This window comes from Pollicipes pollicipes, unplaced genomic scaffold (assembly GCF_011947565.3).
Source record: "Pollicipes pollicipes isolate AB1234 unplaced genomic scaffold, Ppol_2.1 Scaffold_7231;HRSCAF=8579_pilon_pilon_pilon, whole genome shotgun sequence".
Classification (NCBI taxonomy): Eukaryota; Metazoa; Arthropoda; class Thecostraca; order Pollicipedomorpha; family Pollicipedidae; genus Pollicipes; species Pollicipes pollicipes.
In genome coordinates, this window is record NW_023597034.1 from 32,539,952 (window position 1) to 32,592,272 (window position 52,321).

The following is a 52,321-nucleotide window of genomic DNA, read 5'->3' on the forward strand; positions in this document are numbered from 1 at the left end:
CCCGTGCGGCGTGCAACTTTCATTCCGGTTATTTAAGACAGTCCCTTCCAGATGGCGAAAGGTCAAAACAAGAGTTCAGTCTCATTGACCCGGTTTTGGGTCAACGGGGTGCTCGGGGCGCTCCGTCCGTCACTCCAGAGGGGTGGGGCTCCTGCTGGGTGCCCGACATCCTCCAGTCGGTCTCCCGGGGGGTGGCGCTGACGCAGGCTCGGCGTGCACTTTTGTTATACTGTTTGTTTGTTGTCACATTGTTGCGAGTTATGCCACATTGTGCATACAAGGTAGGCGTATGTGCAATGAATGTAAATCGCGTTTACACCTTTGCGTCCGTTTTTCACACATTTCCGGCATAAAGTTGGTAAAGTCCCAACATGCAACAATTTCCTTCCACAGAGTGAAGTGGGGCCACCCGAGGACATCTTACCTTACCTTACCCTACCATCGTCATCTTACCTAACTTGACGTTACGATCATGCCTGACCTTTTACCTCCAAGCTACGTGTACGACGTTATGACACTGTTACCCTGCAGAATGACTGATGTTGCTTAAAGTTTTTTTTTTCAAAACTGGGCCTGACGTGACGTGGAATGACCCTGCCTAGGTATTGAAACATCTCAGTTATTTTGCCCGTGATGCATCGGCCTTATACTGATTCGACGCCAACTCAAGGATTTAACCCCATGCGATATTTGCAGCCTGAAAACAACGAAGGAACACGCGAGGTCAATGCCGGTAATTTGATTTGACGTAGTCGACGACCCGTTGGACTATTTCAGTTGCTCAGTCGGATTTTTGACTGTCATTTGTTTGAGCACGCCAGCTACATAAAACCGTCCGTCTGTATCACAACAAGCACAAACAATACGGGGAGTTCCAGGCGCAGCTTAAAAAGTGTGAACGGCGGTGGATTGTTTATGAATGACATCAGTACTCGTGCCACACTCGCCCTAGGCGTCGTTCCGCTCACAATGCATTAAATTGACCACTTGGCAGCCATTTCGAGATTGGCTACGATCACATGTTCCACTCAATCGCCGCAGACACAATCAGAGGGTGGGGCCGACCTCCGGCCCACCCCATGCGGGCGCCACTGTATTTCGCCACACACTATCGTGCGCCACTTCTGCGATTTTGCTGACCAAAAGCAGGCAATAAGCCTCACGAGCGTGGAAGCCGAATGTCTCCCGAGGCCGCCGCCGCCTCCCGGGAGCGTTGCGCAGTAGCTTACCGCGGCTTCCGAGCGTCCAAAAATGGCAACCTGTCTCTGATTTGGAGCGCGTGGATGGGAGATCTGTACGAATAATTGCTGGAAGTATCGTATGGTTTACGGGGCGAGGGCCGGTATGAATCCAATGCTAACCGGACACCTGCCGCGCGTCAACTCCAGCTCCTGCCCTGCTGCGCGACGGCGCGCAGACACACTGGATCTATCCACCTGGATTCCCGGGTCATGTGCGAGGGCGGCGGACCGGCTGGGCTGCCCCACGCACCTCCGCCACTGCTCAGTCACGGTCCCCACGTGTTCTGTGCGCACCGCTCACCAGGAACGTCAGCTGGCGCGTTCACAGCCGCGCGAGCGCACGTCCGCGCCCCGACCGAGCGGGCCTTGAGAGCCCGAGCAGAGCAGGAGCGGGTATTCCCGGAACTCCCAGTCACCCTGCAGGAGCAGGTATTCCCGGGGCTCCCAGTCACCCTGCACCAAGTGCTGACAACCTTCAACTGCCATTCGTCATTCACAACCAAGGCACCAACCGAATGCCATTGAGAGCAGGCGACCAACGTCATGTCGGCCGTCGACGCTGCGATAGAACCGCCGGTTCACATACGACCGCTGAACGTGCCAGCCGTTTATTACACACAAACGCTACGGCTTCACTTGCGTCAATACGTAACATCATGTTTCCAGACAAGGCTGAACCACAGGCGGCGCACGACATACGCATTTGATTTACGCAACAATTCTGTCTCATCGCATTGCTTGCGAAAAAGCAATAATCTAGGCAACGATTGCAGAGAGATCCAACCGAAAAACAGCTAACCCGTATATTGTAAGCTGTCAAGCATGAAGCTGCAAACATAACTTGAACGTTTCCACGGAACAAAATATGGCAGAGCAAAGACGGCACTTACAGCATGGGCTCATATGACTCTTACACCATATGACCCTATAGTTCCAAAGGCACATGACGCCTACTGAATAATTATTTCACACAAAAGCGAGCTTGCTCTTGCCTAACTAAAACACCCATAAATGCACAGCAGCAAGGAGTAAAACACGAGCTTACATTAGGCTAAGTGCAATGCTAGCTTACACGTCCACCGATGTCGTTTAGTCCACTGACAACGTGTCGTTATTCGGACCAAGACTGCGCAAGGATTCCGGCCGCTTGGATTTTGTCAGCTTTCAAACTCTACTAAGCTAATTGATGAATACGAATGTTGATAGCAGTAGCTTGAACGGCTGCATCATCATAAAACGTAAGGTTTGGGAGAAATATAATTTCAACGCGTCATCCCTATGCACAAATGCTTTGCCTGCGCATACTGATGTAAGATCAGAACTAAGTCCCAGAGTCAGGTGAACAAAATCGGAGCAACAACCAACCATGGCGAAGAACATGAAACCTGGAAGTCAAGAAGCGGTCCCGTCATCACTGGACTGAAAAAAGGCTTTGGAATCCCCTAGGCACACAGAAATCCGCCATGTTCATGAAAAGTTCGCATCCACCACACAAACGACCCACTCAACTATACAAAACTCATTTCTTTCCGGCCATAACTCAGAGCGCCCTTGCACCGCCCCATGCTGCGTCCTCGGACGAATCCGACGGTCCCACGAGCGGGGCGATCGCGCAGCGGGGGCGGCCGCTCAGACCGCCCTGACGCCTACCCGCCAGGTCTCGCCCAGCGGTGCGTCGGAGCCAACAGCCCGCACGAGGGGGGCGGTGCGGTTCCCAAGGCGGCCGCCCCAGAGCATTGCCACCCGAGCGGTAAAGCCCGCGGAAGACACGCGATATGGTGGCGCAAGGCGGGACACGGTAACATGACGGCAAGGTTGGTCGGTAGGATTCCGGAGTCGCGTCTCGACGCGGTGCGAGACGCCTTCAGGAATGCGGTGATGTGTAAGGTATCGGAACACAACGATCCAATCGCAGGGAGACAAACACGAAATTTGGGACGCAAAACACCAGGAGGATCCCACCACCTTCGCGCCGTAAAAAGAACACGCCTCTGTTGGCTTCGCGACAGATTTGAGCCGCCAGCCGAGTGGCTAAAATACTGCTAGATTGCTCTCAGCGCCTCAGTACGACCAGACAGTCAACAGACAAGACCAGCAGCCCGCAGACATCTCATTCTAAGTCACATCGGTTTAAGGTCAACAGGAGGCATGGAGCTATTCGTTCACGTCGGAGGTCACCCACCGCAGCGCCTGTGGTACAGGCATGCGCCGGAGCACCCGCGGCCGACACTCTTCGCAACATTTCTATCGCAGCTAGTGCACAAAGATCCTAAATGCCCGGCCTGATGTGAGCGCCGAAATGCCCGACAAAGCGAAAAGCAGACCCACGCCGTTGACAATGGCGTCATAGTACCTGATCAGATCGCTGATGGGACACTGACGCGACGGCTGCTGCCCCGTCTGTTGGCCAAACTCTACCCGGGACTCCAGCGCCCCTAACCGTCACAACACGCCAAAAAATGTTCAAACTCACATCAAACATCTAGTAAGAAAATAGTGCGCGAGGACTCGCAGGCGTCTGCTACAGCCGAGCCGCTGCTCACCAGCGGAGATTCCACTAGGAAAGACAGGGCGCCGCTTTCGCCGCAGCCACGAATGCCGCGTATTGTTTTAACTTCACTACGCCCCCGCTTGACGGAGCGGCCAACCCAGCGACGCGCGTTTAAGGACCGTCGGGTCTCCATGATCCGAACGGCCACCATTAGCCACCTACGGAGATCATGTCATGAGCTCAAATGCCTGGCCGGGCTCCGACCAGGCGGCGCGAACAGGCCGCGGACCTCCGCGTTCACCAGGGTCAGAAAGACGGTTCTGGGGTCTCCCCGCGAAACGGGAACGGCCACAGCCGAACCGGTCGCGTCGCACAGGGTAAGTAAACGAGCTTCCGCACCTGAGCTCGGTTGCCAACAGTGGCACGGTGCCGCTCCCTGCGGGCGTCATCTGGGCCGCGCGTCGGCCGAGCGCTGTATGGCGCGGGGATGGCACTTCTCGGCGCATCTTGCCATCCTTCAAATACGCTGTTGCCGGCCCGTCGCGTCGATGAGTTACGCGCCCGGCTGAGTCACGTTTGTACGCGTCCATCCAAACATCTCGCCCACTGTTACGTCCGACAGTGAGAACACGATCGCGACATGTGAACATGAACGTCGCTTTGCACTGCATGACTCTCCTGAGTCGCAAATTTCCTAACAGTGGTAACAGCCGCCGCCCTTTGTCGCCCGCCGGTCAACAGTTACACCCGCCCACCGGAGGACGCGCTCGTGAGCACCGATATGCATGCGTGGCCCGCAAGACCGGGAGGGCTCTGGGGGCGCAGCGTGGCTCTGCGTCTGATCCGGCGACGGGGTCCTGACGCCGGAGCGGGCGAGGGCGCGGCACCGGAACCGACGGCCGAAAGCTCGCGGCCGAGGCCAGTGACTTTCAAATGTTGAAATCTCCTTTGGTGTCGCTCGGCTCCCTTCGATCCTTTGGTGTTGCTTGCCTCCTTTGGCGTTGTCGATCGTATCTAAAAAAAACACGCGCGCGAGATTCCACACGCAACTGAATCCGCCACGCACCTCCGCCACCGTCGCCGGCCAGAACAGGAGCGCCATCTCCCGCCACGGGGCGGCGACGACAGCCATCCTGACGGCAGCCAGCCTCCCCGACAGGCCAGACCACACCCCCGTCGCCGAGACGGCGCCCGGGCCCGTGCCGAGGCGAGGCCGCAAAGGTCGGACCTCCGCCCCCCGCCCACCGACGACCGAGGCGTGGCGCCGGCTCAGTTGAGCGCGAGGCTGTCCTGGAAGTAAGCCAGCGAGAAGAGCGAGAAGCAGCCGACCATGATGCCGATGTTCTGCATGAGCAGCACGCGCAGGCCGGGCAGCACGCCAACGCCGCTGGCCTTCTCGGCAGCTTCGTTCATCTCCGGCACCTGGGTGAGGGTCGTCCGTCAGTGGGCCGGGTCAGGTCAGGGGTGTCAGTACACCAAGCCAAACCAGATGGGTCAGCACACCGCGCCAGGGCGCGATGGAGGCCTTCATGAATTTCCCACACCGATCGAGACACGCGCGGACGGCGCACCGACGGGCTCCAGCGTCGACAGGTCCCACCGAAATCCATCCTCCCCTCACCTCGCCCGCGACCTCAGCGCGACACCGCCGGGGCTCACCATGTCAACCAGCGAGATGTAGAGGAACATGCCGGCGGCCAGGGCGAACACGAAGCTGGTCGACTCGGTGAAGTCTCCGATCAGGATGCCCACCACCAGGCCCAGGTAGCAGGTGCACGCCGACAGGAAGTTGTACACCACGGCTTGGCGGACCGTCATGCCGGCGTCCAGCAGCACAGCGAAGTCGCCTGCCGACCGGAGGGCGGGTCAGCGGCGCCAGCAGAGTCCAGAGGGCGCGGCGGGGCGCGGCTCCGGACTCTAGAGGGCTCGGAGTGACCCGACAGAGTGACGCGGGGTCATAGTGACGCAACAAAGTGCCGCGGGGGTCAGCGTGAAGCGGGGGTCAGAGTGACGCGGCAGAGTGACGCGGGGATCAAAGTGACGCGGGAGTCAGAGTGACGCTGGGGTCAGAGTGACGCGGGGGTCAGAGTCGCGTGGGGGTCAGAGAGACGCGGCGAGTCAGAGAGGCGGGACAGAACAGGGGGCTTGGGGTCAGAGGGGTCAATATCCAACTGCTGGCTTTGTCACGCATTAACCTGTGTGATCCACAATCAAAATACATTGCATGCGGTTGCCATGCATTGTGGTCAAACACAAGGATGCATTGCAATGACTGCACCTGTATTCCGGCAACTTTCACATTTGGCATAACAACTTTGTCATAATTTGTTCTGGTGCCTCAGATGACTCTCGCCAACACTTAAGCAATAACCGCACAAGTGAATGACCAGTAATTAACATGAACATACCCCGAGTTTTCGCAAAAAAAAACGCATCTGAACCGCGCTCCCGACAATGCTCATGATCATGAGCGCACACATGCATGACCAACTATTCAAATACAAATGCTGTAGAATTTCCTGACCGAGTCACTTGCCAACACGCCTTGTCTAGATGTACGTCAACGGACCTGAACTACAGAGACACGTTTTCGGATTACCTCCGTCAGTACTACCCAGATGTAGTCGCCACGTGAAAATACGGCTTTTCGCCATCAAGTATGTTTGCGATAATTTGTTTCCGTCCATAAAAGAAAAAAAACAACAATGATTTGATGCACAAACCATCGACGCGAGCCGTTATCTGCACACGTCAAGTTACGCATGAGGCGCGCACGCACATGGCTAAGGACGGCATGCGCGCGCTATCACGTTGCTTTGCGCACCACAGAAGCTTTTTCACAAGTAACGTGCTTTGAACAACGACGGTGATTGGCCCCTAGCCCTTGCATGACGTATTCATTTCTTATTTTGGGAAGCGTGATGCGCGCCGCACGTTCGACACTTCACCAAAATACCTACCGCCGCTCTCAAGTCCTGTCCTTCCCCAAACACACAAAAAGGCCAAACGAATGTCACGCTCTGTCTGCTTAAAATAAGCAAACGTGCATTCCTGCAGGCAAGCGCATTGTCGAATAGCATGTAACATATTGCTGAAGAACGCTGACCAGCACGTAAATCGTTCATGTTAATTCTTTAAATGCTTCGCATATCAGTCACGGTGCCAGTCCTAACCCGTTCGCGTGCCGGGACAAAACGCTGCCGTTGTTGTGTTGACACTTGTGTTGTGTCGCCCACATACCCGGGCTTTCCTCAAATTCTCAACTGTGGATCAGCAAGCTGACAACCCAGTGCTGCGGGAGAGCCTTCGGACTAACCGAGTTCGTGTGGTAGCTCCTCGCACAGCACCGCCAAGCTGATGCTGATGCCGGTCAGGATGTTCTCGCTGAAGGCGGCGCCAATGCTGAGCCCGTCCAGGAAGTTGTGGAAGCCGTCGCCGAAGATCACCATCCAGGCGACGATGGCGATGGAGGAGAGCGAGCCGTCTCCCCGCTTGAACTGCACCTCGTGGTCGTGGTGGTGCCGGCTGTGCGGCTTCTGCGGACGGCCGGCAGGCGGCGCGTCAGTCACGCCCGGGCCGGGCCGCGCGGCGCCGGCCAGCTCGTCCGCGCACGCAGACGGCTAGGCCGCCGCGCAGACGGCTAGGCCGCCGCGCGGACGTCGCTGGACTGACTGGACAGACGCCGGTGAGGCGACGGAAGCACGCGGCGGAAGAGGAACACGACGCCGTCCCCACACGGGCCAGCCGACGACGCCACAGGGACACATTTGGGAGGTGGAAAGGCAGGGCGGTAAGCGCGCCTGAGTGGTTCATCGCTACGGCCTGGCTTTGAGCAGACTGCGGCGATGGGGCGTTGGGACCGGGCACACACCCCTCCGGACTATATCTCGGAGGGTATACATCAACAAGGATTCGACAAACGTCCTCTTTGTAATGGTATTGGTGACACAACCGATGATCTTCCCACCACTCGAACGAGCAATGTCGCGATTACTTTTCTAAAATTGCCGCACTCACGCCGCGCGGGTAAACAAAGCCGGCGACGACCGCCCGACGAGTCGGCAGCCTGACCCCTAATAAACCACACAGCCCCCTAGCAAACCCACCAACCAGCACCCTCGCCGATCACCGAGAGCACCTCCCGTCCGAATGCACGACCCGCGAGCTCCACCGCCGCCGGCCGGCGCGGCCGCCGCCCACCCGCCGTACCTCCTCCACCTGGCCGAACATGGCGCAGCCGCCACCCACCCGCCGTACCTCCTCCACCTGGCCGAACATGGCGCGGCCGCCGCCCACCCGCCGTACCTCCTCCACCTGGCCGAACATGGCGCGGCCGCCGTCCACCCACCGTACCTCCTCCACCTGGCCAAACATGGCGCGGCCGCCACCCACCCGCCGTACCTCCCTCCACCTGGCCGAACATGGCGCGTCCGCCGCCCACCCACCGTACCTCCTCCACCTGGCCGAACATGGTGCGTCCGCCGCCCACCCACCGTACCTCCTCCACCTGGCCGAACATGGCGCGGCCGCCACCCACCCGCCTTACCTCCTCCACCTGGCCGAACATGGCGCGCACGGGCTCCTGGTGCGAGCGGCGCACGGCCTCGCGGTCGGAGGGCACCTGCAGCGAGCAGCCGGTGGAGCCGAGCGCCAGGCTGGCCGACGAGGCGCTGCTCAGATCGCCCGGCTGCGGCGTCGTCAGCGCATCGTCCGCCGGCGCCGACAGTCGGCGGTCCTCGCCGCGCGCCGCCGCCTGCCGCTGCCGGTCGCCAACACAGGTCAGAGGGCCCCGAGCGGGCGGGCGGGGGGAGGGGTAGGGGGGGGGGCTGGTCACGAGGACGTAAAGAAACGGCGCACGCCCCGGTGGGGAAAAGGCCGCCAGCTGGATTTTTTCATCCATAAAAATATGCTCTCCTCTCGACGCCCCTGCTCTAAGATGGCGCACCTCTCTTCGACTGAGCTGGTATGTCGAGGCGAGTCGAGAACCGCTGCCTCATTTCAGATGACATTTGTGACCTGTGTATGATGTGCGGGATGCAAAAAGCAGAATTGGGCCCATTTGAAGCATGCTCAGAACTTGCACTGAGTTAAAAACCTTAGGAGACCAGGCTTGTGACAACTGGTGCTCAAGAAAGGGGACTATAGTCGTGACGAAATACTAGGCAAGTTTCCATTTCGTACCAGGCAAAACATATTTCGTACCCAAGGCGCAGCAATGCAAGTACGCCGTCCAAATTTGCCAATCCCAAGGGAATTAGCCTGTGACCATATTTGTCGAGCAATACGTGACCACATGGCCGCATCAAGCAGATACACAGAACGCGATGACGACTCTAGGATATACACAAGCACAGCACGGCCTGGGCATCTGGCCACCCAACAAATCATTCGAAGCTGACAAGCCCACAGATTCCAACACACGGCCAATCGTCACATTCACTTGGCTGAATAACCTTCTCCACACATACGCACGCACGCACGTACACATGCACGCATGCGCGCACGCACGCACGCACACACGTACGTACTGCCCCACCGACCAACTTCCTCAGAAAGCTAAGCCTTAATGCAATGTCAACACAAGAAAATAATCGACTCCGAAATTAGATTTGTCCCCCTCCCACCAACACACAAACAAACCATTGAGGCTCCGAAAACCACGCACATTTTGATGAAAAAGAAACAGCAACTGATGCTTCAGACGAAGGTCAAACCACTGCTACATGAAAATAATCGCCCGACCTATCAGTGGGTTGCGTGACCTACCATTTGACAAATCAGTCAGGTCGCGTTTCGCGAAACAAGAACAAATACTTCGACTACAAATTTGCGTGGTAAGTTGTGCATTTTGAATGCCAACAACAACACAACTCCCTCCATTCTTTGAAGACAAAGGAGGCGCTCGAACCTCTGCCAAACATAAAGAGCGTGGGACATTAAAACAAATATTTGTATTCTACGCCCTAGCACGTGGTGCACCTACGGAGTTGCTGAACACATAATCATGCAGGTCTCGTTTGGCTGGGGGTTATTAATTAGGGTTGCGGTTTCCGGGAAAATGCTGTGGTTTGGTCATTAATTTTCACCTTTCCGTCGACCCGCTTGACGAATCGCTGCGAGAACATCCTAAGCTTTTCGGAGCTTCGCCAATGGTTCAGTTAAAAAACGTGGTCACCTGTCAGCGCCATTACTGACACATGGTTCGTTTCAAGCCAATAAAACATCTGAACATCAGAGCAGGCTGCATTAGCGCTAGATTTTTTTCAGAAAAAATTCACTTAACACGTGCTCGGGTGGGGGTCAAATTGGCCCCCCCCCCAGAGGGCTTTTCCAGAATGGTTTCCGAACGGCGCGGCGCAGCCGCGCCAAATTTTGCATAGCTGTAGACAATTGAATAGCGGATCGCATGGCATCAAACATTTAGATGTACCTTGTAAGGTCGCTAACCTATGGCAGGTCTCAGGCCATGGTTTCAGCGGAGGCAATTTCTAGGGAATCCTTCAGTCTAATCCAGCAACGGAGCCATACATCTCTGAGATGCTTTTTTAAGCAACACAACAGTTGTATGAGCATATGACATTGACCTAAGGTCAGGTATGAAGGTCACACCAACCAAGGTCAAAACCAACCTGTTTTGTTACTCGAGGGCTTACTGTATGGGATAGATTCTGATGCTCACTTCGAATTTTTTGATGACAGGAACCGCATCATGCATCATCCATGGACTTCTTGGAGGTCAGGATAGGTCATTGACATAAAATGACCCAGGCGAACATTTTGTTTTAGGAACCTACTGCCTAGCGCAATCCTGGTCGCTTAGCCAAATGCAAAACTCAAAACAATCTTGTATTATTTTGGTCACCTTGACCTTCAAAGGGTTAAAGAAGGTCACTGACCTTAAATGAGCATGTGACCTTTTGCTTAGAAACGGTTATCTAGGTTCTGGGGGCACTTTGGAGACCACACTGGAACTTGACCTTTTTTGACCCCAAGGTCATGACCTAGGAACCTGAAACTTTGACCTAAGTGAGTTTACGTACAGGTCAACACACTCTGTAAATTTGGTATTTCTAGCTTTCTTAGTTCCAGAGTTCTCAGAGGGGTCAAACTAACCCCCACCCGAGCCAAGGGTATCTAGCCGGACACCCGGGCGCGTGTTAAGCATCTTCAACACCGCAGGACCATTTTCATTTTAAAAGGCTGATAACATGCTTGCGAGAGCATCCCTGCAAACAAAAAACATATTGTATTTAAATATTCGGGTACATCGGAGGCTGAAGCTCGGTGGACGGGACCGTGGCTTGGAAAACGGTGAGTTTGGGACGGGATTCACGCTGCTGGCTGCAGTTTCGCGGAAACGCAAGTTTTGTGAACGTTGAATGGACACGGATTTTCATGCGTTAAATAGCCTCATACTGAACCAATGTGAGCGCTGGGAAAACAACTGACGAAATAAAATGCTAGGAAACAACTGCACGCATAGTAGTTGTAAATAGTAGTTGTAAATAGTGGTCATTGTGAAGGTTGGCGACATGCTCTTAGTCCACGTACGAAGATGGACTACATGCTGACCCCAACGGTGTAGTACCATGCCTAGCGCCCAAAACTGGTCGTCACGGCTGAAGTTCATGCTGAATCTCCCGGGACCCGTTATATACATTCCACCAGGAAGTGGCGCCAAAGGGGAAACATTAAAACATACATTATTAGGCACATAAGAAAAGAAGTTTGTGTACCTTGCGTTAAGGGCTGAAATAATGAGATGCAATGGCCCAGGCAGAGCACAGGGGATACGTGCCCCCCAACGGTTTCGAGGGCCCGAAAGACCCTTAGGGAACTACGACTGAGGGCCCATTTGAGGATCTAAAAGGCTGGCCGGAGGTAGCACGGGGCCCTTCTGACCTGAACCGATACAGGGTATATATGACGGCCAGGCACTACCAGTAACGCACAGTTGTCAGCGTTGGTATGGGCCAAAGGCCTACTTCCCAAGCCGCGGCAGATCCGGGGCCCAGCGATTTACACTGGTTTGGACCCCGGTATCCGCCAGGCGTCACAAGGCCTAACGGACAGTCCCGTGTTGGCTAGGTGCCCAAATAGACCCGGAAGTGTTCCATGATGCCCCGTGACGGACTGAAGAGCCGGAAATGTAGCTAAACAAATCCCTGTCCCGTAGGGGCGCAGCATGAAATGGCAATGAAGAGCCTCTTTCGCCGATTGAGGACCCCTGACCCTCAGACGGCCCCCTGACCCTCAGCCGACCCCCCTGACCCTTAGCTGGCCCCCTGACCCTTAGCCGGACCACAGCCTGCCAGAAACCAGCATAAACTACGGGACCGCGCAGCGGTATCCACAGCGTGGCATAGCGATGACGCAAATCGAAGTTCGCAACGATTAGGAGCCAATTTATCAGTTTGCTTTCTGTATCGTCGAGGTTGGAAGCTTTCAGTGCTCATAATCTTACCCTCGCCCTCAGACAATACAGTTGGAAAACGCTCCCGAACATCCCTACCCCGCCATTTGACAATGCAGGCCACGATGCTCGGATGGTCAGTGTTGACTTCATGTGCCATGCTGTGCCCTTCAGGCGACCAACAGCACGATCTCACACTGCATGATATAAGACGACTTTACGCACATGGGTACAGCTTTCACTGGTACCTGTGGCCTGGACGCCAGTGACAGTAGGGAAGCCGGAACATTTTTGTGGTTTGACAATACAAAACGGCCTGAAGGTAGACTGAACTTTGGTAATCTTGGTGTGTGGTCGCACCCCGGTACACCTATAGGGGCCAAGATCTTCCGGGACACTTCTCGTGAGAAGGTAAACCAGTGTACTACAGCATCAGCATGTTTCCAAAGATGCTGTCCAGGCTTCAGTGTGTGGCCAGACGGCTCTCTTCAGCGAATCCCCAATCCGGAACATCCCCTCGATCTGCTGCTCTGCTCAGACGATGTGCTGCTCTGGTCGGTGTGCTTCTCCTCTCAGACGATGTCAGATAGCTTCAGAGCAGTCCAACTGGTCACGGACTTCGCGCATTGCAAATGCCGCTTGAAAACGGAGGCGTTTTTTCTACCTGCATGATGGTCAATTCTGAAGTTCTACGCGCCAAGTGAGATCTGCGCCCAGTGTGTTTACCGAGGTCATGCTGCTTGCTTTGACACCGGCGCCGGACGGGGAAGCCCAAGCCGTCTTCTAGAGCGACGCGGCAGCTCTATACACAAACACCCTCGAGTCCCAGGGGCCACAGCCGCCGTACTCCGGTCTCAACGCCCGCTATGTCCAAATAAACACCCAGTGCAGGCGTGACCTGTCGAACTAGAGCACGACGGGATCGCAGATTCAGTGCCGGCGGTTCGCGACCGGCTGGCCACGGATGTGGAGACGGGTGCTTCACGGGCGGATGCCAGCGCAGCTTAGCGCATGCTTGCGACCACTCCCGGCTTAGAACCTGCCGAAATACAATGGTTTTTTGGTTGCGATCGTCGCGCGTTGCCGGTGGTTACCGCGTATGCCGCGTCCACAGGCAACACCGGTCGTTACATGACCGGCAGTTAGGTGGACACATCGTCCTCGCATGGCCGACGCGCAGCGGCAGTCCGCGAGCGGGCCGTGCGACCCACGCGGCCGCTGAGGCCACACTGTTCCAGCCGCCGTCAGCCGTCACATGTCGCTGGACAAGGCCGAGTCGTCGCCCGAGCCGGGTGCGTTCGAGGTCGGCAGCGCGGCGCCGCCCGCCGTCCCCTGTAGCGCGTCCAGGGGCCTCGTCGGAGGAGGCAACAGGCGCCTGGCACCGCCTCGACAGGAGGAGGTGACTGCTCTGACCGGCACCTAGAGCACTGCGGTGTACTGACCATTGCTGGCACGGGGTGCACTGATGCAAAGGCCGTTTACAGCGCGGGGCACCCCATGGAAACCCGTCCTTACCACCAAACGTCACAAGAGTCGAGACCCGTCGTGGCAAAGCTGCCAGAACGAGCACCCTTCGAGTTCATGGTTGTGTCCGCGACAGTAACAATCCGCGCGTTCGCAGCCACATCAAATGCGACTCTCACTCCGCCCAGGGTTCCCAAAGTCGGAAAAGATGCCGTGCGCCAGCCTCCGAACCTCCGGTTATGCTGCTGTCACCAGCGATGCCGTACGCCGCCAGGGCCAGGTCAGCCAGGGGGAGGTTGCCGGAGCGAGCTTGCCACTGACAGCGGCGTCGGCGCGCCGCGGTGCCCTGTCGGCGGATGTGACGGCGCCCACGAGGCCGCGTCGCACCACTGCGGACGCGCCGTGTCGGCTCGGCCCCAGCTCTCCGGCGGTGCCTCGGAGAGCTCCCGCGGAAGCTCCGACGGCGCAAGCCCCCCCCCCCTCCCCCCCGACCCGGGCCCCACCGGCCGTCCCGGCAGGTCGGTGACATATGCGTGTCGTGGCAGGGGGGCTGGACCAGTTTCCTTTCAAAAGGCCGACAACATGCTAAGGGGTCTCATAAGTGCTCAGTAGATCGAATCGAAATAAGGTCAAAAAGGAAAACGACCAATCCATGACTGACTGCGAACGTTCATTCTTTTGAAGAATCGACAAGTGAAACAAATTACATCAAAGGGTTTTGAGCCTTCCCGCTCGCAATCTCAGAACAGCCTCAGTCGGGGTTGCAGTCTCTGTAAGACGGAATGGCGTTTGGCCAGCTTACGTAACACGAGGCGACGGGAACTGTGCGCGCGAGAATGTGAAATAACGCCCCCGAAAATATTTTCCAATAAACCTGACAATGAAAAAGATTAAACTGTGGCACATCGCTTTTTTACAATTTTGAGGTTGTCCACTTTGTCCACCAGATTTTTGTCCACTTATTACCCGCTGCTTAGTGTTAGCCACAAGACCAATGTCGAGCAGCTCATGGGGACTGCAACGCCGGGCGTATAAATATTTGTTGCGAAGTTTTGGGAGCGTGTGTGAGTTCAAAACTGTGCTACATCATTACCATTCCAGGCCAGCAAGTGTTGGTCATGTTAACACAAATTTCTGGACCCCTTTCGGTCTACAATCTACGTTTACGGGGCACTCAATATTGGCACTCAATATGGATTGTTAGTTTTTGTGAATGCTGTTTGTTTTTTTTTGCGCTATCTACCACCAGTCTGCCCGGAGCCTCGCGATCTTTGTCCTTAAAGACCCCCTGGAGAATGCGTTCAGAAAAAATCCTTTATGCGGAAAACCGCAACAAAACGGCACGCGCATAGCACTACGCACGCACCCAGCTCGGTGGTGTGTCGCGGTTTGCGATTCCTATGCACTGGGCTTGAGAGCTTGTGCGGCGAATATATTTTGGGCCTGTTGTGGAAGAGCTGCGAAGCTTACAATGACGATGCTGCTAAAAAAGCCCCCAATACCGTAGCACATATATGCACAAAAAAAAACAAAAAAACGGCGTGCTGTGCAAGCTCATTGCACACACTGCCAAAACTACGCATGTCGGACTTATCAACCGTGTGCCACTATCAGAGAACCATCTAGTGCAATTGTATTAATTTCCACCAATCATTTTTGAGGCAGAGAGCACGCCCGCTTGTTCATTTATGATTACGTTTGTGGAATTACAAGAAGCGATACCAAAGGCGTACTTATTCCGTGGCTGCGTAAGGTCAGATGGACTTAAGAAGTGCAGTGGCGTAATATCTACCACGATGCTTATCTTTGGGACAATAAAGTACGTAGCTTCGCACAGACAGTCACAGTGGTTCTTCAGGCCACTCTCTTTCCAACGTTAACTCCTTATAAAGGAAGAAATCGTGCGCGATTGCTAGCTTAGCGACATTTCATCGTTTTGCGGCAACGCTCATCACACCTGTATCAGATAAGGTTATAACCTAAACACCGAAATTCGATTTCAGCTGAGCGCATGACAACCGCACTAAAGCGACGCTCGTGCCATGGAACTCTCACGGTCTGCCAACATATCGCAGAAACAAATGGCATCTTACCATCGTCTGTACGACTTCTAGAGCGCTTGGTATATATACTTCCTGTCACTGCTAACTTGCACGATCACTGTCACACTGACATCGGCAGCACTGACTTCAAACCAACTGTACTGTCCCGACAGTGCGGCTGTCGACGCGTCGGCATCTTCTCGTAGACTGATCGGCCTGATTAATTCAAAGACACCTGCGCGGTGGCCTAATGCTGCCTCCCCGCTACTTAACGCAGCCGGGAACTTTGATGAAACAAACCGTCATTGTGGGCCCCTTCATACTCCGCGCCACATCCGGGAACTTCAGCGAGCCCAGTATGGCAGGTGTGGGCAGGGACTGCCATGATCCCCGAGACGAAACACATCCGATAGGGGAAATATTTCGACGCGTAGGGGAACCAGACACGGTCAGGGGCCTCAAACTGCTACCGTCCAAACACCATCAGGGACTGGGATAGTCATGAGCCCAACATGATCAGGAGCCCACAACACTGCTATAAAAATGTATATAAAAAAGTTCAGCGACAATGCTGTAGGATGCGACTCCGACCACCGTTACCAGGAGCCTGGCACAGCCAAAAGCCCAGACATGTACAGGGGCGCGGAACAGCCAGGGGCCCGGCACATCCACGAATGCAGCGTGACCAGGCGCTCTGAAACAACCAAGCATTAACGGCCAGAAACCCCGTCAGGTTAAGAGGTCAGCACAGTCAGGAGTTCCGACGCAGTCATGCCCCATCACGGTCAGGACCCCACATGGTCACGGACCCTGTCACAGCCATAGACCCCCCACATGATCCGGGTCCCGAAACAGCGAAGGGCCCGACTTAATCAGGACATGGCCAGGGGCCTCTGGCACGGCCAGGGGCATGACAATTACGATCCAGGCGCTATCAGGGGCTATAGCACATTGAGGGCTACGGCAAAATCACGGGCCTCATATCGTCATATATCTAGGCATGGCTAAGACTTTTTACATCACCATCGACGTCTACGGGAACATCCGTACAGCTAAGAGCATTGCCGCAGGTCGGGGGCCCGACTTCATCCAGGGTCTCGACCTGCCAGGTGTCCGACACCACAACCCTGACGTCACTTTCGAATTGTAACTGTGACAGGGATGCACTAATGACACCGATGCACTAGGTGGAATATCCGCTGTTTGACGTCGGCACACTCTCAGCTGACGAGTATTTGGGTTTGTGCCACTCCTGGTATGTAAGCACGTTCAACATCCGGGAACTTTCCGAACCAGAATGGGCTCCGCCCACTACCATACTCCGAGTATGCATACTGCAAATGCAATAGTGGCGGGATGTAGGCACTTAAAAATCATGTGCCTGCATAACTAATCGGTCGGCGCTCGAGCATACGTTGCCGAAGAACCAGTTTGTGGGGATACGGCATGTCCCCACAAACCAAAATGTCCCCACATCCCAGGTGTAGTACATTTTCATGTGCCGGTAAGCCAAGTATTAGCACACGCACGTACGCACGCACGCACGCACGCACGCACACACACACACACACACACACACACACACACACACACACACACACACACACACACACACACACACACACACACGCACGCACGCACGCACGCACGCACGCACGCACGCACGCACGCACGCACGCACGCACGCACGCACGCACGCACGCACGCACGCACGCACGCACACAAACTACAGCAGCCGAACTCAGCTACCTTCTTGTAGTCCAGCGAGATCTTCATCAGACGCTCCAGCATGAAGAAGAACCAGGCGCCCGCGAGGGTGAAGAGCGACGTACTCAGGTAGCCGTGGCCGCCTCCGTCCACCACCAGACTAAACGCCTGTGTCGGCGCACGGGTCACGGGTCACGGTTACGATCACGATCACGGTCATGGTCACGGTCACGGTCACGGTCACGGCCACTGGTCACGGTCACAGTCACGGGTCACGGCGAGCGGTCACATGTCCCGCGACATGACCGTGGCTGCGAGCCGAAACCGTGTTCGAGGATCGAGCGGTCCGAGGGGGACCGACCAACGGCCTGTGACATCACGTGGAAGAGCCACTGCTCTGCGGCACCAGATGGTGGAACGATCAATGACTTGGGACACAGGGCGGACGGGTCACCGGCCTAGAACAGGAGATGTGGAAAGGCGCGAGGCGGAAGGAAGGACAACTGGTCTACAACAGGAGATAAAAGGAGCGCTGACCCGCACCACGAGGTAGAAGAGCCACCGTATTGGAAGAATAGATGGTAGGGCACGAGGTACTGAGGACACACGAGGGTACAAAAGTACAGGGTGCAGGGCACAGGAGGTACGGGGACGCAGCACTGCCCTTCAGCGCGAGGCGGCCGGGCCACTGACCTGCGGAATCAGGTGGAAGAGCGCGCTGGAGGCGAGCGAGCCAACGGCCAGTCCGATCAGGCCCGGCATCAGCCGCTCGAAGCAGGCGCGCCCCAGCAGCGGCAGTAGCAGCACGGCGAATATCGACGACAGGCTGATCAGCGTGACGAACAGCATGCCGTACCCCCAGACTGGAGAGGCGGGCACACACAGTTCAGGGTCACCGGGTGGCGGGCATCTGAGGCCGACACATAGGCGACCGAAAGCGGACAAAGAATCACGCGCGCTTGTTGTAAACGGGCAAACAAGGGACTATCCGCCAACTGTTCATGCTGCTCTGCGAAGGTCTACGCGAAATGCTCAGCCAGAGCCAAGCGCACACAGCGGGGTGAAGGGTGGGGGTGGGAGTGGGGGGGGGGGGGGGGCAAGCATCTGACGGTCCCTTTGGGTGGACCCTGGGGTGACCGCCACGACATTTCGTCCACACTTGAGTACAGTTCCCGCTCTGGATCCAATCCCCACCGCCAGCAAGCTTGGGACCGAGCCTCACAGCCTGTCATCCAACCCCCGCTCTGGTAAGCTTGGGACCGAGCCTCACAACCTGTCATCCAACCCCCGCCCCTGGCAAGCTTGGGACGGAGCCTCACAGCCTGTCATCCAACCCCCGCCCCTGGCAAGATTGGGACCGAGCCTCACAGCCTGTCATCCAACCCCCGCTCCCTGGGACTGAGCCTCACAACTTGTCACCGGAAATCACAGCTACAATCGCTGATCTGGACCTGACCCTGCTCCTGTACCCGCCCTCGGACCCGTGTGCCACCCTCGGTCGCACTGACTCACGACTCCCAGTCCGAGTCTGAGTCTAAGTCTCACCCTCCTCGGGCCGGGGTTTGCCACGGTCCGTCTTGCCGGCGCGCTGCGTCAGCCGCTGCAGACAGCCGGCCGACTGGCTCTGCTCCAGCAGGGCCGGGCACAGCTCGCGCACCGCCGACGGGCCGTCCACCGGCGCCGCCGACAGCAGGCCGGCGGCCGACACGCACTGCAGCTGGATCGGCAGGCAGGGCGTCAGGCTGGTCACGCGCCTACCATGGCAGAGACGGCGTGGGGTGCTCTGCTCGTGCGCACGAAACGGGGTCCCACCAGACGGCATGCAGCGTGGGCGGACATCGCGAACGCAGAGAAGTGGGAGTCCGACGCGGACGGTCCATGCGACGCGTCTGTGTCACGCAGCGTGGACAGGAAGACGAGCAGCACGTGCGTACAGTACCGGGAAAACTCAGCACGGTAAGACACGAGCTGGGAGGCGTCGGACGGGGCGCCGCACGGGAACTTCACGCCGGACGACACCACAATGGGATGTTAACAGACTGAGTGACAGCGCAGGCAGGCAATGTACCGCACGGGCGTCATGTAGCAGGCATCACAGGACAGACGAGTGTGGTGCCATCTGACAGGGCACATCCGCGGGGGGCGCCGAGGCACGCGGCATCACAGGACACGGCGCGGATAGACACCGTGAGACGCTGTAGGATAGCAGCGTTAAAGGACACCAGATAACCAAAATGAACCCTGGGATGAGCCAAGGGGCTCGCCGCGATCAGCATGAATGGTTATCAACCAGTGTAAACACTGACCCATGGTTAGCGGGTGCAGCGATAAGCAGCACTAACAAACCAGCGGCACCACGCCAGAGAAAACCGCTCCTCCACGGCGCCCCGGCACGTTCTGCGCCGCGCGAGCCTCCCGCTGGAGCCGCGCCTGCTCCCTGTGCCGCAGCCCCCGCCCCCTCCCCGTGGACGAGCCACACCCACCTGCTGCGCGTCGCGGCAGGCGTCGCCGTGGCAGGTGTGGACGGGGGGCGCGGCGGCCGCCTGCTGCACGGCGGAGACCAGCCGTGACAGGCCTGCTTCCGTCCAGGTGCCGTTCTCGGCGTACTGCCGCGTGAGGCGCGCCGCCGGGCCCGGGTCGGCGGCGGAGCCGGAGGACGGCCGCAGCGGCGCGCCCGCCAACACCAGCAGCAGCGGCAGCAGCGACGGCAGAGCGGCCATGGCAGAGCTGGCCGGAGATTTTACCATCGTCACACGCATCGTCAGTGGCCACTCGTCGCGTCCGTTGAACGTGAGGCAGACGTACAAGACACGCAAGATGATACCATGCTGAAGGTCATATCATGAAGGTGACACCATGGTGCCGATAGTGACTGGCGCTGAAATCAATGCACATTTGTTCACATGACGGCTGCAAGCCTATCGTCGGCGATGCATTGCACAGTAAACACACATATGTTGCAAATGTAGACAGGGAAAGTCCCAGACAAATGCAGAGGAAGGCGCAAGGGAAAGATGGCTCAGACTTCAAACTGGGCAGTTTCAGACGTATTGCATCATGACATCCTTCAACACGCCAACTGCGGGAGGGAGACATGCTCCCAACGATGCCCCCAAAGTTAAAAGTGAGGTTCGTCCATCACATGTAACGCTTGCCTCAATGTCTTTAAATGTGCAACAGTCCCATTACTTCGGTGCCATCCGGACGGTACGTTACGAGCGCGTTTTGCCTAGCGTTGTTAGAGAAGGAGGGTTGCAAATGGTAAAAAAATCCGTACCGCAATTTACGCACAGTCAGAAAGGTTGTAACTGAGGGTGTCTTCACCCAATAGCCAACAGGAAAACGTCCTCCTTATCAGACTGTTATGTGCATTGATATGTGCACAAATCAACCTTGACACTAAAAACATCAGGGTAAATACGTAAAGATAAGTAGATCGAGAACATGCGCAAGTGATTAATGTCATAGGATAAATATCGCATACCACTCACGCGCGAAATAGCATTTGTTTTCGATGAAAACTTGGAGATGTGCGCTCCCCTCTCTCCCCCCCCCCCCCCCCCCCCCCCCACTGCGAAGTATTGCACACGCCCCTGGCGCTAGCGACCGAAACAGACAACAATCTGGCTGAAGAAATACCAGCTGACACTGAAGGGCAAGGTCAAGTTCACACATAATAACGCTGCGACGCACATCACACAAAATATATCCGGACCCCAAACACTTTTGAAAATAATGATTTTATGCATGCATGCTTTTAGATCGCGTGCGACAATTAAGGCTTGGTATCCACTGACAAAGGAAAAAAAGGGGTCAACGTGCATCCCCTTCTATCCTCTTCAAATTTTATCAACATATGTTAACGGCTCAAACAGAAGATTTCTGAATAAATACATATAAAGCCCTGCTGAGTGCCTGCTAACTTACAAATGGATATTCAGCACGTTTTGGACAAGGTATAGGTGAGTGTACGCGACGATGAGGAGATGATCATCAGACGGCTCTTCAAGGCAAAGTCGTATATGACACTGCCTGTGGCAGGCATGTGAATGTGTATTCGCTGAGCGTTGTGGATTTTGTTAAAATAGACAGAGATAGACTGAAATGTGAACTCGCCCAAGGAAATCAGCATATGGAAGATAGCGGGAGGCGCTTCAACGCAATGCCGTGCATCTCTCACCATCTCCATGCAGTGCAACTTTCCAACTTCTCTCACAAATAGTGTCGAGATGAGAAATGATATCTATCAAACAAGTGACAGCACGCTAAGATGATTAAAAGAGAATAATGACGATGAGCGCTAGGCACAGCCTTTCGCATATCGCCTCCCCGAACAGACAAAGTGTGTCCCCGTTTGACCTAACATGTCAATATCGTGACATTCAGTCTCAGTATCTCATTCACGCAAAATACGACACGCTCCTTTAAAATTCACTCGTTTAGGGACACCTCATGCCCATGTGTGAAGGGAATCCCACACATCGACATTGCCGATGGTTTGCATTACTATTCGTAACAATGTCGTTAGGGTGTGTCCCTGAGTCAAAGCCAAACCAAACGCATTGCTTAAAACAAACAAATACGTGCTTTTGTAACGCATTGTATTCAATGGTAAACATCTCCACCCTGCAGATCTTCCTCTTTTTTGGCCATCGCTGATAATCCCTGCCACCACCTTTAGTCAGTGGCAAATACTTTGCAGCTGTAGCTTCACAAAAGGTACCTCAATAACCTCCATGACTTTTAGCATGGGTGGATGAGTCAAAAAGACGAACGTACCCAGCACACATGTTTGTTTTGAAAACTACGCATCCCATAGTTTTCTAAATTTCAAATTCAATCGGTTAAGCCGACGAAGTGGGTGTTAAGGTGGCAAAATGGTTACCCAACACAACATTTTTCTCAACACTGTATCAAACGCCTTAAAACGCAAAGGGCTTATCAAAAAGCAAACACAGACCACACAGATGCCAAAACCAATTATTCGACTGTCACAAAACCCTAGACGTTTAGTGTGTAATGGGTGATTTCGACCCCAAGAAAAATAAAAAGTCGTTATTTTTACCACCGCCCAAAAATTATCGTTGGCGGACCACTGATTTCTCAGAACCCATCGGGAGATCATTACACAACTTACATCATTCGACACGTCATAATGACCTCTTGCAGATACGGAAATGTGACCTTAACACGCGTCGGGTGGGGGGCAAATTGATCGCCCCTGAAGGTTTTTCCCAATGGTTTACGAACGGCGCGGCGTAGCCGCGCGAAATTTTGCATAGCTGTAGACATTTGAATAGTGGATCGTCTGACATAAGACTTTGGATGTACCTTGTAAGGTCGCTGACCTATGGCAGGTCAAAGTCAGGCCATGGTTTCAGCGAAGGCACGTTCTAAGGAATCGTTCAATCCGATCAAACAACGGAGTGTTAGACGAGGCCATACATTTATGAGATACTTTCTTAGGAAACACAACAATTGAATCAACAACTAGCAATGTCCTAGGGCCAGGAATGGAGGTCAGACCAAGGTCAAAACCAACCTGTTTTATTACCCTCGGGCTTGCTGTGTGGACAGGTTTCTGATGCTCATTTCGAATACATTGATAGCGGGAATCGCATTATACACCTTTCATGGACTTCTTATAGACCAGAAAGGGGCACTGACCCAAAATGACCCCGGTCAACATTTTGTTTTCAGCAACATACTGCCTAGCATGATCTTTGTTGCTTATTCAAAGGCAAAACTCAAGACAGTCTTATATTATTTTCATCATGACCTCTAAAAGGTCAAAAAAGGTTATTGACCTTATCTGAGCGTGTGACATTTTGGATAGAACAGTTGCCTAGGTTCAGGGGGTCCTTTGGACGCCAATCTGGAATTTGACCTTGTTTGACCTAATCTGACCCAAAGGTCATGACCTAGGATCCTCAGACTTCGACCTACGTGAGTTCACGTATAGGTCCACACACCCTGTAAATTTGGTCTCTCTAGCTCTCTTAGTTCCCGAGATCTCAGGGGGGGGGGGGGGTTCAAACTGACCCCCTCTACCCGCGCGAAGGGTATCCAACCGGCCACCCGGGCGCGTGTTAAGCCAGGTAAAACATCGTCAATTTGGGCAAATTCCAAGCTTCTTGTTTTCCGTCAACTAAGCACTCGGAGCCTTTTAATCACGAAGCCTTTGTCATTTAACGCGTCATTCCCGACTTCCTCCTGACAATTAAAAAAATGGTAAATCTTGGTAAGGTCAAAAGTTGGCAATCTCACTATATTCCAAAAATTCTGTTTGCCGGCAACCGCATCCCAGAATCTATGCGTATAATCGGCTCGAAACCCTAGGTGGGCCACTCGATGTACCAAACTTGATCCCCTCTTTCAGTTTGGAAACCCTGGTGGAAAACCTGGAAAATGGCGACCCCCGATGGCGGCAGGCGAGGCGACGAATCCGAAATTTAGTGCGCACGATTACGATTCGCCGCAGTCCGAAGCTTGAACTCGAAGAAAGCTCAGTTCTCACAATCTGTTGGTGCGATCACTACGAAATGTTGGGAAAACCGACGTTTGACTTGACGTAGCATCAGCACTTTCGGAGCTTCATGCGCCAATAACTATGGCGTGTTGAATGGCGGTTTGGCGATGTTCACATGGTAGGCCCTAAGAACTGAAGAATCTGCAAGCAACAGTTATGGAATGTGACAGACGACTTTTCACTTGACAGGGGATTACCATATGCGTCCCTAAAACGCGAATAAATGCTGGCACACCCAATGGTGAACGATTCGAGACGTCAGCATGCAAAGGATTTCAGAAATCTCTTGCCTGCGAGAACTTTGGGAATGTGGTGAAATCGGTCACTATCCGACCGCCCAAGGGCCACCACGTTTGGAGTTTCAAGAACTATGATCCATGAAATTACGAAGATGTGTAATGATTGTAAAAATAAGGTCTACGGATCCCAGTTCCCTGCAAAGATTTTTACCTTTGCAAAGTGGTCAACTCTTGACTTGACAAATGATAAATGGCATTTTGGGCCCATAATTGGGGATCAATTTTGGCACAAGGAATGGCTACGGTTTAGAGACAAACGCATGCAGGAGGTCCCAGAGCTGATTTCTCTGCGAGCGAAAGAGCTAGAATGTGATGAAATGGGGCACGTGATCTAGCTTCGTGTCACCATTCCTCGAAGCGCAAGCGCAAACCAACTATGACGCATCGCATGGTGAAGCTTTTGCGATGATCGCACACGGTTCTTATAATTGATTTGTCTGCAAGCGAACACCTGGCAAGTTTCGTCCTCACCTACGGTCCCCATTTCGTCAACTGCAGGATGAATCAAGTATGACAAATCAAATGGTAAAAGTTGTGAGGTGGTGGCATGCATTTGTTCGAAGAACTGAGCTGTCTGCAAGAAAGCAGTCGGAATTTTGCAGCATTGACTTTTGACCTGACCAACGCCATTTCTGCGGCTGCAAGCATAGGTGGATCCGGGGGGGGGGGGGGGCACGGGCCATGCCCCCCCCCCCAAAAGACCTCTGAGAGCATCTTTCGGCCCCCCAAACATTCCCGGAACTTCATAAAAGTTCCGTCCACTTACCGTCTGTTTTAACTGTTTTAGCTGTTTTGTTTTAACTTCTGTTTAACATTCAAAAGCATTTCGGTGTTTTTTTCGGTTTTGAATGGTGCCCCTACTAGGTGCTCGCGAGAGGCACCATGCACTGAACCTCGGATCCCACACCAGCCATCTGGGGACGAACGGTTGCCCCCCCCCCCAAAAAAAACCAACTCCAGGCTAGATCCGCCCCTGGCTGCAAGAGGACCTTACAGCTGCGAAACTGGTTGCAGTTAAACAACGCATCGAACGGTGAATGTTCCGCCAGGATCGGAGCAAGAAATTCCGAGACTTAAGTTGCCTGCTTTCGTGCGTGGAATTTTTACTTTTTACGATACTTGACGTGCTCGTTGGATCACCATACTCTCACTCCACATTCACTACACCATGCTCAATCGACTCATTTAAGTTTGAAGCGGCTGGGTGTGGGGCTTTCGAGGAGCACGCCGGCCAGGAATGCGGATGTTTATCCGTTCACAAGATCGGTAGTCGGCAGCCCAGTTCACACACATGTGCATAAAGCCTGATCGATGGTGCAGCCTCAACACCTGGCGGCGAACGAATCCAGACACAGGTGGCTCGGCACACCCGAGGACCGGCGGGCAGGTGCGGCACGGACCCGTGGAGCTTGCAGCAGCAGGTTTTCTCAGATCCTCGCGTAGTTCTGACCGCAAACGTCAGGTGGTGGCACCACATGAGCACGCAAACTTGAGTAGAAAGTATCAGTCTGCAGTGGATTCTCGGCCACGGCGGTGCGGGGAAACCCGTGTGAGCGGCGCTGGAGGGACAGTCAGCCAGCAAAATCTACGGATAGGTGGGTCGCGCATCTTGACATCAGTGTATATAAGATTCCGGCCATTCTCTGCATCTCAGTCGAGAGATACGTACTTATCAATGTCACCCGGTGTAGCCTGAGAATGCATCGTCTGTCAGGGCGCCAGCGGCCAGTTGCTGACTCAATGGTAAGGCGTTCGCGGCCAGCAGGCCTTCCCTGGATTGCGTAAGCCAAACTGGAGGTGACGTACAGTCCATTGTTGGGATCTGCTCACGGTTCTGCACCGTCTCAAAGTGTCAAGTCTGCGTTCATTGCAATCTGAGCAGACAGTGGCACAGTGCGGCGTTCTACGCCGGCGGCCCCGTAGTGTAGCTTGCAATGCAGCGGCAGCGTGAGCGAGCCCAGCGCTGGGCGCGCCTCTGGCACCACTGCCGGGGCGAGGTCCACACGCGACAGGCCACGCGGCGTCAGCCTGACGCATCCGGCCGTGTCAGAGCACTCTCCGGCACGTAAAACCCTCCGCTGGCCCACCCGGCAGAATAGTGGTAAAACCTTTCTGAGCGGTGGGATCAGGGAGCACGCGACAAACTCCGCTAGCAGGTGCAGTGAACAGAAAAGCATCTGTGCAAAACGTCCGATGTCGTCTGCGTATGGGAGGGGTGGATTAGCGAGGGAAATACTCAGGAGGCCAGGAAGAGGAACCGTAGGGGATCAGTTAGGCCGAATGTTACATGAGTCGCCTAAATTGTGGGACCGCATATAACATGTAGAAGAACAAGCCATTCGACAACAACCATTTTTGCCTTAAGTGAAAACTGGTGGCGCAATCTGACGGAGCCTGCTAGACTGCTAAACGGTGCTTTAAAGGCAGATGCCTGCAGTTCGCAATGAAGGTTGAAATACGTGATCACGTATTTTCTTTTGGGGGGGAGGGGCAAAGGATGAGTTCATGTTGCCGGTCGAAAGCAGGCCTTTTTGCAAAGGTTAAAGGGAGTATCCCACCTTTTAGGACTTTTCACTTGGTGCGGCATCAGACGCGTACGAGTTGATCAGTTATACCAGCTTTCTCGAAATGCTTCTGAGTACCCCAGAACTTCTATTTGAAGTAGCCAATTCTGGAGCAGACAACTCATGTGGCTCCCTGCCCACCACTTAGAAAGTAACGCATTTTATTTGCCTTCCTGTTTTCAACGTGTGTATGTACCGTAATGTTTGCAACACACTAACGTGTCAACACGTCTGTGTAATAAATGCTACGAAAACTCGACACACTCCGTTTGGACAAAAAGATATGTGAACATGAGCCTATTGCTTCGCGAATCCAACGAAACGTTATACTATGACCCTGATTTCTCCTACATGACGTTTACCACAGCGGATCTTTTCGGGGCGTGCTTTGGCTTCGGGAATGGGAGTACTACATGATCTGTATGACGCACTGGTCCAGAGCTTCAACCAATGGGCTTCCCGGAAACAGGCTCTAGCCCGCTGGGTCAATCACAAACGTTCTTTTATTTGTCGAGGTGCGCACGGTGCTTGTCATGACGACGGCGGTCGCGACTGCAGGGCAAAAGTGCAGTGCTGTTAAAAAGGTTGACAGCGTTACTTCGACTCGCAGATAACTAAAACTGATGTTTTCATCATGTCTTGATGGTGCCACAGTGACACTGCCCATTGCTTTTATTAGACCTTAATAGTCCGAGGTTTAGCTGGAGCACGTTTTCTGAAATATGCCCTGAAGGTGGGACACTCTCTTTAAGCTGAGGAAATTTTACGAAGATTATTTTACAGGGTTAAAGAAGTTCAGAAAGATTTAGTACACAATGAGCACAATATCAGCCCTAAAACTCTCCCTTACAGCACACCTGTGTGACCGGAAGTGGCGTTTCACAGCCCACGACACGCTATCAACAGTCCTCAAGCTTGCTCAGAAATCCGTGGTTGTTAACCCCAAGCACCCCAGCTTCCTGAGTGGCCAAGAAAGCCCCAAATTGCACATGTGTGACAAAATGACCATTTGCCATGGATAGAGCTTTGCAAACAGTGCCACATGGAATTGTGTTGTCTGTTTTAATAACTTGTTTGCTTTCCATTGGAAGGCAGCATACCAAGACGATGAATCATATTTTCCCCTCCCAACTGTCAGAAAGTAAATTTTGGGCATGTTTGAGTTTTGGGGATGTTTGAGTATGATAAACAGAGCCCCAGACAAAGTCCACAGATGCCCTATGTCACATACTGATAGCTGAGACAACTGTAATGACTATGATACCTCAGGAGTTGGAAAAGTGTAGGAGTGAGTGCATCCAACCTAATGGTATCGACACATACTAGATATCAAAGAGTGGTAGCACTGATCAGGGGCAGCACCACATATTTGGGCTGAGGGAGAGGGGAGACTTTTGACAGATCTTAACAAAATGGGGCCCCACCACAGTGGGCCCATTGGGCACTGACTCCTAGGATCGGGGAGGAGGCACCAAGGGCGGATGCTTCCTTACCAAATTCTCATGCATTACCATCCAAGTAAATAAATGCCAATGTGCCTTCTGGTCGATCCCAGGGTTTTGTCATTGCATCGCAGGGTGGCCATATCCCTAAACAGGGTCTCCAGATAGATGGAGCAGCCTCCTAATCCAGAATAAGATCACTAAGATTCGCAAAGGAGGCATCCAAACCCAGCAGATGGTATATTTATCCTGAATTAGGGAATCCTGAGCTGGAACTGTTGCCTTTCAATATCTGAAAAAGGATTTCATGTTCCACAAAGCAGGCATCCTGATATATAGGGGTACTTCACAATCCAGAAAAGTGCCTCCTGATCAAACAGGGGCATCCCAAGCCTTGACTGTGCACTCTCTGCATTTCAGCTCTGATAACCACCATAGCCTGAATTTAGATAATCTACATGAGCTGAATGGTCTTTTGTTTGAGCAAAATGGGCTCCTAAAACTTCAAGGGAGCAAAAAGGTACCACCTCTGCATCCTCTGCCTGTGCTTATCTTAAAGAGCATCATCAGTCTGCCAAGCATGCACTTTGAAACCACTGACTTGGTAACAATAGGAGGTTAATTTAATTGTGTATAGATAAGGTTTGATAGAGCCATAGGTAGAGCCATATATGGCTGCAAACATTGCGATGTGTGAGGAGAGAGGTAAATGTCACTATTTGCATTGCAGGTGATATTCTGTTCATCACAAAGTCACTCAACTTCAAATATCTCATAACCCCCATGACCACTTGGTTTGCAAAGATTCTGGTTGACTGCCCACCCTGGCAACATAAAAACTTCACTGATCAAAACTTTTCCCATCCAGTACATGGCCTCAGGGGCTGTATTACATCATGCACATAACTGATCCAAAATTAATGATAAAAATAGGGTAGCATCACTGATGAACATAACACCATGCAAGCAGCAGATGTCACATTAATAATAGTGCTATCTACAGTCCTCAAAACACTGGACACCAGTGCTGTTTAGGTGGAGGTTTCAAGTGACCCAGAATTTGTGATTATAGGCTGTGTTGATCCCTTGGAGAGTTGTGCAACTTATTTGCAAATGCAATACAAAATTGGCTTCACTGGTTTAGGGTACAGGTTTGACATTTGCACCAGCCGGGTTTATCTGTTCACCGAAATGGGAACCATTGGTAACCATTTGAGCCTCTACAAGATGATCAACAAGCGTGTTTGTAAGACATTTGAAGCAGTGGCAAAACCATGCGGGTTTCGATGAGGTAATTTTCATATTATAAAACATGCATGGTCATTCAGTGCAACTGATTTTGACCACCCGTCTAACCAAAGCATACATAACAAGCCTTCTGCGCGGGAGATAAGCGCATCAGATATTTACCTCACCGACGATACCGGTTTTCTCGAAGCGCGAAAAGTGCCGGCGCGCGCGTCGCACTTGTTCTGAGCGATGTGCGCTGAACGTCGCTTTAAGACCCGAGAATATTTAGTACCAATATGTACTAAGAGGGGCACGGCGTTTAGTACCGATTGGTGCTTGACACCGTGGAGCATAGCGCGCATTGATACCAAGCAGCGCAGGCGGGTAGGTAACCTTAGGCCCAAGAAGTGGAAATGAGTTTGTTTAGAGGTGACCCTCGTGCATTTCTTTTCGTTTGATGGGAGCAGAAAACCTTCATCATTTTGAGATCCCAATTCCCGTCGGATTGCGAGTTACTCCTAGGACGCGGCAAGGTCGGTCGGTTTGCAAGTTTTCCTTTTTCTGGGCCGCTTACCCAGCCAGCATGTCCAACTGGGACCGATGTGTGACCGATGGACAGTCACGTGGGGCCCGTCAGGGCTGCCCACTTTCGTCCCACGTGGGCATGTTATGGGCAGTCAACTGGTCCCACCTGGGCGGCCCACCTGGGCCCATTTGGGGGCCAAACCGAGACCCACATGGAGCCACCTGGGCTGTCCGGTTAAGACCCATTTTAGTCTCATGTGGACAAATAAAGAAACGCTTCAGAACATAATTGCAGAGCATAGCAAGCGGAGGGAAAATCCAATACAACACCGATAAATATTTCCAAACCAGAAATGGCGCAAAGGCAGAGCAAGCTGAACAAAACTAGATAAATGACCACCACGTCTAACGAGAAATGCCACGACCACGTTGGGGGGGACAAGTGGCAACCAAGTGTTTAGCAGGGGTTCGGCGCGGGGGTCGACCGGCCCGGCAGCACGACAGAGCCGCGGTCCTACTCACGTGGTACTGGTGAAGATGTCTTAATCGTTCACTCGCGGCCGCGCTTTATATAGCGCGGAACGGGGCCACCGTGTGACGCTGGGGGCCTACTCTTTCTATAGAAAAGACCTACGTGATCATACGCGAGGTGGTCTAGAGATCTATCTGCTATTTATTGCACTAAAGGAACAATGTGTATGTGCCCGCCACCGATTCTCAGAGATTCCTCAGGATCATGCGTAGGCTGAACGGTAATGATTTTTTTTTCACGAGATTTTCACACGACCAAGGGCTGCTGACAGAGTGCTGCAATGTCTTGTCAAATTTCCGCATTGCACAAATATGAGCGCGTGGTGAGCAAAAAAATGCCACAAAAATCCCCCCAGGTGTAACACGGGCGACGTTACTTCCGCGACCACCGGACGACGGCATGACCCGTATCCACTCCCTAAGTCATAGCTGCCGGAAGACAACCCGCAATGGAACGGAATGGCGTTTCAGCGCTTGATCGGGAACAATAATTCGCCCGCTAGTGTTCTACTCCAGGGGGCCCATTCCCGGAAAGAAAAAAGGTGTCTCATTAGTGTTGAAAAGAGTGGATCGAAATGAATTAAAAAACGCACAAGGCCACCCCATGTTAGCCTGAGAGCACTCATTCTTTTGCGCAATGCACTAATGAAACGAATTATCAGGAGGTTTAAGCCTGCGCGCCCGCAGTTTCGGAAGCAAGAACAGCGATAACCTGGGTTGCAGTTTTCGTAGAACCAGACGGCATTGGCCTCTGCAAGTAACCCCAGGCGGCTGTTACCATGCGCCAGGGCGACCGTCGAGGCATAATACTTTCAGATGTCTTAACATATTTATTCGTACCGTTTAAAATTTAGGCTGGGTGTATCTTTTTTACAACTTTGAGGTTGTTCTCTGGACAGATTAACAGCTACAGCAGCACGAAATACAGAGATTGCACCTGTACTCCCCCAGTTCTACCACCAGATTCCAGGACCGCTTCGCGATGCTGTAAAGGCCGATCCGTTCAATAATTGATCGGCCAAAAAATCGCACAGGTGAAATGTGCGCCCGGCTACCTTCTTAATGCGCGGTTTGAAGCTAAAGCTTTCAGGGGTACTTCTGTTAAATGTGCCATCACGTTCATGCACCCATTGGGCAGGGCTTAACATAAGCCACAGCATGGACGCTGCGCGACTTATGGAGACTGCAACGCCTGGTGTCAAGGGTTTTTTGCTAAGATATGCGAGGCCGAATGCTCAAAAGAACGTTACATAATTTGTATCACTTATCAACTCTGGCTGAATGTTGAACATTTCCGGACAAACATGGTTTGGCCATGTGATGCAAATTGTTGACCCATTTCGATCTAAATTAGCGCGGTCCTTAATATCTCTGTACAGCCCAGAAAAGATTCTAACGAAGCTTCAGAGCTCTATCGGCTTGGAAATAAATCCACAGAGCCACTGTGAAACAAGGAGCGCCGGTGATTTGTCCCATGCACTCGCTTAACGCATGATTTCTTCAATCGATTGACTTAAAAATTCGGGCAGGGCTGATCTCGCCGTAGCTCCCGAATTCCATTTTAGTAAAAGAACGAAAAAATGAAAAATATAAAAACCTAGCCTCATTAAAAACTGGACCATATTCGGTGATTTTTAAATAGCGGGTGGGGGTGGGGGTGGGTGGGGGGGGGGGCTTTTACTGTCAAGGGCCCTTTGTCAACCTGTGTGCTCCTCCCTCCCTTAGGTCTCGGCTGTGCACCTGTTCTGAAATATACCGGCCCACCGGTTTAGGGGACCCTTTACAAAGCCCACTCCCCACCCAAATTTGGATACGCCGCCCCTGCCTGGATAAGGAGTCCTTCGTCGAATGACCTTTCCAGCCTAAATGAGAGGTAGCTTTGGCCGCCCATGTGAACGGTAATTATTGATAGGATGAAAAGCCAGCGAACCGGATGGCAGCGTGTGTGTGCGGGTGGCGAGCTGGTGCCCCTCGAAATGACCTTTGGCTCTTGAGTCACATTTCAATATTAACAGTTCACGCGGGTGTGAGAAGTGCTGAAGTGCATTGATATCGTTCTAATTTATTTTGCTTTGCCTAATCACCCAGGGTCAAGCCAGGTCGAATTATGTTCTTTGTGAACAGATTATATATTGAAAGTGTTCAAAAACCATCATATTCACCTATATTCATCCACATTACAGTGTGGCCTGAAATCGTTTTCCCAACATCGCCGGGCGGGCCAGTGCTACAAAAGTGTTCCCCGCTTTGACGTGGCATTTATTTATTTATTTATTACACGCCATAAGCTCACCCCACTCAGAATGTGCCTATTACAGAGCCCGTGTTATGGAAATAAAACACTGCAGGTCAGGGAGGCTCGCGCAAACACGTACGCACGCAGGCACACATGTACAGAGCGCACTCTCTCACAGTCGTTAAAGTCATTTGAAGTAGGCGTCGCTATCCGTCATTGATCCGCCGCTGCAGGATATAACTACACAATTCGCGTTCGAATTGTGGAAGGCTCAGCTCGCAAATATTCTGCGGCAGTGCGTTGTAGGCGGTCACGGTGGAGTAAACAAAACGCCCCCTTCCCGATTCGGATCTGATCACCGGCACATGTAACATATCATCCTGCCCCGTTGTGCGATAGTGAACATGGTGTCTATGGATAAGGTGGTCAGATAGCGACTCCGGCTAGGATCTTTCCAGGATACGTTTCAGAAGTGTCAGTGTATGATATAAGATCATGCTGTTAGCAGACATCCACTCGAGATCTCGTAAAACATCGCTCACATGATCATATTTCCGACGCCCAGAGATGACTCGTGCTGCGAAGTTCACCAGCTTCTGCAGTCGAGATGTTTAAGTAGCATTACATGTTCCGTACACACAGATGCAGTAACGGATGAGTGAGATGACTACACCCTGGACTAGAGTAATGAGTGTGGCCTGAGGCAGACTGTGCCGGCTGTGGCTGAGGCCGACAGGAACGCCAGTGCATCGCCGCACGACATCAGCGTGCGCAGTGAACGTCATGCACTGGCCAAATACAACGCCCAGGTTTCGAACGGAAGGAGAGCTGGCTACAGTGACGCCCATAAATTTGATGCTAGTCGGTGGCAGGTTCCGAAGGTTTTGACCCGTGCCGAGGACTATGAGCTGTGTTTTCTTGTGCGTTGATTTTCATTCCGTTTTTGCCAAACAATTCGGACAGGTTTGAAAGATGTTGCTCCATGGATGTGATCAGCGTACCAATGTCACCGGGCCTCCCACTCACTAAAACCTGCGTGTCGTCCGTGTACTGCACAATATATGCGTCATGAGCATACGGCGGCGTATCATTAGCATGAATGCCGTACAGCAGCGGGCCGAGCGCTGAGCCCTGGTAGATTCCGATGGAAGCGCCGCCTGGGTTCTGGACGAGAACCTGCTGAAAGTGGTTTTGGAGGTAACCCGCAAACCAGCGTACATCAACATTGTGCAGCTGAGACTTTGTAAGGAGCCCATGATGTGGGACAACATCAAAGCACTTGGAAAGGTCCAGTAGGCATAACAAGGTGATTTCCCTTGGATCCATGGCCTCACAAATTTTGTCCGTTTCCTTGAGAAACGCCGTGTCAGTGGAGTGATATGATCTAAAGCCATGTTGATTAGACGAGAACAGATGATGAGAGATAAAATACGCAAACAGCTGCTCGTAAACTACACGTTCGGTAACATTAGCGATAGTCGGTAGAATTGGGATAAGCCTGTAATTAGAAACATCAGTGGATTTTGGCGTCTTTTGGATAGGATGTACTATTGTCAGCTTCTACGAGCCGGGAGCTACATGGGCTGTCAGGCTGGAATTGGCAATATGGACGATCACGGGACAAATAGCGTCTATACACAGTTAAAAAAGCCGGATACACAATCCGTCTTCACCGCACGATGTACTGTTACGCATGCGGGCTATGACGCGTCGCAGTTGCTCCGGTGTAACGGGTGATACCTGGAACCGGCCGGTGGCCGCGCGCGGCAGGCGTACCGCCAGCTCCGGCCCCGAGGAGTCCACCTGGCGGGAGGTCGCGGTAGCAATGCTAGCGAAGTACCGGTTAATGTCGTCCGCGTCCGCATCAGGTGTGGACCTGGTTGGCTTCTTAGATGAGATGACAGGCTGCACACTGCGCCACATCGAGCTCGGCCCACCCTATCGTACACGCCTGTCAATCTCCTCCCGTGTGTAACGACGCACCGCCGACCTGACCTGCCGGTTTAGGTCCTTATACGTCTCACGGTCATAATCACGCAGTGCGGCACGCCGCCGGGGCATCAGGTCTTTAGTAGCTTCCGTGACAGGTGGTGCTGTAGGATTGCGCATTTTTGAACGTCTCATCGGTGCTAAAGCATCAACGATAGGACGAGTCACTGCAAGGAAATAGTCCCACTGCTCTCCGGGATCGACACTGCCGTACGCTGAGCCCCAGCCCACATTTTGGAGACGTCGGTTCGCCTCCGTCAAGTCCAGTTTGCGCCAGCACCTGGCCGTCGGTGCGCACTGCGCACGTCGGTAGTCCGGTAGCGGCACTAGAGTACGTGACCAGTCATGGGGACTATAGTCAGAGTGCAGCGTGCCGGCGCGCTCAACACCACCGTTTGTACAAATACAATCGATAGTGGAGCCAGATGACCGGAACGTGGGCCCGCTGATATGCTGCTGCAGAGAGTATGCTGTGAGGAACTCTCTGAACCTGCTGGCCGCGGTGTTCTCGTTGCTGCTGCAGGTGTTGATGTTGATGTCACCGGATATGATGACGGGTCCACTGTGACGGGCGAGGATGTTCTGGAGTTGCTGCTCCAGCTCACCGAAGTCCGCAGTGACTCGGGCCTGCGTCTGTGTCGGGGGCCGGTACAGCGAACACACCATCACTTTTCGAGAGCCAGCGCGGATCTGGACCTACAGCGACTCCAGTTTGGAGCCTGCTGTGACCTGATCAGGTCCGTCCACCACAGTCGCCTCCAGTGATTCTCTCACTAATACGGCCACGCCACCAAACCCTTTGTTATCAGGTCTGTATCTCCGGAAAAGCTGGTAGCCGGGCACAGGTATAAGTACGTTATGCGTAGATGGTTGAGCCATGTCCCACGAAGCATGATCACGTCATAGCCGTGCTGCTCGATGTCGCGTCGCAGTTCCAGCAGCTTGAGTTTCACCGATTGTACATTAAGTTGGGCAATGTGCAGCTGGCCAGGTCGTGCTTGAACCCTCCGGATCCGTCCGCCCCTGGATCCTCGCCGTCGGCCGCGCACCCCTCCCCGGGCGGGCCTGGGCGCGCCTCTGGTCGCGGCAACCGGCCGGCCAGGCTGGGGCGCGGCCTCAGGCAGGGTCGCCGGTCGCGTGTGAGCCGGCCGCTCGGCGGCAGCGTGGCGGGGTCGGGCAGGTCGGGTGGCCATTACTCGCCCGGTCAGCTGATCGTACTCCGGTGAGGTCGCACCGCCTGCGGCTGCGGTGGGTCGGGCACGTGTCGGGGTCGGGGCCGGCGCAGCGGCGAGCACCAGCAGGCGAACGACCGCCAGCACTATCAGGCAGCGCAACAGTTCTATGCAGGGGCATGCCATAATGCAGGGGTAGTGATAGTGTGGAGCCTCGCGTCTTGGAAACCAGAGGTACGGGGTTGAATTCCTCGCGATGCCCGCTCTTCCTGCCAGGCTAAGAGGCAGGCGACGTCGTATAGCCTCAGCGCCTGAGTGCGCTGTAAAGGCCAAACAACAACAAGGCTATCATGGGGCGCATTTGCCGATATTCACTAATTTTGCTCATCTGATATATCTTTCCAAAGCCATCTAACGTCATCTTCTGAACGGTCTTAGCAAGCTTATTTCTTGAGATAACAGGAGGTAGCTGCGGCGCACTAATTTGATTCCCATGACCTGATCGACCCGTCCAATGTCACATTCACCCATATTCAGCGACACCCATCTAGTTCCAGTCACACCCATCTGAGGCAGCTTGGTGAAGCTTTCCAGTGCCGTGTTTCCTGTGGCTAAAGCTTGCTTAGTTTCGATGTCTTTCAGCAGAGAGTCTGAGACCCTTTCGTTGGGCGAAGGTGGAAAAACTTCCGTGAGGCCGAGCCCGTCCTGGCCGGGTCCATCCTGTCCTGTCCTGTCCAGTCCTGTCCTGTCCTGTCCTGTTTTGTCTTGAACAAAACATATCAGCGTATGCGGACCGGCGCCGGGTGGGTTTTGTGTTGATCTGTTTTTTGTTCTTCATTCTAGCCGTCCTATCCTATGCCCTCCGCTCTCTGCCCTCTGTGCTCAATCCTTGGACTTCCGCCCCCTGCCCAAATTCTCTGCATTCTGTCCTGTCCTGCCATCTTTCGTTTACTGCCATTCGTTCGGTTGTTACGCTTATCCCGTCCCGTCCCGTCCCGTTCCCGTCCCCGTCCCCCGTCTCCGTCCCCGTCCCCGTCTCCGTCTCCGTCTCCGTCCCCGTCCCCGTCCCCGTCCCCGTCCCCGTCGCTACGGGGTCTATATCAGGAGAGTCAGCGCTAGACCTCCGACGACAGAACATGCGTCATAATGACCTTTGCCTACAACATAGTTTTAACGCCGGTGTCAGCATGATGAGTGAAAGTACTATGCCATTTATTTTCGTTTCGTACTAACGAAGCTTCTAAAAAAATGTTGCGTGGTCTGAAACGTACACTGGGAAAACATTCATTCCTAATGGGTGACTCATTCGAAATTCCTCTCCGAGATACGGAGCCTTAAGCGTTCTGGCGCCAACAGTACGTGGCTTTCCTGACATCTTAGGATCTAAACGTCTAGTCGTAGAAATTCAAACGGCAATTGGTAACTCCAGACAACTTCACCTAGGCATTGATTCGACATATAACATGCTTGACATATAACATGCTTGACATATAACATGCATGATGTTACATGCCTGCTGATGTTGTAGACCGTGCAGACTATCTTAAAACTCCTCGGAATCTTGGTAACTTCAGAACAACTGGAACCACTATTTTCCAACCAATATCAGAGTAAATATACCAGCCATATTGACCGTTTAGCTGAGTAACTGAATAAAACAAACAAACGTTTCCTCGTCTGATAGGACCAGACCATAATGTTACAATTTTAAAGTCAGCTCGGGCTAAGGTCATACCAAGCCAAGGTCAGGTCAACTCATCTGATGAAATTGTTCTGTTTCTCCGCTGACGTGTTGTAAAAAAGGCGCAGGTTTGGAAAATTATGTTTGAGATATTATTTAGTCTGTTTTCAGCGTTATCTATCAAAAATGGGCGTAGCGAAATATTTTGCCTTAACACGAATTTTACCCCATATGACATTTGATGGTAACCTATTGTAGGTGGACTGGTATGGTGTGAGTCACCTTAGCTGGAAGACAAACCAAACCATGGTTGAGAATCTTGTGTTTGTCACGGCGGTACACACTGCAATATTTTGGTTTCTCCCGGTATTGTCACGGTTGCCAAGTTGAGAAAAAATCGCGGGCTATCGAAAGCTTTTTCATCGTGTGTCGTGGACGGGCTGAGCCATGCGTTTAAGAATCGCTGTGAGATGTGCAATGATTTATGGTGTGGAGAGTAGAAGGAATTTTCAAGGCTCGGCTAAGCGTGAACTAAGCGTTTACCATGGCTTTACCTGCTTAGCATGCCATTCTGTGGGAGCTTGTTGTTTTCACTTGTAAAATTTAAGGTGCACTTGTATATTTTTCAGGTGCAGAGATGCCGTTCCAGGGCTCCGTCGTGGTCGGCTCTGTCGTCGTGCCTACAGATCCGGCGCGGTATCGTCAGTAACAGCACCGTGTCGCCAGCTACGATGTAGTGTCACCGTCTTCGGCGCATTATCGCCATCTACGTGGTATCACCCGAAAGAACTGTGTGAACCCTACCAAATCATGCCTTGACGCATCTTAGATTTATCATGGTCCGTAAATTGTGAAGCCTGGCTTAGGCAGCCCACACGCACATTGGAACACAATTTACCCGGTGCCACTTTCTTCGGAAAACTAAATGATCTTAAAATGGCATACGCCGCTGGGTAGCCAGCTTTGATATTCCAGAGTCAGGTCACTGTGATAACACTAGCTCCGGTGGTGTGCATCAAGAATCGAGCAGAGTATCAGCTCTGCTATAGAGTCGCTTATTTGCCTGAGAGCTTTGGCATGATAAAGCGATCTCCTCCGCCGAGTCACCATTCCATTAAGCGTTCAGAATAATGTGGTGGCGTGCGTAGGGCCAGCTCAGGAATGCAGCTTGCGTGCGGTCGTTCAGTGTATTTGCAGCCGGTACGGGCCATGTGATGCTCCATGGAAACCATGGCATTATTAATAAATGTTATGACACTCTGTGCATTGTGTTTAATATGCATCCACGGTGAAAGAAGGTGGCATGGAACACTTCGCAATGACAATAGATGCGAAGTTTTCGGGAAGTTTTGGATAGCAACGTGCTGTTTGGTGCTGTGTGGAGCTGTGAGGAAGATAGTTTTCACGAAGAGTCGAGGAGCAGAAAAGGAAAGTTGGAGAATAATAAGGAAATCTAGTGGAGTCTTGGTAAGTGAAAATGGGGGGGGGGGGGGGGGGATACGGAGCATCGTAAAGGCAAGAAAGGGAGGTCCTCGTTGTAGCGATAATCAAAATTACACGCCCTTTTCTTACCATTTTCCTGACAGCTCGGACCATATGCGTGCAAATTTTCACGGGCCCAGACTTCAACTAAACTGGGGGTCCGAACAACCTCTTTACAAATAATCAGAACACCTTGATGATGGCCTTGCGAAGGGCCAATAGTGGAACAAATTGCACATATTGCTTAACTTCCATGGACCATTTCAGCAAGCAGCATTTCTGCCTTTTCAACGTTACAGATTTCACGAGCATAAAGCATCGGTGCATGACACTTCAAATTTGTGGCTAAAAAAAATCGTGAAAATATGCGATGAAATCATTTTCCATACCCAGCCGGGTTAGGATGCAAGTTATCGCTTCCCCACTCAGCTCCATGTCGTGATACTTGTATCCGCCTCTGGGCATAACCCGAATCAGCAGCAAATGAATGATATACGAAATTGGTGGCGAAAACGCATGCTTGAGGCAGCGTTGGGACGCACACGGGGCACGACCGCCGTAAATCCTCAACGCGACGGCGGGTGCGGCACGAGGGAGCTCGGCTTGCGGGCAAAAGGTGGATCGGGAACGAGGGAACCAGCCGGCGGGGATCCGGCGGGTGTGGTACAACGGAGGTGGGCTGGGGGGGGGGGAGGGGCACCGACCCAGGGCGTTTTATGAGGGGGCAGGCTAGCGGAGAACGGGTGGGTTTCGGATGGGGAAGCTGGGTTGGAAACATCCAGGCGGATAATCTTGACGGAAGGTGGGTTGGCAGGGAGCAGACTTGGTGGTCCTGCAGGGAGCTCGGCCGGCGGGGAGGAAACGGGCGTTATTAGGGAGCTGGGCTGGCGGAGAAACGGACGAGGCGTCTCTCGAGGGAGCGGGGCTGGCGAGGAATGGACTGTTTGAAAAGTGACTGGTAAAAGGTGACTTTCTGTGGGCTGGTCCCCAGTCGCGGAAACCCTGCGTCTTGCAGCTCGAACGGCGGAGGCCCACCAAACCCTTATGGCGTCTGTACCGTCCAGTAGTTCAGTCCAGCATCTGTGAAAGGCGTAGCATCTGTTGACTGTTATCACAACTGAATACATTGGGGTGCCGACAGTGCGGGGGATAAGCCAAGCACGTCTAAGAAGTCAGAGATACGGGATTCGATTCCATTCCTCGAAGTCCCCGCCCTTACTCCCAGGGTAAGAAGCGGGCTACTTCACATATCCTCAGCAGCTGAGTGGGCCATAAAGGCGCGATAAAGACAACTAAATAACTAGATACATCCACCCCAGAGCGCGCAACCATATACCCTGATGAATAAGTTGGTAGCGCCCATGGAGGGCCCGATGCTTGCAGACCATCCCTTCGTTTCAGTCACCACCGTACAGGGAACGCAGGTGCAGAATTGTGTCCGACATGCTACCATGATGGTGTGTCATCATATCTGATGTGATACTCATACTCTGATTCGATGCCATACTCAGTTTTGAAACACCTCACCGAGCTGAAGGAGGCAGGTGAATGCTGGGATATGCATGCCAATACTGACGCCGGAATTCCGGGAAATCAGGAACTTAAATCAATCCCGACCGTGAAAGTTATAGCTTTCCAGCCCACAAGCATACAACTGTGCAAGGGATTCTTTTTTACAGCGAACTTCTGCAACATTTTGAGCCTAGCCTAATTGTAGAAGGAAAGTATACAGTCAATGATACCTTGGTTAGGTCATTGCATCACATAGCATTATTGCTGAGCTTGAGCAGAGGTGACATGGGTCCAGATAAAGGTGCATGATAACCAGTCCAGCCCAGGACTATTATCCTACCCTCCCCACTTCCTGGATGACAATGTCTTCCCCAAGGCCCTGCAGCCCAAGATATACCAACATTATACTCACCCGGTAGCTAACTCTCTTTTCCACATTAAATGCGAAACCCATGCTCCCCACTGACTACCAACCAACCGACCCTGCCCTACCGCCTCGACCGCATCCTCGGAGCAACTGCAAATTGGGATCCCAGAATGGTGTAGGTTTTCTGCTTCCGTCGAACGCCGCTTGAGCCTTGGGTTACCCGCCTGCAATGCTTAGCATCTAAGCGTACGAAGCTTCGCGGAGCTGGGTACGAATCGCCGCTACATACCGATCACCTTTTCGTCAGAATTCGTACTAAATGTTCTCGAGGACGTGTTGGACAGTCATAGCCACCAGATGCCGATGACATCACTAGGGAAGGGACTAAACGACCGACCAAACCCGTTGACAGCCCTATGCTCCGAGCCTATGACACCGAGCGACATGAAATATTCGCCATTCTATGTCACATGATCGATAACCATTCCTTTCCAAAACATGGTGACATTGGGTCAGATTGAAGACTACCAAAAATACCTCAAACCGGAAAAATGAGTTTGCGCACAACCCCATGGTCCGAACCCATGGAACCGACCAGCATGAAATCTTCGTCAATCCATGTGCCATAGTCGACATATTACCCTTTCCAGAACACGGTGACCTTGAGTTTGGTCAAAGGTCACCAACAACGCCCAAAACAACCAAAACTGGCTGCAGACAACCCCATGCTCCGAGCCTATAAGACTGATCGGCATCAAACTTTTACCAAACGATGTGTTGTTATCGATAACCTGTCCTTTTCAAAACATGGTGACCTGGGGTCGAGTCGAAGGCCACCAAAAAAGGCCAACACCATGTGAAATCAGTTGCAAACAACGCCACGCTCCGAGCATAAGGAACCGATGGGCACCAAACCTTCACCAATCGATGTTCCATAGTCATCAACTTATCCTTTCCAGAACATGATGACTGGGTTGGGTCAAAGGTCACCAAAAACACCTAAAGGCACCAAACCTGGCTGCAGGCAACTCTATGCTCCAAGCATATGTCCCCCCCCCCCCCCCCACCCCAGCATGAAACCTTCACCACTTGATGCGCCATGGTCAAAATCCTATCTTTTCCACCACATGGTGCCATTGATCCAGGTCAAAGGTTATCAAAGATACCAAAGACCGGAAAAAGGGTTGCAGACAACCTCATGCTCCAAGCCTTAGGAATCGACCGGCATGAAACCTTCGCGAATCGATGCGCCATAGTTGGTATCCTTTCCCGTCCAGAACTGATCGGTCCCATAGCCCTGGATCATGTAGTTGTCTGTAACCATATTTTCAAAGTTCTGGGCATTTTGGTAATATTTGACGTAGCTCAAACTCACTACGTTCTGGAAAGGATAGGATATAGCCTATTGCGTGTCGATTGGGGAAGGTTTCATGCTGATCGATCATATACGCTCGCAGTATGGGGTTGTCTGCAGCCCATGTTGGTGGTTTGAAAACTTTTGGTAATCTTTTACCTAACTCAAGGTCACCATGTTATGGAAAGGATAGGATATCATCTATAGCGCATCGATTGGTGAATATTGCATGCTGACCGGTTCCATAGGCTCGGAGCATTGGGGTGCCCGCATACAATTTTGGTGGTTTTGAGCGTTGTTGGTGACATTTAGCCTAAGCCAAGGTCATCGTGTTCTGAAAAGGATAGACCATCTAATATGGCGCATTGATTGACGGAGGCTTCATGCTGAGCGGTTCCACAGGATGAAGTTATATACAAACATATTTTGCCGTTTTTGGGTATTTTTGTTGACGTTTGGCCTGACCTAAGGTCACCGTGTTCTGAACAGCATAGGTCATCGACCAAGTGACAACGAATGGTGAAGGTTTCACGTCGATCGGCGCCGTAGGCTCGGAGCACAGGGCTGTCAACAGGTTTGGTCGGCCGTTTAGTTCCTTTAATCCCCTCCGACCGGATAAACATGAGCTTTGGGATAACCCATCGTAGTGACCAGTGACGCAGACAGGGGAAGGGCCGCAGAGGGCACGTGCCCCTCCCCCGCCTGAACAATTTCCCGCTCTGTCGGACCCCGGCCTGCAGGACTGGGCATTCCAGTGTCCCTTGCGTCGACCGGGGGCCACCTGAGCGATAACGGCCTCTATGTTGACCAGGCACCACCAGCCCGCGGTTTCGGCTCCGTATGAGTACGGGCCTGAAGGCTCGATTTTGGCGCCGTTCAGGAAATGGGTTAGTCACGGGTTGCAAGTGCTGATGTGCACTACTTAACACGTGGATGTGTTGAATACCGAGCCATATCGCGCTCCGACCATTTGACTAGGCCATCGAAGACATGGAGAGGAGAAGCGGTCAGGCGCCTTGTAACACGACAGTTCACCTCAGTCTCATCCGCGAACATCTTGACCGCACCTCGCACTTCTGGTAGTCGCTGGTGAAGATAGTGAACAGGATTGGGCCTAGCACCAATTCTTGAGCGGTAACGCTGGCGGCATCGGCCCACTCATACTTCGAGCCATAGACCCGCACTCCCTGCTGCTGGATGGAAACATACTTTACCTTTGCAGCTTTGTCTACAACTTTAAAGAGCTGCGTGATGTCACGGTCGATTTATCGTCCAGCTTCAAGTGTTATGCTTCGGAAGGTCTCCCAGCACCTGCGAGCTGGCATAGCATGTGACCGAGTTGACATGACAAAGGAAGACAGGTCTTGTCACACTAGCATCATTAGACGGAGGTATGATTTAGTACCAAATCTGAAATGCACGAAAACCGGGAAGAACAGGAGCAAACCCCATCGTTTGTCGTCAGGTCTGTCAAAAATAAACTGCGAATGCTACCCTGAAAGCGACACGTAAGCTGCATTTCACGTACCAGCAGTGCAGTGTTCAGATTCGATCCTACTCCCATCGCAACGGTACATTACTACACCTTATCCATCAACGCCCTGCGGCCAGAACCAGATCATGTGCCATTCGCCCCCCCCCCCCCCCGCCCCCGCCGGGCTGTCCCTGGGTGACGTGTCTGGTGACGAGGCGCCAGTTGGGGTTCTCCAGTCATGTGTCGTCGGTGGGGGCTGCCCCTGTGCTGGCGACACATCCGGCTGAGTGTCGGTGCGTCGCAGCGGCGGCGGGAATAAACAAATAAGGCATGGGTTGTGTGTCTCGTGGCGTACGTTATGACGTGTTTCTAAATTTCGATATGATCCGTTCAGTCACATCGCTCACTTTTGGTGACCACTTTGTGCACTTTTTCCGATGCTGTGGTTTTCATTTACATATGGCTAAGCAGACGTACCCAAGGTTTAACCCATCACTGACCTAGCGGTCAAACTAAGTGACCGAGAGAAAAGAAGATTGCAGATTCGTGAATAACTCGACGGGCTTGACCTGGGGAGACTGCTATTGGAAATCTGAATTTAACACCGAATTCGAATACAAAAGCGATGCCGACTTGACAGACATATAACAACCTACTTTGCAGTACTTTGTTGCCGCAAACAGTGTTGAACCCGCTGCTTTGTTAGGACGCACAACCCTGAACATTTCTGGACCTCTGGGTCTCCCAATATCTTGACCCGACACTCCACTCATTTCCATTCAGTGAATAGACCACTGCACTTCGACAATGTGTCTCATTTTGCGATCGAACACCGGGAAGATGTCGAAAATTCACGTCAGTAGCCGAAAAACTGCGTTCAAGTTGTTCACACCGCACGTGGCGCGCTGAGCGCATCGTGTGACTAATCACATGGTGAAGCGGTCGCAACATAAACGATTCGTAGCAGTTATGCCAAAGCAAAGACAGCAACGCGCAAAAGGCCAGGCGAGCGACGGACGTCACGGGACACCCTTCCGCCACGCTTGCTGCACCGATACACTGTTTGCTTGCTTTTTCCAACCGGGAAACGTTTCCCGGCCTGCCCGGACTAGGCCTGCCGGGGAATATGCCGAGTCTTACGTACTGCGTTCCGCTGCCTCTGGATAAAATCATCTCACGTAATGGTGAATATATTTGGTAGGCGTACAACCCGGGGTTCAGGTGAGAAAATAGATATACGCATGGGTAGCAATCGGTTGTGTTCACCATGATGTACAATGCGGGAAAGGTGACTATAAACATGTAACGTGCACAGCCACGGCTAGAATACACGCGCTCGTCAGTCTGTCACCGTCCAATGGACACTCGCTGACCGGAGGCATGCAAAAATACTAACGCGTGCTAGTTTCACCAGACAGATCAAAGACACCCGTCATAAATACTCGCTAGGATCGGGCAAGGCTGAAACATTGCCTTCCTTCAATCAGGAACCCAACAATAATTGGCGCCAATACATGATTCGGGTAAGTAATACTTCCGTGCAGAATACAGTGTAAACGCACCCACATCACGCTGAACATGAGTTAAAACCAATGCACAGTCGGAGAAGAGCACAGTACCCTCTCAGCAGCCGGCCAGTGAGCCGACGCACGCCAGGCAAGTGGAGTCAGACCACCTAGTATTTCACGGCGCGGTCTGGATGCGGGCTCACCCTAATGCATGACCGCTTGCTATTGAACACGTGCAATTTGTATCTTGAGCATGGTAACATGGCAATCCGAAACGTACACACCTATTTCACCCGCCATCTTTCGACAAAACTGTGCCAGGAACGCTGCTCAGACAGCATCCACGGGGCGCGCAAAGCTCGCGACGCACTATTCAGCGCAGCTGGACAGGAATCAACAGGCAAATCATGTCGTTCTTGTTCTCGTCCAGGATCTCCCACTTGACGAGCGCCGACACGGGCGGGAAGATCTTCTTGATGGCGATGGACTGTGAGTAGTGCTGCGTCGAGTTTTTCACCACGGGACAGGTCATACCGCCGGCCGTGCAGGCGTTGTCGTTGGGCAGATCGAACGGCACGAAGAAGGGAACGCCCGACACCTTGCCGTGGACCGAGGCCGTGGCCGACTTGCTCTCCTCGCCGGCCGTGAACGTGATGTCGAGCGTGGCGCTCTTGCCGCGGATCAGGATGCACTTGGGTCCGTTGCCGCACGGCTTGATCTGCACAGAGCTGACCGTGGCGCCCTTCGAGCCGCAGTCCTTGTAGTGGATGCCCAGCGCCAGCGGCACCACGGCGAGCAGCACGAGGGTGGCGCGGGTCGGGCTCATCTTGGAGTGGTGCTGGTGATGGTCTTGTGCTTGGTTCAATACAGCTGTGGGTAGATTAAAAGATTAAGTAAAAAAACAAACATGATTCCCATGATACTAACCACTTCTGGGGTTGTGCTCCTGCAACAATAGTGCTATGCACAGAATGAATATTCTGTAACATATATGCTGGGAACATTAGTGAATCTAGGCATCCCAAAATGTTCATAACAGCCTCCATCTCCATAAATAACTTTCTAGGTTTGGATAGGTCTGTGCATGTTGACAAATCATAAGGCCAAGGAATGGGTCAAAAGGAGCAGTCTCACTGAGAAATTGGGAGCCCCTTAGCAGCTTGAAGGCATTCCTCAGGCACCCTCCCAGGTCCTGACATATACATCCCCTTTATTGGTACTCTCCTGGAAAGGCTAATTGGTAAAAATAGCAAACAAACTTTACATTAAGTTTGTAGAAGCATTTTGGGCTCCAAGCTTGGTTGAAACAACCCTGATGATCTGGAATGAGTCACCTGTGCAAAAAGGTGGGCTAAATACAATAAGAAAGCCTAATAAGGCTCCCTCCACAATAGCCTGGAGCCTCTCAGGCAACAGTGTTCCTTGACAACATTCATCCTAACCATCACTGAAATTTTGGCTATATGCCTAATTGCCCACTACAAATATAGCATGCCTTGGAACTTAGGTTGAATAAGTTGAAGTTAAATATACATTCAACCTACATACAAGTTCCAATTGCTCACATTCTGTTCCCCGACCATAAGGCTAAAACCCATTTTCCCCCAAGGTTTGGTAATAGAAATCCCATGGCAATAAATATGAGCATCAGACTTCAAGCTAATATACAAAAATTGCTATGTAAGGAGTCATTAAGTTAAGGTATTCTAGAATAATCCACTGTTGCTATTATTATTATTGTTATATATACATATATAACTGAATATTATACACAAGTTATATATAAATGAAGAAGATTATGAACTAGACAAAAATAGCAATCAATGATGCATGTATGGCACCAACTGCTTGATTTTGGAAAACTCACCAGCCCCCACAATACACTGATTCTATAAAGCCACCACCTTAGGTTATATGCAAGGGAAAAAATAACTATCCCACACTTATTTGAGTTTGACCGATCACTTGGGCTTCAGTCCATCCATTTGGAGTTGGGAGCTTTGGCCCCCTAACCTTCAGAATAAGGTGGGCAAAATCTGGGGAAACCCTGATTGCTGGCATATTTTGGGGGCAGGTTGGGTCATTTTTTGCTGTTCAGTCATCCCAACTCATTCCTCATTTAAAGAAACCATGCTGTGGCACAAAACAAAATTGGCCCACCCTTTACTCCAGGTAAGACGCCGTGCGCCGGTAAACTTCAGCAGTCAGAGGGGCGTACTCTACCCATGCTTAGTACATATACACAATTAGTTAACAAACACTGTTGGCATCAAGGCATTCAACTACATGATGCGGTATTTCACTTTCCTATTTATCAATACAGAACAATGTCAGCAAATGACATCCCCAACCTATATTTACCGCCCCCACCCACCCCCAACAACAGGCAGGGCCGGACGCCAAACAGACCATGATAATCTTCACCCTTTGTTTCCAGTTATCAAACGTGTTCGAAAATAACAAGAACATGCTGATTTAAAACTCCAAATTCCCTGGCAGCAAGATATCGTCATCTTTTCTTTCTGTCATTGGTCTAAAACAGGATATGCAGAAAAGCCAGCTACGTATGCTTTTGGTGAACAGGATCCTGGCAACATATTCTCTGCGCCATAAGCGTATCGTGAATTCGTCATCGCCTTGGAATCGTTCATGGACTTCTCATGCCCTCGCATGTTCATTTAAAACCAATCTGCGTTTGATATAACGGGTTAACGTGACGAGGGTGCGCTGTACGGTGTCGGTTGCGATTTTTGTGTGGACGTTGACGGATTTTTGGGCTATTCGTCAATTGTCACCTCAGAGTCTCGTACTTTTGTATTTACCAAGGAAGCACCTTCAAGTGCAGATTGTTTTAATGTTGACTTAAGGTAAGCTTGGTAGTCTGCAAAAAGTTTCATGAAATGCGCCAGATGCCCATGGCACAACTGAACCTGGCACAAAAGTGCGGTTAACACTGGCTAGGTGAAGTGCCACTGAAATTTTCAATTCAATTTGTGTGAAAAGGTGTCAGAACTATTTCTGCATGAAATTATCCTTGCAGCATCATATCTTAAATATGGACTGTCTGTGCGCTGAAATTTGTAGCTAGCACACAGTACTCTAATCAGGTTTATTTATGGTGTGCATGCACAATAATTATTGTAGCAATGTCACTTATAAGACATGTGTTAAGTGGGACAACAGATAGTGCAGTAGTTAAGTTGTGCATATGACAAATCAGGGAGGCTTAGTTTGATTCCCTATGGTGCCTGCTCTTCCTGACAGGGTGCTGTCATTAGGGTGTGTATGTATTGCCTAGTTTGTCATTAGGTCTGAATGACAAAGCAGAGTCTCACTGATCTCTGCTGAATTTTGTCAGAATTTTTCAGAGAAGTTGCTGACTGAGAAATACAAGCTGCCAGAAAGCTTATGAAGAACACTGTTTACATCACTCAAGTGACAAAGGCTCCTTATCCATCCATGTCATGTTATATTATTGCAATGCCTTGCTGACACCACTAACTCTCTGTACTTGCAATCTGCTTAGATAGTTTCTTCCAGTTGTTATGGCTGTCAAACAGATGCAACAAAACAAAATTGACAGGGATCATAACTATTAAAGCCTGCTGAAATATTTATTTTTGTTTTTAATCACATGAGGAGTACCTCCATTATACATGTGACATGATAGTTCCTTTAAGTCATATTGTAAGAGCTATGCTTCTGGTATGAATTGATAAAGGAGTCAGGTTTGCAAAAAGAGCAAATATTTTGTAAACCAGTTGAGGAGGTGTATGTATGTCAGGGGATTATCATGTTAAGCATAGCTTTATATTGCCTGATATGTTATATTGGTTCTGAATCCAGTTTCAGGCTGTATAGCACATTGTGAAGCTTGAGGTATAATCAAACATGGTTGCAATATTATTTTGGGGTACACAATTTGAGGTACCTACTTCTATGAACTGAAATGAATCAGGCTCAGCAGAACTTTTTGTCTGCCAGCCTTATTGTTGCAGAATGTATATATGTATCAGGTGCTGCACAGATAATTCATATTTGGAGTGGTGGGACATTGGAACTGTTCATGGAGGGAGCAGTCATTCATCATACAAGCCATGACCAGTGGAAAAACACAGGCACAGACACTTGTTCATGCAACAATGAAAGTGTTATGATGTTTCCAATCACATGTAAGTACTCCACATGATACCAACCTTCTGAGGTTTCAGTGTGCAGTCACTGATATTTGGGCTATGAAAAGTATGCCATAATTATATTATGAGAATGGAAGCAATAACAATGACATTCTTATGGCTTTCTTGGTTTCTGTAAGTTTCTACTGGCTTTAACTGGTGGATACATCAGAAAGCAGCATAAGCTAGTTTCAACTAACATACTTACCCTGTTAGTTTCACTGAGTGGTCTCATCAGATTCTGCCATAAAACAGGAGATATTTCCAGCTTGTGACACATTCATTGCAATTGGTGGAGCATCTGGATTTATTTTTATCTTATTATTATTAGTTTATTTTCAAGCATCTGTATTTACCTCATGTCACTATCATCAGGGCATCATGACTGGTCAAATTCCAATTTCAATGCCTTGGGAGCCTAGTGCTGTGCTGTGCTGCAGTGCAGGAGTGCTGCCTTGCTAGGCTCTCTTGGGTGGTATGCACAAGTCATTTGGCATTGTTGGAATGCTTTACTGGTTTCCCTGGTTTCACAGTAACTACATCTGGTTTCACAGAAACTCAGGATTGCATTATTTATCACTTGGCTACCATGCTGGGGTGAACAAACCCGTAAGTTCCCCAGGCAGGTGTTTTTTACACCATGAGATCATTTCCATTCAGGAACAATACCTCCCAGTTTACATTTTTAAAGTTCTTGCAGTATGGTGACATGTGGTCTGGCTGTAGGATCAATTTTGTTGCATGTTTGTAGGCTACTCAGCTGCCACTCATCCCTGATGTAAATGGGTCCCAAATCCCTAAATACTTTTCTTATTCAGAGAAGGAATGGACCAGTCTAATGCCAGAATGAGCAATGTTTCCAAGGCCAAAATTTACAAGATCAAAGGAGCACTAGAAATAAGCATTGTCCTGTAATGATTGCTGATGATGAGTAAAAATTGTTAAGCTTTATGACTGTCTGATTCTTTACTTTAAGCCTTGACTATTTCCCAATATACATTGTTTGGGCTTGGGCTATCAGCAACCGAGGTGGTGTGCCTACCATTTTGCCACATTGTGGGGATAGTTTCTATTCAAAATTAGATTGCTAGATTACTTTCATACCACAATGTCAGTTGTTGTGCTGCCCGCACTGCACAGCCTTGTACCATCTGTAAATGTTTGGGTATGTCTGGAGATTAGGAGAGTGTTATTCATTAAGCACAATGAAACATGGGGGGAGGGGGTGAAATTTTATTCTAGTGACACTACTGTCAACCTGCATTCATGGGCCGACTTTTGGCATGTACTGCTTGCCACGTTTTTTCAAGAAGTTTGCAATCCAGACATGCAGGTGTGGCTTACCACCCATAGCTGGGACTCCACAGTCCGCAGTCTTAAAGTTCTTCATCACAACATGAGGAATCGCTGCTTTACTTTGCCCTTATGTCAGTGAGCCAAGTTCTTCATTTTTTTTCACAGGTACCTACAGCAACAATGGTGGATTAAGTCAATCTGGGCCCTTCAATCCAGTTCAAATTTGGTAACAGCTGAAAGTAAGTCAGACTATCAGTGGCAAGGAAAGTTGTAGCCTTACATATTTTCATTGAAACATAGATTCCTGCCAGCGACTGATCGCCTTATGACCCCATGTGCATGGCTGTTGGTCCTGTGGTGTCATGCTATGAATGGCTTAGAGGACAAGCATGACTGCATGATGTGTCAACTACTGCACACCTTGTCGCATCCCATGTCCTGTTTTGGGGCATGTAGGTTGTTTATGTGATTTCATGAATAAGGTAAAAACATGAAATATGACAATCCCAGGGGGTAATTGGTGGGGCAAGCTTCATCATTGTTAGTTACATTGAAGTCTTAACACCTATATTGCGGCATTGGTGTTAAGTTGTCTTTACTGCTGCCTGTGGTCCCCCTGTTGCGCTGCTTCCTGTGCCGCTTTGAGGGCCTCCTACACTGCTGCTCTTGTCAGATATGCTGGCTGTGTGGCTGCAGCCTATCAGCAGCTAGCTGTGTGACTGCAGCCTATCAGCAGCTAGCTGTGTGGCTGCAGCCTATCAGCGGCTGGCTATGTGGGTGCAGCCTATCAGCGGCTGGCTATGTGGCTACAGCCTATCAGCGGTGGGCTATGTGGCCGCACTCAGCACCCTATCAGTAGGTGGCTATGTGGCCACAGTCTATCAACAGCTAGCTGTGTGGCTGCAGCCTGTCAGCAGCTGGCTATGTGGGTGCGGCCTATCAGCGGCTGGCCATGTGGCTACAGCCTATCAGCGGTGGGCCATGTGACTACAACTTATCAGTGGATGGCTATGTGGCCGCACTCGGCACCCTATCAGCGGCTGGCTATGTGACTGCAGCCTATCAGCTGCTGGCTATGTGGCCGCACTCCGCAGTCTATCAGCAGCTGACGCGGCCCCCTTCGCCTTGCCGGCTGGGGACACCGCCTTTGGTCTCGACTGGGTGGTGGCACCTCCGCCGGTCTTAGCTTGGTGATGTTGTTTCCTTCTGTCTCAGCCGCGCACTAGTAGCTCCAGGATGGACGGACAAAGCCGCACATGCGTCGAATGGATGTGCAACGATGAGTACGAGCCGGGAAGGTGAGTGCAGTCCTCCGCGTGAGCAAGCGTTGGCGCAGTGGGGCGCATTTCACGCCTGTTTGTCGGGGCGGGGTCGTCATGAACACCGACGGTGTTGGGATGATCGTCGTGGGTTTTGAGGGCGTCTTTGTTCAGCTGTTCGTCCAGCGAACCATGGCCACCAGGGGCGGCGGGGCCGCTTGCGTGTTCGGGCTGTCACGCAGCGCACTTCAAAGAGGTTCCGTCCTCCTTTGCGTAGCAGAATAAGTAGCAGCTTTGCTGCTGACTCACTTGACATCACTTGCGCAGCATTCCAAGAC

The 52,321-nt window shown here is 51.9% G+C and overlaps 2 protein-coding genes across 5 annotated transcripts; both read right to left on the minus strand.

The window, feature by feature from the left end:
- Nucleotides 1–1,833: 1,833 nt before the first annotated feature.
- LOC119109537 (metal cation symporter ZIP14) lies at nt 1,834–19,008 on the minus strand. The gene is made up of 7 exons (XM_037233189.1): nt 18,904–19,008; nt 18,052–18,221; nt 17,401–17,526; nt 8,279–8,491; nt 7,049–7,268; nt 5,392–5,579; nt 1,834–5,154 (listed from the first exon to the last, which is right to left on the minus strand). The coding sequence occupies exons 2-7, from the start codon at nt 18,205–18,207 to the stop codon at nt 5,002–5,004; spliced, it is 1,056 nt and encodes a 351-aa protein (XP_037089084.1). The 5' UTR covers nt 18,208–18,221; nt 18,904–19,008; the 3' UTR covers nt 1,834–5,001.
- A 25,911-nt stretch (nt 19,009–44,919) lies between these two features.
- Nucleotides 44,920–47,652, minus strand: LOC119109102 (NPC intracellular cholesterol transporter 2). 4 transcript variants are annotated; one of them, XM_037232649.1, is made up of 2 exons: nt 47,605–47,652; nt 44,920–46,123 (listed from the first exon to the last, which is right to left on the minus strand). In XM_037232649.1, exon 2 carries the CDS (start codon nt 46,077–46,079, stop codon nt 45,627–45,629), a length of 453 nt encoding a protein of 150 aa, XP_037088544.1. In that variant the 5' UTR covers nt 46,080–46,123; nt 47,605–47,652; the 3' UTR covers nt 44,920–45,626. The 4 variants fall into 4 exon arrangements, with proteins under 4 accessions (XP_037088544.1, XP_037088545.1, XP_037088546.1 ...); XM_037232650.1 differs by having other exon boundaries at nt 47,628–47,648; XM_037232651.1 differs by having other exon boundaries at nt 47,615–47,642.
- Nucleotides 47,653–52,321: the final 4,669 nt, after the last annotated feature.

Excerpts from the sequence above, each read along its gene's own strand:
- LOC119109102 (XM_037232649.1), bottom strand. The coding sequence starts at position 46,079 with ATGAGCCCGACCCGCGCCACCCTCGTGCTGCTCGCCGTGGTGCCGCTG.
- LOC119109537 (XM_037233189.1), bottom strand. The coding sequence starts at position 18,207 with ATGCTGTTCGTCACGCTGATCAGCCTGTCGTCGATATTCGCCGTGCTG. Across the intron at positions 7,269-8,278 it reads TGTTCGGCCAGGTGGAGGAG|AAGCCGCACAGCCGGCACCA; the intron begins GTAAGGCGGGTG and ends GGCCGTCCGCAG. Across the intron at positions 5,580-7,048 it reads GGAGCTACCACACGAACTCG|GCGACTTCGCTGTGCTGCTG; the intron begins GTTAGTCCGAAG and ends TCCGGTCGGCAG.